Here is a 72,089-nt window from a genome sequence, read left to right as displayed (position 1 = left end):
ATCTCCATGGCATCACAAAATATTCATTAAGGCTCTGACCAGGTAAAAGTAGAAACAAACCCCGTCACTGTAGTAGACAAATTTAATATATATTCAGAATTCTGGTTTAGCTCTGAGGTTTTAGGTCTTCAGTAGGCTAATATGCTCAAAGGGTGAGGGTCAGCAGAACATCTGTTAGAGCAGGTTTGATTTTGAATAAGATTGCTTCCAAACTGTTTGTCTAGGGAGGTATTTCTCACACTTTCACTCAACACTCTTGGGGGAAGGGGGGATTGTGAAAGGTGGCCGGTCTGCAAGAGTCATGGAGAGAATTCCAGAAAAAAGGCGGTCCTTCGTTAAAGGTTGCGTTAAAAGGAGAAAACGATTTAACTTGTTTTTGATTTTGTTTTCCCCCAAAACAAAGCCAGTTGATGATTAGTGTTTCAGGCCAAAACACATAAATGGGGCACATGTGTGTGTGTGGTAGTATATGTATACTTGACTTTGTGAGGCTGAACCACACATATATTCAACTCAGTGTTGTTTCATTTGTATCATTTCCAAGATCAAACCACACTATTTGGGAAATGTGTGTATAGCTCTTGCTATTAACTGGAATATTAACTGTTATAAATATTGTATTAACCTGTTCCAGAAAAACTGAGATTCCCAAGTCCTGGGTTATTTGCAGTAAATTCAGATGTTCTCTAGAACAGCATTTAAAGAAAAAAAATGTTAATACCTAAGTTGCCAACACTTAATTTTTGAAGTAACTCCACAAAATTTTTAAGGGCTTTCCTGTGACAACATGCCTGAGAGCTCTTAACTTCATTAAAAATTGACCTGTTAAATGAAATTAAGTCAGAATTTTTCCCATATTATACCCACATTCCACAAGCGTTTAATGAGCACCTACTGTGTGTCCAGCAGGCACTGGTATAAATCAGTAAACAAAACAGACTGAAGCAAAAGCAAAGCAAAAACCCTGTCCTTCATGAACATTCATCCTGTGAAGACATGAGGTGTGAATGCATGGGAAGAGAAAGGGGATCATAATGGAAACAATTCAAGAGAACTGCTTACCTTGTATTTCAGACCTCCTTTGAAGTAGCCAACAAAGTCCGTAGATTCATGGCCTTGAAGTTCTCTACTCTGTACCGGCTTGCCACCCAAATAGTCATCCATCTGAACAGTGAAGATGGCAGCAGCTGTGCCTTCATCCTGAGTACACTCCTTTCCTGAAATTGCACAGGACAGCACGTCACTACTCAAGCAAGGAAAAGGACTAAGGCAGAACTTCTGAGAAGAAAGAGCTCAGATATTTTCTTTGAGTTACACAGCAATATAATAAATGGTCTTAGGCGGAACAGTCTTTTAGCAGAAATGGTGTAATATAAAAATACTATTTTGTTAATATCTAAAAGAATTGTTTTGCTCTTGCTTTCCAATTCTCTTTAAACATTTTTCTAAAAGAAATACTGATGTCTGTATACGCTTAAGAAGATATAACACTATATTCTAGTAGGATTCAGATTCATTTGGTAACCAGATCAGACTATGAGAATGTTTTCCAATTGTTTCAGCCTTTATTACCGTCGATCTTCAGGCTTCCAATAAGTCACTATGTTAATATTTGTAAGGAATATGAACATCATAGGCCATAGATAAATAGCTTTAAAAAAGCAAGTGGTTTATAGAATGGGAAAATGAGTATAACTTGACCTTACCCCTCTTTTCAAGTACCGCAGCCCGCACTTCATTATCTTATTGGTGTAAGATCCTATTCTCTGAGGGGAAAGGGAGAGTAAAGGAAATAGACGCTAATATCTGTTGAATGCGAATGTATGTACTATTATCCCAGGAATTTAACACACAACACACACTTAGTTTCCACAATTCTAGTACAGATCCCATCTAGCCAACCTCACTGAGGTCAAAACACTAATTCACATCCTTCAGTGTGCACAAGGACCAGAGCTGGGACAGTCCTGAGAGGAACTCAAATTTTATAAAAGACATTCCAAAACCCTTGCTATATTGGAGCTGTGTGCAAGTCATAAATGATTTTAGAAATAACAATAGCTAACATGTATACATTTATAGTATCCTTGCACTGGGCCAGATACTGTGCTAGTGCTTTACATGGATGATCTCATTTAATCTTCAAGCAACTGCATGCAGCAGAAATATTTCCCACCATGTCACAACAAAAGAAATGGAGGCTTAGAAAGGCCAAGTAACTTCCCTGAGGTCATAAAGTTGACCTTTGGTAGAACACAACCCAGAAGCGGGTTTCCGTGATTCTGAAGCACAGGATTTTAGAAACCACAACACCAATAGAGAGTTTTTATACTCAGATTCTCACAGCAGAAACATTCTGTGATATCTGGGGTAGTTATTTTCCTCCAGGTGTAACTGATGTAGAAAAGTGTAGAAGTTATAACAATACTACAGTTCACCTGAAACCCCCATATTGTGAGTATTCACTAAAATTGAAGAAAGGAAAACAGTCAGCTATATTAATTTAAGAAGTGTATTTATTTACATTCCTCCCTTACTCTCAAAGGGGACCTGTATAGCTAGTTATCTTCTCAGGAAAAAAAAAATCCACTAGCTAGAAGGATATTTGCCATGGTATCAATTTTGTGAACTTCTTGTGGTGAAAGGAAAAAAACACATGAAATTTTACAGTCCAAAAGAATGCTAGTATCATTCTTCTGCCCACTTTCCCATCCATAAATGAGAATACTAATAAAGGCAAAGATGTAGATTTGCACTGAGATGTTTTAAGAGGGAAGCTTAAATCAAGGTTAATATCAGAAGTGCTAAGGATAATGTGTTTGACATAAAACATTCTTAATGAGTACAAGTTGAAACACAAATTTCTTTAGACAGATGTAAATAGACAGGCATGCAATTAATGAATGAACTGGAAGTAAGTTAATTAAATTATGCTATCATTTGTCGATGCTTGTGTACTGTGCTAGGTCAAGGGATATCAGTATTAATAAACTAGAGGGTTTGCTATAAAGAAGTTGAAAGGTCCTAAAGAAACCAATACCAGCCTTTGAATGTGAAAACTAGAATCCAATTCAATGATACCATGATGTAATTCTAGCAAGTGTTCAGAAACGTATGTACTTGCTCTATGAATTTTGCTTATAACTTCATTTATTTTCCCTTTTCTGATTTAACCAGTGTCTTTCAAGTTATGTTATAGTCTTTTGTGTTATGTCCTTTTATATTATGTTACATTGTACTTGTACATAGGCTGCAAACTTGCTAAAACTCTTTTGGGGTTGTGATGATTTTATATATAAAACAGACTAAAAGGGAGGTTTAATAACTAGGTTAATCAAATAGCCATTCGTGATAAAAACTCTTGCAAAGTTAGGAATACAAGGGAATATCCACAACTTAATAAACAGAATCTACAAAAAACACACAGCTAATACAATTCTTAATAGTGAAAGACTGAATGTTTTCTCCCTAAGTTGGAACATGGGAGGTCCACTCTTACTACTCTTACTTAACATAACATGGGAAGTTCTAACCACTGCAATCAGGTAAGAAAGGGAAATAAAAACATACATTGGAAAAGAGGAAATAAAATGTCCCTATTTAGAGATGACAGGATTGTCCATATAGAAAATATGAAGGAATCCACAAAAACAACCCCAAAAACTCCCAGAATAAATGCATTCAGCAAGATAGGAGGATAAAGATTAATCAATAACAAAAACCAGTCACATTTTTTTTTGTATAGAAACAATGAACATGCAGAAATTGAAATTAAAAACACTACCATTTACAATCACTCCAAAGAAACAGGTATATATTTAATAAAACAGGTACATGATCTATATGCTAAAAATGATAAAATGTTGATAAAAATATCAAAGACTGGGGTGCCTGGGTGGCTCAGTTGGTTAAGCGTCTGACTTTGGGTCAGGCCGTGATCTCAAAGCTCATGAGTTCGAGCCCCTCACTGGGCTCTGTGCTCACAGCTCAGAGCCTGGAGCCTGCTTCAGATCCTGTATTTCCCTCTCTCTCTGCCCCTCCCGTGCTCACTCTCTGTCTCTCAAAAGTGAATAAACATTAAATTTAAAAAAAAAAATCAAAGACCTTAACAAATATAGAGACATAGTTAAGATTATATGACCCAATATAATTAAGATTTTAATTTTCCCCAAGTTGATCTACAAGCTTAACGCTATTCCTATCAAAATTACAGAAAGGTTTATCATAGATTACACAATTTTATTGTGAAATTTATATGAAAAGGCCCAGGCCGTAGAAGAGCTAAAACACTTTTGACAACGAAAAAGAAGATTGGAAGAATAACTCCATCTGATATTGGGATTTACTATACAGCTACAGTAATTAAGACAGTGTGGTACTGGTGGAAGGAGAGACCCATAGATCAACAGACGAAATTTGCCCCAGTGGTAACATTTTTCAAACTATAGTACAGGTTGGTATAGTACAGTATATTAAAGCACAAATACAGGGGCGCCTGGGAGGCTCCGCTGGTTAAGCGTCCAACTTCGGCTCAGGTCATGATCTCACGGCCTGTGAGTTCGAGCCCCGCGTCAGGCTCTGTGCTGGCAGCTCAGAGCCTGGAGCCTGCTTCGGATTCTGTGTGTGTGTCTCTCTCTCTGCCCCTCCCCCACTCATGCTGGCTCTCTCTTTCAATAATAAATGTTAAAAAATTTAAAAAAAAAAAAAGCACAAATACATAAGTACAGCACAGCACAGAATGCAGACACCAGGATACAGACATTGATACAACCCACTTATCTTTGTCATATTTCCCCAATTTCACTTGTGCTGCTCTGTGTGTTTGTACATTTAGTTCTCTAAAATTTGATCACATGTGCAAATTCATGTATTGGTCATCCCAGTAAAAAAAAAAACTGTGCGGTCAGATCACCAAAAAATCCCTTAAATGTTGCCCTTTCATAACTACCACCACCTCCCACCTGCACCACCCCCTTCCCACCCCATCCCTACCCCCTGATAACAACGAATGTAAAATTCTATAATTTCAAGAATGTTTTATGTACACGGAATCATACACCAGGGAACCTTTTGTCATTGTTTTTCTTTCACTCAGCAAAATTTCCCAAGGATTCATCTGAGTTGTTGTGCGTATTGATAGTTTTGTTCCTTTTTATTGCTCCGTAGTGTTCTCTGGTATAGATATACCAGTTTGTTTAACCAGTCACCTGTGGAAGGATATCTGGGCTAATTCAAGTTTTTGTCTATCCAAATAAAGCTGCTATGGACATCTGTGTGTAAGTTTTACATGAATCTAAATTTTCATTCCTCTGGAAGAAATACCCATGAATGCAATTGCTGGGTCATATGGCAGCTCCAAGTTTAGTTTCATAAGAAAGTGTCAAACTCTTCTTCATAATGGTTGTACCATTTTATACTCCCCCCTAAGCAATGTATAAAAATCCAGTTTCTCAGAATCCTCACCAGCCCTTGTATAGTCTAAGTTCCTTGTATTGTACACTGCATACTGCAATCCAATTCTTTGGATTTTCTTTGCCTCACAGACAGCCAAGCACAGACTAGATATACCATAAATGTTTGCTACTCTCAAATACATTTACGTAAAGTTTAAAACTGGAAAGAGAAAGGATCGGGGTGAGTGGATGTTTGTAGTGTAGGCCCAGGATGTGACAGAGTAGCTTTATTACCCAGTCATGCCCATAGTCATGATGCTCTAAGGAACTAGAAGCAGAAGGTGGATGCATTTAAACTGCTAGGTGCAAAGCTAAAAATATTTTTTAGGAAGGACCAATGCAACAACTTTTAAGTTATAGGCAACAAATTATTACTTTGTAAAGTAAATAAAGAAACAATAATAAAAGGGAATAATCTAAGATACGCAAGGGCATCGCAGAAAGCCAATGAGGGAGAGAGCAGGGAAGAGGGCTCTTCCTCTATTCTTCCATTCTGGGTCCTGCTTCTCCTTGTTTCCCCTTTCCTCCTCTCACTTGGCCTGTTTCTTCTTTTCTCTCCAATGCACCTTTTCCATCCCAACCTGGTTCTAATTTCAGTGTCTTTCATCCTCCTTCCAAATGATTTATAGTCAAACCTCCTGCCCCCCCCCCCCCCCCGAACTTTCAGCTCTCCCTCTTGGAACTTTTTCTCAATCTGTCTCTCTGATTAACCCTCATGAACTCATACAAATTCAGGTCCTGGGTAGAATATTTTGGATGAAATACAGCTAGCTTCAGGGAACTAAAGTAGGAAGAACTGCTAAACAATTCCATCTAAAGGCCCTGGTTACTATTTTACTCTAAACTTTTCCATGCTCCTCATGATTTTCTCTTGGAGTCGATCCCTCCCAATTATCCTCATTTTCCTTTTTTCCGTCAAAGCTTCTCTACTTCCCTGTGTCCCAGAAATACAGACACTCTCTTTTTCATGGTGTTTAGCACATTTTATCTGTGTTGTATCACTGTTCATCTTATTGTATCTTTGAGATTATAAACTTTAAGGGAAGGCTCATAAATTATTCACATGCAAAAATGCCTTACACAATGTTGGGCATACTAAGTAATTACTGAATTCACTTATTACTTAACATACTATTAACTTCAGCTTTAGCAAGTCTTTAAAATCATGAAGTGTTTCTGCCCAAGGCATTTTCTATTACAATTTTTGAAATTGGTAACACCTAAATGAATAATGTGAATAATGAGTTAATGTGAATCTGTAAACCCTAAAAAACAATTTGCTTAATGAGCTTCTTTGGATAAGAAAGAATCTATAAAACAAGAAAAACAAAAACCAAAAAAAAATTAAAAAAAAAAAAAAAAACACCTGTATTCACAGCCCTCTTATAGTCTCCCAACAACGTCAAATTTAACTGTTGTCTACAGCAGGATACAAAGTCTTTTCACACCTTAATTGACCAAAATTTCAAATGTGGCATTTCAGACACTCTTATTCATTCCAGATCCAAGTTATGAATACATAAACCAAGATGAGAACATTACTATTCTCTCTGGCATCATTCATTCGTGAACATGGTTTTATATTAAGGTTTCAGTGACTTCTGGTGTAAAATTTAAATCAATCAATGTCTAATATGATAGGAATAGTGACACTACACTAGGAAATCACAATGTGCTTGGAACTCAGCTTGCACTCCACCAAGTAAGCACAAAATTGTAATATCGAATGCTATAATAAAAACAGCCCTTTTCCCTCATTATAAGTCTCATTTGGAGCGTCTGCTGAGGTGTTCACTACCACTGAGAGCATCCTTTCTCAATGTTTTCTGCCATTCTATTTCTTAAAAGCTTCAAACGTTAGAAATAAAAATGATGGTTTTTCAGGGACTTCAAAGTGTGTGTGTGGTTTCGTGTTCTCCCACAGGCTCAGGAATAAAGCTAAAAATATAGAAACAGAAGTCTAGGAGAGGCAATCTAGTCAAAAAAGAAGGCAGTAAGTCTCAGATAATCGACATGTTGTTAGAAGGGGTGTGCCCACTGGCACAGGATCTTACGGGGAGAGGTTGGACATTCAGGATGTTTACGAGTAAAAGTAGAAGGTGGAGAAAGTAGAACACACAAGGCCCAGTATTCTGACATCCTGGCACGAATGCAGCCCAAAATAATTACTACTGCTGAAGGAGCTGTTTTGTTTCACACGGTGCCCTTGTTCAAGTAGATAAATAATATTTTTAAAAATAATTATCATAATGGAGCAACTCATCTATATGCCGTATAAAGCAATTTATTTATATTGACGATATCTCTATTTTTTTTTCCTCTCTTCCATCCAGGGTCGCCAACACCTGATCAACAAGAATTTCTGTTAGCAGAACGCGTGAGCAAGTTGGTCTTGATTTAAAGCCACCCAGAGCATTAACCGCCGAAATTTGTGGACAAAAAGAAGCTGGGGCCTAAAGGCAAAAACTAAAAATAAATTAGAGAAAAGGGAGGGGGGGGCGGTTAGTTCTCCCCAGCTGCGGCGGATGCCTGCAAACTTGTTTGACTGCATCTCCTCCCGGACAGGGAAACCAGGACTGAACTTGTCGCAAGGAGAGCGGGACTTGGCCAGAGCCGCGGTGCGCTAAGCAGCGGCCCTGGGCGGGCGCGGGTTTGCAGAATGGAAGGTCAAAGGGGGAGAATCTGGGGGAACCTGTCTCCAAGCCCGGGTGATGCGCCTGACAAAGGTCAAAGTCCATGGGATAAGATTGCTCCCGACCTCGCCGCGCCCCGCGTTTCCTGCCGCGTTCGCACTAGCGGGCTCTGGCGGGGAGAAGGCTGCCAGTCCAAAGGGGGCGGTCGGGAGGGGGCGCGACAGGCGCGACGGGTCTCCGGGCCCGCCCGGTTTGCGGCTCCCCTCTCCCCCAACTTCACCTGCACCTCACCCGCCCCCCACCCCAACCTCCAGCCTGCAAATCTCAGCTTAGCCGCCTCGCCCCATCCCGACCTGGGCGCGTCGTGGTCTCGCAGCCTGCACCCCCTTACCTAGCCAGAAGTGCAGGCGGTAGGAGAAGCCCCGGCTCGCCCTGGCCGTGTGCAGCACCAGGTACGCATCCCCGACGTAGAAGTCGCCGTAAGCGCTCTCGGGCACCGGCACGAGCTCCAGCTTCTCGACCCTCCAGACCTGCAGCCCCGCCTGCTGGCCCGCTCGGGCGAACTCCTCGTGGTACAGCCCGTGGGCCATTGCTCCTGCAGGCAGCGCTCTGGGCAAGGGGCGGGCACCTCGTGGGTCTTGGAGTCGGACTAATCCGAGATGGGCAGAAGAGACTGTGCTCCGCGACTTTATAGGGCTCGCCTTGCGGGGAGGCGGGGCTCGGAAGCGGGAGGGGCTAAATACCCTAGGCGGGGTTGCTCGGGTAGCAGGGGATCCCGTCTCAATCTGAGCGATGCACCTAGCACCCACCGCCTCCGCCCTACTCTGAGTTAGAAGCAGATTCACAATCTCAGAAATCGTGAGATCCGAAAGGAATTTACAGACACTCCTGGAAATGCCTCCTAGTCTAAGGAAGGACATTTTTTTCGATATCAGATGGAGGAGATTAACAACTGAAACTCGGACGGGCGCAACGTTCTTTTAAAAAGAAAAATGACTATCCAGGTAACAATCATAATCACCAACTCCATCATTTCACTTGCCAGTCGCTCCATCTCTGGTAGCCGAAATTTCCGTCTTGATCTTTCCGGTTCGAAAGTGCCGTGAAAAACAAAAATGTCAGGTTTCTTTGGAAAGGACGAAAACCTAGTAGGCTGGTGGTCCTACGCAGAAGACAGAGCTCTCTAAATCCCCCGGGGTTCAGAAGCAGTGGTTAAGCTCTTTGCTTTTTTTGTCCAGGAAAGTTGTTGAAAAGAGAGCAGCCCTCCTCCTGGGGTGTTCTCAAGACTGGGTTGTCTGTGGTGGTATGCGCAGCTTGCCTTGTGAGTTACCTGTTACCTGGCTTCAAGGGATTGATTTCTCATTGTTTACCCTATAGTTTTTGCTTTTGCAGCACTGTAACACGAGTGTGTGGAAGTTTACGTTTTATTGTGCATTCTTTTAACAGAAGCGGGTATGGCAAAGGCTTTTGTTCTGAAAAAGCCAGTCACTAGGGATCTAAAGATTTAGAAAACTGATGTTTATGCAGGTGTATTTTCTTTCACCGTTTCCCAAATTACAAGAGTCCCCAGACGATCACTAATAATATGCAATTCGATTTTTCCTTAATTAATTTATGTTTTTAAACAGGTATTACATGACTATGGGAAAAATTCAAAAGTACAAATGAGATGACACAAGTAAATCATTTGTGTCTGTTACATAGAAAATGTTCACTAATGAGCTATTATTTTGTGACAGACTTGATTTTGCTCCTCTAATTACCTTCTCCATCCTTCTGCATCCTGTGGTCTTCCCTTAGGGCTGACTTGCATGGACTAAAGCAACTGGTCTTCGATGACCTCTAGCTTAGGGTTGGTTGGAAATCAGAGAGAGGAGAGTGAGGTCAGAATATTTATATACTTGGTCCCTTCTACCAAAAGTCACTGTACCTTTAAAGACAACAAATAACTCTATGTTGCTTTTTCTGTTTTGGGGGGGGGGGGTGCGTATGTGTGTGTTTGTTTTTTCTTTTTTCTTTTTTCAGTTTCTAGCAACTACCCCCTTGGATGCATTTTCCTTCTTGGCTTTTCTGTCTTTCAACTTCTGTATATAGCCTATTAAAAAAAAAACTCTTGAGATTTTCCTATTTTGTGAATGTCATGTATTTATAGTTTGAGATACTGATTGATAAATATTATTATCTATATTCTCTTTCTTTCTTCCTCCTAACCAAAACAATAAAAAGTGGATATAATGAGGCTCATTTTACAGATGAGAAAACTGAGACTTTGCAAGTGTGCATGGCCAAGGGGAAATTCAAGCCCACTGAGTCTCATTCAGAAACACATGATGTTTACCAAAACTCGTTCTTTCAGTCCAATTATTTGGCTAAGATTTGCTCACATAAATATACTTTGTATTTTTATTTCTTCTAACTTATCCCCAGAGAAGCTTCCACTCTAGCATGTCCCATGCAACACCAGGAAGTTTAGTTTTAACATTGTCACCGAGGCATTATATGTCTTAGTTTCCTTAATCTGTAAAGTAGAAGTCATTTGTTCTCTTCCATCTTCTAGTGAAAAATTATAACAACCAGTGATCTGGACACAAGATAACTTAAAAATCAGAGTGATCACTTAAGCTTAGTTTCAGTTTTAGCAATAATTTCTTTCCTGTTAGTGAAGAAATATTAGTGAAGAAATAAAAATAAAAGGAAATAATTTCCTTCTAGTTGAAGAAGTAAGAAAGAACTTTGATATGGACAAGTGGAATTTCCTCTTGCTTAGGCCAGGACATTTATCTGCTTTCTTTTGTCTGTAATAACGAAATAATGCATTTAAAAATACATTTGTTTAGGGGCACTGGAGTGGTTTAGTCGGTTGAACATCCGACTTCAGCTCAGGTCATGATCTCAGGGTTCGTGGGTTTGAGCCCTACATTGATTGGGCTCTGTGCTGACAGCTCGGAGCCTAAAGCCTGCTTCAGATTCTGTGTCTCCCTCTCTCTCTGCCCTTCCTCTGTTCACACTCTGACTCTCTCTCTCAAAAATAAATAAACATTAAAAACAATTTTTTAAATACATTTGTTTTACTGGTAGTCCTGCTAAATAGTAATAACTCTTGTTTGATTTCCCCAATGATTTGAGGGTGTACACATGGAGCCTGGATTCAGGAGACCTGAGTGTCATGAGGATCAAAAGAGATAATTGTTCCAGAGCTGTGAGAACCAATCAATAAACACAGTTAATAATTAGCAAGGGCCCTTAGCCCTAGTACCTATCAAAGCTGTGTGATTAGTGAAAGTGAAAATGCACTTTCTAGGGAAGTGTATTTAAATTCTTCTTGACCATACTAGACAAACTAGAACTTAAAAAAAAAAATAATAATTCACCCTTTTTTTTTTTTTAATTTCAGTCAGGATCTATGACTTTCCCTTTCATTAATTTAAAATTACACATAATACTATAAAGACATGGTCATGGCCCAATACTATGGTGAAGGTTTTATTGGTCTTGAATGTGTGCTATTTTGATAAATAATTCATTTCTTGTAAACCTACTTGACATAGTGGGTTGATTCAGCAACTTTCTTCGTAATATTTTAATTATATATAAAACTCATTTATTATTTTTATTACATAGTAAATAGTAAACCCCTGCAAGATTATTGAGAGAAAACACCATCATTATTTTAGGTCTTTACATATTAAAGAATGCTTATGACAGAAGGAAAGGTTAAGGATCCAAAGTCTCATGGAGATTTATGATTTGAAATGATAAATTTTGCTTGTGCTGATGCAAATAGAGATCTGAAGATAATTCTGGTTTTAAAATATGATAAAATTGAGGCTAAAGCCCTGAGACTGTAGCAACTTTTTCTCTTTGCCTGGTTCTTCTAAATGTATCTATTTACTAATTATCCCAGTTAACATTCCATTCAGTTTTGTGTGTTTGTAGCCCTGACTTTACCAGCCTGTGAGAAATAACTTCAGATTTTTCAAGGACTATGTCAACAACTACTTACAATATTTGAATGTCAGAACTGTATGACCATAGAGAATGATGGAAATCAGACATGATCAGATCCTCATTTTGTGTGCAGGTACTTAACAAAAATAAGGTTAATTAATTCACCTAAACCCAATGGCAACTTGTTTAAAACAGCCTAAGGACTTGAAGATACGCTTCTCACTGATCAAAAATCACTTCCTTTAGCAAATTCTCTTCTTGACTCAACATCTTTTTTTATGAGTCTAAATTAAGCAATTTGGTATTCCTTTTACTCTTAGCTTCCTCTTGTCTTGATATTTTGAGGTTTCCCTAAAATCACAGGCTTCCATAGACTATTTAAATTGACTGGAAGGATTTTTGAAATTTTTTTTTTTTAAACGTGTTTCAGGGGACACTGTTCTGAATCTGGCATGATCACTCCCATGTCTACTCAGTCCCTCTCCTGAAATGACAAAGATTAAAAATAAGCTGTTCAATGACTATCGTCTGGACACTTGGTATTCATGCTTCCAGCTGAGGCCCACTGAAGAAAAATGGAAGGCAGTTTATTTCACCAAAGAAAGTGTGGAGCCCTGGCGTGCTTGGGAGACTTTTCAAAAGCAAGAACGCTTTTGACTTTTTCCCATGATTTTTTATGTTAATATTTATCACGAATATTTCTGATTACAATAGTTACACTGACTAAAGACAATTTTGGAAGTCTTTATGAATAAGACTATGAATAAGATTCAACTTATGACACAACCTATAGATAAGTTCTGATAACATTTTAAAAAAATTAAGATCATGATATGAAACTCTATCTTCTGATTTGTAATTTGTTTTGTCACCTATAGTACACAGGTCTTTTCACTGAGTAGGTAGGGCTGTAAACAATGTAGAATTTACAAAAGTTCCACCCTCCCCACCAAGAAATCCTGACTTGCTGGGCGTGAACAAATCCCAAGTCCCATACTTTGAAAGTATGTCATAATTTTAACTTTTATTTTTATTTGAAAAATTATAAAGGAATCATACACATAATCACATCTTTCTTGCTCTCCATTTTGACAAAAATGTTATTATTCAAGAAGTGAATACCTGTCTTTGGTCCATTGAAGTCTATCTTTTAGAGGGTGCAACATTTTACCAAAGGTGCATATCCTCTCCAAATGTTTGAGTTGATACAGACATATTCATGCATCTTCTTTCTGTCTTTCCCTCTGTCTATCTCTGTGTATCCATCCATCCACCTCTATCCACAGTGGATAATGTTTGGAAGTTACTAAACGTTATATTTTAGAAAAATATGGAGTTACTGGAAAATTTTTCATAATAACATTGAATGAAAGAAAAAATGGAAGATAGAAACTGGTATATTCATGTTTGGTTAAATTATAAATAAACATAGATTACTTTTGAATATCTTGTGTGTGCTATATACTGTGTTTTCATACGTATTACCAGTTTAATCACACAAAAATCATACGGTGTGGACAGTGCTATTATCACCTCCATTTTCAAGAAAGGAAAACTGAAGCACAGATCAGATAAGAAACTTCACAAAGTTATGTTTGTACTCAGTGCTGAGCTGGTATCTGAATCCAGGTAATCTGAGTCATGAGCTCACCATCTAAACCATAGGGAACATCCAAACATCTACATGCCTCAGTAGGAATGTAGCTAGGCCCTAAGCAGGTGAGGTAGCCTAATTTATGAGGAATAGTGAATTGATTTGACATGAATTTAGATTTATCTCAGCGAGACTGTTGTTCTTTAAATTTGAAATCAAAGACAGAAGTTGAGAGATAATGGGACCCTAGGGAATATATAGTTCTTGATTCCAGCAATTACATAAATATTTTAAAAATCAAAAATAATATTCTAAATAAATAAATGCCAGTAAATTTGATATTGAAAGCAAAATGGATATATTTCTGGAAAATGCAAAATGCCAAAATTAACACAAGAAGAAATAGAAAATATTAATTGAACAATGTATTTTAAATAACAATGCTCTAAAACATTTTCCTTCTAGAAGTTTTACATGTGAGTTTTGCCATGTATGTTTCTTATTTTATAGTAGTTTGTCTAGACAACAGAAAAAACAGCTGCTAAAATTATTTTAATGATGTTATGATAGCATTCTAATTCCAATATAGGTAGTTCAAGAAAATACAAATATGGTTCAGTTTCATTTATGAACATCAATACTAATATTATAAATAAAATTTTATCCAACCAAAAACTGTTTTGTTTAAAATAATAATAATAATAACCTCAATAGATTAGTAAGAAATAAAATCTCCTCATGTTTACCATTCTTAGAAAACTAGGCAAAAGGGGACTTCCTTACTTTAATGACAAAATAATAAACTATAGCAATAACATATCAAATGAAAAAATTTTGGAAGGATTTCATTTAACATTGGAAAAAAATAGAAAACCAGCTATTTCACTACTATTCAACAGGACACGGAGTCTTAGACAATACAAGAAGACTGGGAAAGGAAATAAAATGTATTAGGAGCTGCTAGGAAGAATCAAAACTAATTACTTGCAGTTAATAATACGAAAATCCCTAAAAATCTAAAAGAATCTACTGGGGCACCTGGGTGGCTCAGTTGGTTGAGCATCCGACTCTTGATTTCGGCTCAGGTCATGATCGTAGGGTCGAGGGATTGAGCCCCCGGTCAGTCTCCATGCTGGAGCCTGGTATCCAGCATGAAGCCTGCTTGGAATTCTCTCTCTCTGCCCCCACCCCAGTTCGTGTGCACAGGCAGGTACATTCTATCTCTCTCTCAAAATAAATAAATATTTTTTTATAAAAAGAATCTAATGACAGACTAGAAGTAGTAAGAAAATTCAACAAGATTATAAAATGATTAGAAGAATGTGAATGATATAAATGATATAAAATGACATAATGACATAAAACTAAATACAAATTCAAAAGAATTAAAATAATATAATTATTATAAATAATTTTAATAAATATTTCTATAAATTTTATAAGTGTAAAATTGGATGTGTCTATGATTTCAGAATAGAAAGAGACTTTTTAAACAATACTAAAAATAACATGAAATATAAAGGGAAAAATTGATAGCTTTACTACATTGAACTAAAGATGTGCCCTCAAAATAGGACAGCAAATAGAAGATTAAATCATCAACAGTAGATTGTGTGAAAATCCTTTCAATTTCTATAAAAAATTAAAGATGTTGAGAGTATATGCAAAGAAAAGGGACACAGAAAGAATAATGTCAAACAACCTTATAGAAAAGTAATATAAAGCTGTGGAGTAATTTGAATGGCTACTAAATATATGAAGAACGCTCATTGACTTGAGCCTTATGTTCATTGGAGGAACCACATAAACTGACAATATTTGAGTGCTTACTATGGTCAGGCACTATTCTAAGGGCTTTTAAAATATAAGTGTCCTGATTCACACACCTAATCTCTACAACCACTATGATTCTACTACTGCGGTCATACAATGTTAGAGTCATCAGGTTGCTAAAAATTTGAGAGAGAATGGCAAAGTCTGGTGAAGATGTGGGGAAATGTGAAATCTCACATAATAGTGAGAGACACAGCTCTAACACAATGTAGCCATTTAGAAAACACTCTGGCAATATTTAGTGAAAATTGTAGTCGCATACTTTGTGCCCCCAAATCTCACTCTTGGTCCTACACTCCGGAGATGCTCTTCTCAGATGCACCAGAAGACACGTACAATGATGTACCCTTTAGCATATGGTGGTAGAAAGCAGTTGAAGGCAACCTAGGAATTCAAAAATAGGCATCTGCAGACACACATAAAATGTGGCATATGGATAAGCATGTGAGGAATACTGTACAGTGTCAGAGGCAATGAGTCACATGGAAAAAACAGCTGTGTGACTACATTGTAAAACTAAACAACTGAATAAAACAGTAAGAAATAGGATGTGACACCTTTTATGCCATGAAAGGCATACCTATGTTAGAAATAAATTTCATGGACGTGCGTATTTGCAAATGACCATGAACTATGAGGAATGTCGATTGAAAGAGTGCAAGCCTGTGAGTGGGTGCTAGGTGGGTGTGGGAAGGGGCTAGATGATGGCAGAATGAATGGGAAGGATCATGAAATAAAACACTAGTTGGCAATAAAAATTTGCCATGACCCAAGGAGCACAATCAATTCAATTCTGAAATCCCAACGCAAATAAAATAAATAGATAAATTGAAACACCAACAAAAATTAAGAAATCTATCTGATTTATATATTTTTAATGTTGGCATGTCAATATATAAAAGTTATATAGAACTTAGGCCTATTATAATAAAAATTATGCAGTGATCTAAAGAAATTAGGGGGAACTGTAGAATTATTGGAGATGAATATTGTGGTTCTAATTCTCATTTTCCCTATATATTCTTTTAACTGTGTGACAAAAAGAAAAACCTTTAAGTCAGGAAGTGTTTCACATGAATTGTAAAACCTGGGTTACTAATTTACTATTTTATTACCGTCTGGCTTAACAGTGTGCAGAAAAATACTTGTTTCTATGACCTGAAATCTTGCAGCCTTATGAACTATCACTACAAAAACATTCAATGATTGTTAAGGAAAATATGCTTTATGTTGCATATATTAGCTTTTGTTTTGGTCTAGTTTCAAAACTTATAATGACCCCCAAAATGTATCTACTTATTGAATCCAGAGAACAGCAAAGAGGAAAAAGCTCAGGGAGTACTTAAGGTAAGAGAAGGCAAAAAAAAAAGAGGAAAGTATTTCTTCCCTTTCAGCTATATTCTCATGGTCCTAATTACTATCCTCTTGCATAAATAGCCTTTATTATGTGACTGCAGTATTTAATTATTTAGGCAAAGGCGAAAATGCAATATATACATTATATATTTTACATATAATATTATATATACCTTATATATTATATATAATGAATAATATAAATACTCATATACTCATATATACTCATATACTCTCGTATACTCATATAATAAATAATATAAATACTTTACATATGTAAATATATATAATAAATAATAATAACATAATATAATATAATAATATATTACACATATTATAATATATTATATAATAATATAATAAATAAGTAATAATAATAAATAATAAATAATAAAATATAATGTATAAAAATATAATATAATATATATTAATATATGTTATAATAATATATTATTATTTTATATGGTAAATATAATGTATGATTACAATTATATAGGAATATATATTATATATTATATATTCCTTATATATTATATATTATATATCATGTATATTATACTATATATATATATTCCTTAAAGATAAAGGTATAAACATCTTATTTTCCTTTGGATATATAGTAAAATATTTATGAATAAAATGACACAATGTCTGGAATTTACTTTGAAATACTCCAGGAAGGAAGCTGGGGAGTGAGAGATAAAATGAAATTGGTAAAGTGATACTAGTTGTTGATGTCGAGTCATTGCATATAGGGGTTCACTATTAGGTGAACTTTTGTGTAAGATTACAATTCTCCATTTTAAAATGTTTTTCTTAAAAAATAATAATCTTGGGCTTTGTGTGGTTTTAGAAATGATTTTGCTATAAATGCCTTCTGAAATACTTATGAGATGAATGAAGCTCCTAGAGCTGTGTGGCTGGATGCATTTGGAAGAGTTTATGATGCCATCCAAAAGGCCAGCCACATTCAGGAAGAGGTATGGCCTGACACTTGTCTCTCATTTCCAAAACAACTGGCAAGTGTGGGCTGCTTTTCCTTATGTGTGGTAATAACCATTGGCGAGTTTTCTTCCTCTCTGAGTTTGTGTCTACAGATCTTGCTTTCTATCTCACTGAGCAATTCCCAAATTAAACTGGGAAGTAATGAATATTTATTATAATCAAGTAACCTTGTAAAGTGAGAGAAAAGTTTCTTGGGCTTGGTTTGGATTTTTTTTTTTTTTTTTTTGCAGTTTCCAAACACACTACAGAAAACAATTACCCAAAAGGAGATTAGTGAATGAAATTGTTAATGTTAATCACACAGTTTAAACCAAATCATTGTATTTATTTATTTTTTAAGTTTTTTTTTTTTTTTTTTTTTTTTTTTGAGAGAGAGACAGAAAGAGCGAGTGGGGAAGGGGCAGGGAGAGAGGGAGACACTGATACTGTCAGTGCAGAGCCTGGTGCAGGGCTCAAACCCACGAACCATAGATCATGACCTGAGCCGAAACCAAGAATCAGACACCTGACTGAGCCGCCCAGGGCCCCCCCCCCCCCCCACGTCATTTGCTTTAAGGAGAATTTTCTATATTAAAATACAAGTTGAAAATCAGTAACACGTATTTTGAAGTTTATGACAATTCAAACGTTTTAAATTATGAGTACTAAAATCTGAAGGAAAATGTCGAAAGGCTGACAACAGCTCTGGAGGTCTGTGCCACACAGGCTTCCCAATATGACCAGGTACCTAGCTGGCTTCTTCCACTTGTCATATCAGGTAAACCAAGATCATTCTTTAGAAAAGGATCACATCTTTCAGTAGGTCATCAGGAAGTTAAGTTTTTTGTGTCATTTGGATGACCAAGTTGCATAGCCTTCACTTTTCCCTCTTGGGATTATGAGACTATAAAAGTGAATGTTTTCTGCAGAAAGTGCTCTGTCCATCTGTTAAGAAAAATTTTAAAGTTTTTTGATGAAATGGTAATTTTAAAGTTTAAAGTTCTAGCTCCATAAAAGGAAACTACTCTGACATTTGAGTATTTTTACTTTGTATTGCAACCAGTGAAAAGATTGAATGCTCCTCTACAGTCATTAAAAAAATGACAGCTATCTTTGCTTTAAGTTTTATGTCCTATCCTAGAAAACACAGAAAAGAGATTCTTCAACTTAAAGAGAAGAATAAAAAGCCATTTTTGTGCATGTGTGTCAAATTTTATAGACAAGCAAATATGTCAAATACTTTATAGTAGTTTAGGAGGTAGTTTAGTAAAGTTGATATTCCAGATAAAATTAGAGATGAAAAGACACTTGAAGGCCATTTCCTGCCCTGGTTATAACTCTTAGAGGCACTGAGTATAGTGGTTTGGAATATGGACTTTGCATTAAAAAAGAAAAAAAAACACTTGGGTTTGATTTCCAGAGGCTCCATTTACAAACAGCGTGGCCAAACTCAGTGACCTCCTCAACATCTCCATCTGTAAAATGGTGATAATGAATATATGCTGAACACATGTGTATGAAGTCCATATGCACACTGTTGTAAAGGTTAAATGAGATTGTGCTTGCAAGATACGTGACAAGTAACTAGAACATATATAGAATGTGCCTGGTAAACATTAATTCTTATTGGCTCTGGGATAGCATTTACATTTAATGTAAAATACACAGCAATGGATATGTACGACTGGCAAAATAATTGCTTTGAAAAGAAGTTTAAAAAAACACATTTATTGTACAGAAATGAGGCAAAACTGCAGCATATATCTGCACAGTTGAATGATTCTGCATTGCCCTGAAATTCCCTGAAAGAGTCCGTTTGCTCAATGGAAAATACTTAGACTTTCAAATTGCATCTGGTTTGAATTAGCCTTGGAAATCACTGCTCCTTTTTTCTAAAATAAGTGCTTGATAATCTCCACATAACCCTGACAATGACATCATTTAATGCTTTGTTTTGTTTGGATAGTCACTCGATTGCTCAAAACCTTCACAAAGAGAAATATAAGCAGCAGGTTATACTTGAGCCTTTATCGATTGTTAATGCAATTGTCTGACTTTAAGAATGTGAACAGGCTCATCCCTTGCTCACCACTGTCGTGCAAATGTACTCAAATATAGAACATTTTTCCTCAGTGCTTTCAATTCTTAATTATTAATATTCCCACCTACCTCAGAATTAAATCAATATTATTGTGTCTCCAATAAAATGCTTCTCATCAGACAAGTGCCAGTATTTTCCCCCAAAGCTATTCTTTATCTAATAGGAACTTAATGTATTATACTCATTGACTTTCCATTTTATTCCCTAAAAGTATAAATTGAGACTTCCAAGGTAGAACCCAACTACCTATTGTTGGAGAAGAAAAGGAGCCCAGGTCTTTACAAAAATCACAAGAGTTCTCCACATGCTCCTGGATGGCTCACAGGAAAATCTAGGATCCCTGGAATTCTGAGAGCTTGACAACACTAACCAGGCTGGGTGGTTTGCTGTCCTTTTTCAGTCTGGACCTGTTTAGAGAATTTCAATGAAAAGTTTGAGAGATGCAGATTCTGGAGACAAACTGTTGAAATCACTTTTAGTTCTGTCACCTACTATGTGTCTTAGGTAAGTTGTTTGTGGTTTTTCAAAATGGAGAGATACTAATCCCTAGCTGGTAGGGTAGTTCTGAGGATTAGTTGAGTCAATCCATGTAACGTGTTTAGGATAGGACTTAGTACAAAGTAAGTGCCTAGTACATGTTAGCTATATCATCATCAATATCATCATCATCATTGTTATAAACATACAGATATATACATATATACACACATGTACACACATACATATAAATATGCATATGTGAACCAAAACGCCTTTTGGTTTTACCCTGCAATTTTTGCTTAACATGCACTAAATTTTTTAAGGAAGTAAAAAAGGTTTATCTCATTTAAAAATTGCTGTCTTGGGGCGCCTGGGTGGCTCAGTCCGTAGGCATCCAACTTCGGTTCAGGTCATGATCTCACGGTTCATGGGTTCGAGCCCCACTCCAGGCTCTGCACTCTCTCTGCCTCTCTCTCCCTCTCTCTTTGCTCCTGAAGGGATTGTCTCTCCCTCTCTTTGCCCCTTGCTCACTCACATGCTCTCTCTCTCTCTCTCTCTCTCAAAAATACTTAATTAATTAGTTAAATTAAAAAATAAAAATTGCTGTCTTATAGCACATTATATTGATGTACTAAACTTACATTGGTGTACCTTTAGTTTTTCTTTCTAGGCTTTTTGCTTTACAAATAATACTTAAAGCTACAGGTTTTTATATGCAACTTCACATATGAATACCACTATTTCTGAAGAATACATTCATAGAAGTGACATTGATGGATCAAATTATATTTCTATTTTAAAAATTTGATAGATACTTTACAGTATTCTCCAAGTATATCATGCCCATTTTATTTTTCTAAAAGCCATTCATGAAAATTCATGAAAATGAAAATTCATGAAAATGAAAGACTATTCATTTTCACAGGCCCTACTCAGCACTTAATGCTATTAATTTAAGTATTGCAAATCCAATGGGTATGAAATTGTATTGCATTTGGTTTTAACTTGCATTTCCTGGTTAGCAGTGAAGTTGAGCACATTTTTAAAAATAATTTTTGACTGCCTATAGGTATTCTATAACTTTTATTTTTATCTTATTTATATATCTTATTTTGTGTGGGTTCTTTTTCTCAACTTTCTTTAATCATTGTGTATGTTCATAGTATTAACTCATTTTCTCATGTAGGTGTTACAAATATTTTATCCCAGCATGTTGGTGGTTGTGTCTAGATTTTTTTTTAAGTGGGCCTTTCCAAATTGACAATATTCTCTCATATTGTCTTCTATCCAATTTATAGCTTCATTTTTGCTCTTTAGGTATTTAGTCTGCATATAAAATATTTTGATATAGGGTGGTGTGAGTATAGAGCTTTATATATATTGGAAGCCAATTTCCTCATAGTGAAATACATGTGAAATCCAAGCTAGAAATTGAGAGATGGATAAAACTTTAAATATTACTCCATCCATAGTCTCATCTTGCCATTCAGTTGACTAAGTCCCCCAAAAAGAAAACCAAAAAGCTTGCCTCAGCCTACAGTAATTTGATGTGAATGTTAGACTTGATGGTTGGTCTGTCTGATATTGCTTTAGTTGGCCAGACTGCCTCTTGCCATGACATTTCCTGCCACATGGGTCTGTCTTAAGCAATTTGGCTGGTACTATTTTCATGTTTATCTTCCTCTTCTAGATATTTTTTCCCTTCCCTGAAATCACAGGGTTTACAGAATTATTTCAGATAGATAGGAATGATTTTTGCACCCTTTTTAACAAATATATATTTTCAAAGCGCTGAGAGAGTTTCTTCAACTTTTGGTCTGGCTCCACCCTTCTTCTGAAAATAAAAAGTTTAATATTCCGTGTGTAATTATCTACCAGACACAAAGATGCTCAGTTTTGCAGGCCAGGCTCAAGCAAGAAAATATGCAATTTGATTCCTAAAATATACATATATTGGCACACTTGACAATAATCTCAAAAGGATAATCTGTGGTACAAGTTTGTTTTCAGAGGAAAGATTTTATCATGGTTTTAATTAGCATTTAATTACTTTATTAGCATTTATTGTTTCTTTTCTACTTGCTAAAGTAACACATAAAAATTGAAGGAAACTTAGATAATACATAAAAATATAAAGAAAAGTTCCATTCTGATATAATCACTTTATTTATATATATTTTTTAAATTTTTTTAAACGTTTATTTATTTTTGAGACAGAGAGAGACAGAGCATGAACGGGGGAGGGTCAGAGAGAGGGAGACACAGAATCGGAAGCAGACTCCAGACTCTGAGCTGTCAGCACAGAGCCCGACGCGGGGCTCGAACTCACGGACCGTGAGATCATGACCTAAGTGGAAGTCAGCCGCTTAACCAACTGACCCACCCAGGCACCCCTTTATTTTTAATCTTTATATGTACACATAAGTGATTTTTAAACAGAATTAGTATATTGAACATGATTTTTCATTTTAAAATTCCCTTTTATTATTTAAAATAGTAGTTGAAAATTATGAGATTGAACATTAAATCTGGGAAGACTAGTGGTAGTTCAATCTATAATCTGCATGGCCCTTAGAAAGAATGTATCCCTTTCATGTGATTTTAATTTTTAAAATTTTTTCTCAATTTTAAACCTTTATATTTTGTTCCTCACTCTTTGAGAAAGCTAAGTAATGTAACAGCCAAATTACCAAGGAAAGTCACAACTCTAGAAAAGAAGCATAGTATTTTGCCTCTGTAGGAATCTTGAATGAAATGAATAACTATATATCAAATTTAAGTTATTGAGCAAATTTTCTCTGTGAAGAGACAAGTATTTGGAAAAAAAAAAAAAAAAAAAACAGACCAATACAGCAAATGGATCTAAGAAAACATAAGGAACTGTTACAGAATGTGTACCTCTCATCCTAGGAGATAATTCAGAGCTAACACAGCAATGAACAAAGGTAAATGTATGGTTTTGAAAACACTATTTAGAAAATAAAAAAAAAAATTAAAACTTCAAAGAGTGTACATATATGATATAAGCCTTCAAATAAAGAAGATAGAAAAAGATTAACAGAATAAACAAACACCAACAAAATATGAAACAAGAAGATCATGAAGATAATAAAGATAATGTCATTAAATGACATGGGAGACAAAGATATGATTTGCAAAACTGAAAGCTGTTTTTGTCCCCCCTAAATACCAGTAAGCTAGACATACATTTTAAAAAGTGATTTGGGGGGCACCTGGGTGGCGCAGTCGGTTAAGCGTCCGACTTCAGCCAGGTCACGATCTCGCGGTCCGTGAGTTCGAGCCCCGCGTCAGGCTCTGGGCTGATGGCTCAGAGCCTGGAGCCTGTTTCCGATTCTGTGTCTCCGTCTCTCTCTGCCCCTCCCCAGTTCATGCTCTGTCTCTCTCTGTCCCAAAAATAAAATAAAAAAAAAAAAAATAAAATAAAATAAAATAAAATAAAAAGTGATTTGGGAAATGGAAGCAAACAAAACACAGAATGAAGTAAGTGAAATATCTAAAGGTATAAAAAAAAAAATGTTGAAACTTATCAAATTGTGCTGTAAGTAACGATTTAACAGCCCATTAGAAAAACCAAGTTAAATGGACAAACAACATAAAAATGTAATGTGACAAAATTAGTAAAAGATGGAAAAGCAACTTGAATACATTAATAGCCACTAAATATATTGTATTAATAGTTGGGAGCTTTCTGTCTAAGAAAGCACCAGACAAGTAGAAATTTATAGGTAATTCCTACCACATATTCAAGGAACAGTACTAATTTCTAGTTTATACAAGTTGAACCAAAAAATAGAAAAAGAAAAAAATGCCAAACTCTTGTCACGAGGCCACATTTTATTTCTGTTGGCCACATTTTCTCAAGAACTTTGCCTTTAAAAATCATTAAGCAAGGCCCTTTTTCCCTAGTTCCAGTTCTATCTCAATTTTCTATTTCCATTTCAATTTAAAAGGTCTTCCAAATTGTATTCTGTGATAATGAGAACAGAATCCCCCCGTTATGCTTTCTTCCTATGAAATAAGAGCAATTTACAAACCAAACCTATAAAGTAGGAATGAGAGAGAACAAAGGCATTGGATTTTATTCCACTACAGAAAATTTAATATGAACAACTTCTTTCCCTTATTAATTTTTAATTTATTTTTATTGACATAGAGTTAATGCAGTGTTACATTAATTTCAGGTAAACAACATAATTGATTTTTTAAAGAGTAAAGAAATAGTATGTTCCTATAATTGCAGAAACTTTGTGTGTTTTTTTGTATAGGTTCTTCCTACTCATTTTGGAAAACCAGGAAAAAACTTTTTGCTTGTGTAAAGAAAAAATGACGTATCCTTAATTTTAATTTGCTTAGCAAGTGTTTAGTATCTAATTAATATGGGTTGAAATAATTAATTTTGAAGTCATCCCTGTGTATAGCATAGTGGTTAATAGTTCAGGCTTTGCAGTTAGGAAGACTGGGTTTTATTTCCAGTTCCTCCTTTAAAAACTGCGTGGCCTTTAACAGGTTACATAAACTCTCTTCTAGCTTCCACATCTCTAAAATGATAATAATAGGTTAAAGAATTTTTGTGAAACTTACATTAGGTAACTAATATAAGATATTTAAAGTAGTTGGCTCAGAGTAATCCTCTATGCAGCTTAATTTTCTGTGCTGTGATAGATTTTGTTAGAATAGGTCAATTAAAACTTAAAGACTCATTAGCTAAAAGCTTAAGCAATGTGATATATATCATAAACAAAAATGCCTTTAAAATAACTTTTAAAGACACATTTAGTATACTAAATAAGGTCGTGCTATAGAAAAATTCTGTTTGCTCTCATTCAATGTCCTGGGAGCCAGTGAAAAAGACTAGAATTCCTGGTTGGAAACGTTAAGTAAAACTTGGAAATAAAGCTAAAGAAGTATAGCACAACCTTTCAACATGATCTTAGGGCACTGTTTAACAAGTCTGTCCAATGATTATTTAAATAATCTAAAACTACACTGTCTAATAGGGTAACCACCTGCCATGTGTGGTTACTGAACGCTCACAATATGGCTAGTCAGAGGTGATGTGCTCTAAGTATAAAATGAACACCAAATTTTGAAGACTTAGTGAGAAAAAAAGAATGTAATATATCTCATTAATAATTTGTTATTTATGTGTTAAATTGATAAATAGTTTTTTTCATTTATTAGGTTACCTAAAGTTTATTAGTAAAAATATTTTTGGGGTGCCTGGGTGGCTCAGTCAATTAAGCATCTGACTTTGGTTCAGGACATGATATCACGGCTCCCGAGTTCAAGCCCCTCGTCGGGCTCTGTGCTGAGAGCTCAGAGCCTGGATCTTGCTTCCAATTCTGTGCCTCCCTCTCTCTCTGCCCCTCCCATGCTCTCTCTCTCTTCCTCTCTCTCAAAAATAAATAAACGCTAAAAGTAATTTTTTAGTATTTTTCACTTTTCTTTTTTTTCAATGTGCCTACCGGAAATTTTTAAATTACTTATGTGGCTGGTATTTTATCTGTAGTGGATTGTGCTGATCTACAGAATAGAGCTTTGTGTGAGTCACTCTTTACTATTAACTAAGTCCTGGCCTCTGTGAAGATACACGTTAACTGGTAGATTTAGTTCCACTAAGAGTGCAAATGATTTCTCTGGTAGAAAACATAACCCCACACATTATGAATTTATTGCCCTGAAGGATGCAGTTTTGTAAATTACTTAGGAATCTTATTACAACATTTTTAAAACATGTGTGTAAGTACCCAGAATCTTATAATGATCTTTTAACCAGCTTTGTCATCTTCTTTACACCTTCATTAGTGAATTAGTAAACCTCTAATGATTTAATAGATATGGTTCAGAAGAGATTGAAAGTCATTTTTAACTTTCTGAAAATTATACTTTGATAGAAAAAAGTTCTTATTATGCTTAAAATCTTTGAATTAGTTTGGCTTTTACAATCTTTCTCTTGTGAATTAATTGCATAATGTTTTTCTTAGAATTCAGCTATGACACAATTTAACATCGTTTTGAAAGTCACTTTACAACTCAGAATTCACAAACAACTCGCAAAGAGAAATGTAACTAGGAATTTATGGTGTGACCTTTACCCATTGCCTGCAAGGATGTAAACCCAGTATCATAGAGATTTATGTTAATTAGACCACTTCTTTCATGCATCTTTGAGCATTTAATCATTAACGTGCTCAGCAAGACTTAACGCTGAGCCTATGTTCGTCTGGCTATGATGAAAAGACTTCGCAATCATTTATGTGCATGCATTTTCCCTAAAAGCTTCATTTCTTACCTCAAGGGATGGTATTTCCATTTCAAGTACAATGAACAAGAATCTTACAATTTCAACATTCTTGACAGATAACAAAGCAATGTAAGCACATACTACTCCACAAAGATGTTAATTTAGAAATCAAAGTTATTTTTCACTTACTGTAAGCTAGAAGAGAAGAGGTAAATAGAATGTATACAGACTTCAGCACTCTTCAGCTCCTGGTGAATACCTTTAGCTTCATTGGCTTCTAGGAGTAGGAATCAACAACTAGGTCATCCATGCCTTATTCAGCTCTCAGATTATTCCAGTGAAGTCATTCATTCAACACAGTTTTAATAGGCATCTGCTATACAACAGCTACTATACTTGGCACAGGGCCACAGCAGTGATCACTGACAAAATCCTCACCTTTCCTGTTAGTAGGGAGACCCTAATGGCTGGAGAAGGGTAAATGAAAACGGTAGTGGATGAGCTCAGTCAAGCAACCAGGATGAGATAGCAAAAGACCATGTAGGATATTGAAGGAACTTTGGTTTAAGATGTAAAAGACACTGGAGGGTTTTAAGCAGAAAAAAGACATATCAGGAATTGCATTTTATAAGAGTCATATACAACTCCACTATTCTGTTGAGAATATACTAAGGTAAGGGTGGGCCTCCAGGATACTCTCAGACAGGAGAATATTACAATAATTTAGACAAAGGATAATGGGGATCTTGACCATGTATTTGCTAGAGATGGCGCAGAAGAGTTGAGGTCATAGTATAATGGGAAGTATAAAGGATGGGATTTGTTGATACATGGTGTGAAATACAGGCTAGAGACAGGGGGAGAGAGACTGTTTTATTTTTATTTTTATTTTTATTTTTTCCCTTGCAAGTGGGAGAATGGAGTTGCTCTTTAATGAGTTAGGCAAGACTGTAAGGGAATTGAGCAAGAAAAGCAGGGCTCAGTTTTAAAAATGGTAAGATTGGGAGGACTATTAGATATCTTGGGGAGATGTCGAGTAGTCTGTCTGGAGTTGAGGAGAAAGATGCCAGGGCTAGGGATATACATTAAGAAGTATTAGGCATGTGGGTGACATTTAAAGTCACAAGCATGGATGGGATCACCAAGGGTGCATATAAATAAGAAAGAGATTGGGGCCAAGAAATGAATCCAAGAGCATTTTCACCTTTCTACTCACATGTCCTGAGTAAATTCACCTGCTCGATGTATTTAATCCAGTATCTGCTACATCTATTTTTCTAAAGAATACATTTTCTTTTCATAGATTACCTACTACAATTCCAGGGAACTTAAATTATTCAGAACATCCTTGGGGAAATGATGTAACTCATTGCCTCATCTTTCCACTTAATGTTGCTTATGTAAACAGAGCTATTAAATCCATATTTGACTTCATTCCAATCAGTTTCCACAGTGAAATTGGAAAGGAGACAGGGTAATTCATTTGATAAAAATGTGAGTGGCATGAGGTTCTACCCTTTTCATTTTTTATTTAAAATGAAAATTATCAAATCTTGAACAGAAACAAAGAAATTTCAGATTATTTTTTTCTTTCCCACAGAACTTTTAAACAAAATTTTAGAAAATGATTTTAATATGTTAAAAGAAAGTCTCCCCCGCCTCCCAGAACTATAAATTCCCCAAGCCTGATGATCTTCAAGAAGGACATGTTTTTTTCTCATTTGGAAATAAACTTCAAATATATATTCAAAAAACTGAAAAATAAAGATTCAGATTGTCATTCAATATGCCATAAATATGCAAAGTAAATTTTTATTGTGTTAGCCCATGCTACTTTGTAAAAACGAACACAAAGTTTCTACGTATAATTCTTGAGTTTTTGTGTTTTTTTTTAAGAAATAATTGCCATTACAGGCCATCTAGCATCTCAAAATTTCTGAAAATAAAATGTACTTCTGGAAACAATTTAAACTTTAGAAAAAAAATACCATAGCACAAATTTATCTTCAATTTTTTTCTTTGGGTAATATCCCACTAGAAAAGTACCCAATTTATGTGAACTATTTCAATTCTTGTTGCTACATTTTCCCTATTTTTTTAGGTTAAAAATTTTTACCTTTAACCAACTGTATCCCCCCCAAAAGATATAATATTCATCTTTTAAGAAAATATATGCTATGTATAGGGAATTCTTATTACTGTGAAGGATGCAAATAAAATTTACAATGTCTGCCTTAGAGAAGCTTGGTGGTCAAATTTAGTAGAGATTATTCTTTTTTACCTGTCTCTTCTTAGCTTAACCCAAGACTAGAGCATCTCATTAACTCTGGGCATTAACAGAAGATCTAAGTTTTATCAACCTTTCACTCATAGGTGCAAGATCTTACCTTCACAAATCACAAGTCTGATAACAGTATTCTTATCTATGTTGCAACAAAGCAATTTCGAGTTAAGCAACGTCAGTTTGAAAAACTTGTAGATTTAGAACTTTCTTATGACTTTGGGAGAGTGCCTATTTCTGTAGAATCCAGCATGATATCAAAATCTGATGGTCTCAAAAGGAAATGCACAGAAGGCGAATCACCCTCATTCAGGAGAGATTTCAGGAAGCTCTAATGTGAGACCAGAATTTCCTGAATCAGCTTCTATAAATGGGTGAAGTTTACCAGGTGTGACACTCCCAGGACCAGAAACTTGACCGCAAATGCCGTGCATGGTGTGTTCAGTCCTCTTGTCTTATTATAAAGCCATTCATCTGAAACCAAGCTCGGAACAGCATGATAACAATAGGAATCTTTGAGCATGATCACAGCTCTGATCAGGAATGAGAACTACACCACGTTGGTCATATAAGTTTATTTTTGGTTATTTATCAGAAAGTATGCATATGCCACTGTGATCTGGAACTCATTGTGTTTTAGAGCATCATGGTGAATAAGTGCTGCGAATATTCCATTCCTAATGAGGACTTTGGTTTCCTAGTTCACAAAATTAGAATGATAATGAGGACGATAAAGATACCTAAGTAATCACCATGTGCTCTGGAGGGAACTGAGTGCTGTGCCTATGAAAGTGATTGCACATTGCTGAGTTTGATTTGTAAAAGACGACTAAACAATGCAAAAGTCAGGGACTCCTAAATACACCATGTATCACAGTTAAATATCTCCCTTCCATCAGCAGCTTTAGGGTGAAACTGAGGGGCGTTAGAATGAACAATTTTATCTCCAATTTCCGGTAATCTGTATCAATGCTTCACAATGAACCTCAACCACTGTCTTCTATTCTCTCATTAAGCAAAGCTTTTTAAGTACCACACTCCAGGTACTCACCTACAAAATAAAATCAGGCAAAAGCATGGCTCTGAAGTTGTTTATTACCTCGTTGGGGAAAAGAGCACTACATCACCCACAAGCATGTAATAAAAGCTATGCTAGATATATGCTCTGGGTGGTGTTTGCCTCTGAATGGATGGGGGTATTGAAATAAAACAGATGGGAAGGAAGGACTAGAGGAAAAATATTGACAGGAAGATTCCTAGAAAATGGCCGAAGCCATGTGAGGAGTTTGAGAAGAGTGTGCCCAAGGCTTCTCACTTAGACAAGAAGGGTAGGAGCTCAGTGAGGCAAGGAACACAAATGTTAATCAGGTAGAAATGGTATCTTTCCTGTTGTCTTGAAATGAGACAAAATCCCCAAAGCTGAAAACACAAGGAAACAAGCCGCTAGAAGACATATTCCCACAGGACTTTTTAAAAGGTATATTTTCCTTGTCTCATACTGTCACTTTCTACTTCATCCTCATTAAGTAAATAAATGATTAAAACTCTAAATGTATGGTTTTTTTTTTCTTTAAGTAGGCATCATTATCCTTGGGGGGAAGCATTGTAGAGTACACATTCTTATTCCTGTGAGAAAGGAAAGATGGTGAACCCTGCAAGGCCAATTCAGAAATTCTCAACATTACCATTTATGGAGAATAGAGATGGTGGTTGCCTATAAGAGGAGGAAACCTGCAGGTATGTACGGGTGGCTTCTTGCTGAGCTTCAGAAAATGCAGACACCACTGCGGTGTCCTTCAGCGCAAAGCAGTATGGGAGTTCCTGGAGGAGGGGTAGTTTCATCTATATCCCCAGGAGGTTTCAGAAGGTATGCATTTGATCATAGAGAAGGGTGCCTACTTCTTACCTAGAGATTAAAAGAAGGGCGGCTCACAGTGTCAGGGAAAGGAGAAAGGAAAATATGGGGCCATCCACATGCTCCCATTTGGTGGGCTGTATGGAGTGTTCCCTGAACACACAAGACTCATGAGAAAGCTAGGCTCCAGCCATCTTGTGGGTAGCCCTACCAAGAAGGCTGTCTGGACAGGACTTGGGTCTACCTGTAAGAAGTAGTGGGGTGGACTGCTGATAGTGAGATGCTGAAGTTTAGTCCCTATCAAAGGACTGTACAGAATGAGGTCCCTGTGTAGGACAAAGACGCATGCCCAAAATGGGCTCCACAAGCAAGTAACTGTGTGGACATCTGCCATACAGGCAATGTCACTGTCTGCTTACAACTGTCTCTCCTACCTGAGGTTTTTGTCCCTGTTGCTACCTTTGCCCTTCCCATTTCTCCTTTGGGCACCAACACCTTGCAGATAAAAGGCAGACCAAGAGGAAATGGTGTGTGATGGGAGAAGTGTAGAAAGAGAAAAAGGAGATGATGTTCCTTTCATCACTGTAAAGCCCTGAGCCACAGGGTAGGCTTTGGTTGAGGTGAGGAGAACAAACTAGTTGTGAGATTAAAGTTTTAATCTAGAACAGATGAGGCCTTATTATTTATTTATTTGTGAAATTGAAGGCAATTAGAAGAAAACTTCCCCTTGTTAACTTTTTATTAAAGTTTTACATTATGCAGCACAGTGTATGCATATTAAATGTGTATTTCTGTGAAATATCACAAATGGAATACGTCTACATTACCACCACCTGGGTCAGGAATTGTTACATTTCCAGGGCCCAGAAACTCCTCATTGCACTCCGTCCCTTTGAGTCAAAGGAAATCAACTTCTTGATTTCTTACACATAGGCAAGTGTTTTTTTTTTTCTATAAAATGGAATAACTATATAAGGTATATAATGCGTCTATCTTTTTTTTTTTTTACTCATCAGTATGTTTGTGAAACTCATCCATGTAGATGCAAATAGTAACACTTTGTTCATTTTCTTTGCTGTTTGGTAATCCTTTGTGTAAATATACCACACTTCATCCATTCTACTATTTATTGGCATTAGGTTTGTTTCTAGTTTGAAGATTATACCAAATAATTTTGCTATGAATATTCCTGTACATATCTAAAAGTACACGCATATATACTGTGTATATGTCTTAGATAAATACACTAAGAATGAAATGTCATGTCATATGTTATACACACATTCAACTTTAGAATATATTATCAAATAGTTTTCCAAAGTACCAGTCCCAATTTACACTCCCTCAAGCACTATAGAGGAATTTTAGTCGCTTCATACCTTTACCAATGCTTCATCTTCTCTCTCTTTTTCATTTTAGTTATTCTGGCAGGTGTACAATAGTATTCCATTGTGTTTCCTGACTGCATTTCCCTGAGACTTATGAAGATGAGCACATCTTCATAAGTCTAGTCATTTAGATATCCTCTTCTGTGAAACACCTACTATTTTCTCCTGAACTGCTTGTCTATTTCATATTTATTTGCATGAGTTCTATAGCTGCCTTTCATTCCTATTCGTGTCATTTGATGAATGAAAGTTTAGAGTTTTAATGCTTATGTTGAGCATTTTCATAAGTTTTTTCTTTATGGATAACTCCCCACCCCCTTTTTTTTGGTCCTGTTTAAGATATCACTTATTTTCCCAAAATTTATTTTAGAAGCATTATTTTTTTCCTTTCACATTTGGATCTATAATCCATATGAATTGATTTCTTTATGCATGGTATGAGGTAAGAAATCATATATACCTTTTTTTAATGTTTATTTATTTATTTTGGGAGAGAGAGAGAGCAGGGAAGGGGCAAAGAGTGAGAATCCCAAGCAGACTCTGTGCTATCAGCACAGAGCCTGATGTGGGGCTCAGTTACACAAACTGTGAATTCGTGACCTGAGCTGAAATCAAGAGCCAGACACTTAACCAACGGGGCCACCCAGGTACTGCAGGAATCGCATATACCTTTTATTATAGCCTGAGCTTTTTCATGGCTTAATGTGAGCTGGAATTACAGAAAACACATTCCTGGTACAAATAAAATGATTGAAAATCTATAGGATCTGCCAAAGATGTACTCAAGCTGAAGAGATAAAGACCCAACACAGCACATTTGAAAGTCATGTTTGAGAAAAATAGTCATTTGTTTGAACCCTCACAGGGTTCAATATGCTAAGTATATCAAGAAAAAAAAAATAAGAGGGGACTATAATTTCAGATTATTATTTTCTTTAATTTTGAGAAACCTGTGGGATAACGAGGTAGATTTGCTCTTCAAGTTAAGAGAAGATGCTTCCCAGTGGCAGCTAGGAAGGGTGAAATTCTTGTGAAGAATGAAGCCACTTAGTTTATAATGATCCAGTTAGCAGGAGTCTATGATTTTCTGAAACTGATTTAAGTAACTTGGTGATGGACTGCCCTGTCATTTCCTTTGTAAGTGGAGCCTGTATTTGACTAAGACAGCAGTTAGCATGGGGCCCCTAATTACTAAGCTCAAGTAAAAAATCATCTATAGAGGAGAAGACCCTGCTATTGCTATGGTGGTCTACACTCATGCACAGCAGGATCTTTGCAATTTGAAACAACCACTTTGTAAACTTTGTAAGAATAAGTCCACATCCTACGTCATTCGTGGAGTGATCTCATATCTACCACGTGCAAACGTAAAATAAAGTCTTGTCCATTTGAACACACTTTTCTGGACACTGATCTCTTTATATATTCATCTGTAATCTGTTCCTCTTAGAGATAGCTGTCTGCTGACTGTTCATTCTCTGGGTTCCTTGCGTATACATAAGACCATAGGTTTATCTTACTAAAGAGCCTTTCTCTCTCTCTCTCTCTCCTTCCCACCCACAACTCTCTTTTCCTCTCTTAATTTTCAGTCAACTCTTGACTAGTTCCTGGAAACTTGTTTTACACAGGCAAGATGCATAGTTTTTTTAATTTTTATTAATCAAATGCTTAACATAGTAATCACTCAGTGTCATTGCCATGTTCCATGTGTTTTACAAAGTTTTGACTTTTCAACAACTTTATGAAATTTGTGCTTTTAGTATTTTCATTTTACAGATGAGAAAACTGAGACATAGACAATTAAGTAATTTTTCTATGGTTGTGCAAAGCCCTATCTCTATATTATCATTAACAATAATAATCAATAATAAGTGAATCCAAAAGATATGAGGGTCTTTACCAGTAGTTTATATATACTATTTCACTTAATTCTCCTAAAACCTAAGAAAGATTGATTCAGAAAACTTAAGCAAATCATCCAAGATTATATTTATAGGTGATTTGGTTAGAATTTGAGTCCATTTTTTACTAAATCTCAAACCCAAACTCTATTCAGTCTATTAATCTGCCCTCCCACCTCTTTCCCATAGATGATATTTACAAGCTAATAAAGAGAGGTAAGGGAAGCTATAATGAGTCAGCTATAAGGTGACCACCCCCTTGTCTGCATCTGGGACAGCATATATTATTCAAATTTTACAGGTGAAGAACTGAGGTTGAGTGTGGTTGCATAATCGGTCCAAGATCATGTAGCCAGGCTGGGATTCAAAGCCAGGCTTTCTGCCTTCTAAGATCATTACACTACTGCCTTAGGGTGTCATGATTTAGGTGCCCCCAGAAGCAGACGCTTAGCCAAAACTCTGGTTCTACCAGAGGTGGTCTCCAGATGAAGGTAAAATGGTGGCAAGGTAAGCACGTGGGTCAGTGAGATAGGAAGGAAACCAACAGAGTGAAGTAGCTACAGAACAACTGGAGGTTAGCCCCCTGGAGGACGCTGGGGAGCAGCATAAAACAATCACCTCCATTATTACCTGAGGGCTGCAGCTGGGAGATATTAACCCCCAGCACTTCTGACGGCAGCCAGGGAGAGCCTTGGGCAAGGAGGTGCAGATACTAACTATTGGCATGTTGGCAGAAATGATCTAGAATAAGAAAGCCTGAAGGGATATGGACAGACACAGTCACTGACAGTTTTCCAGGATTTCACTGAACCTAGGAGAAATAATAATTCATCTTGGATCAAGGAATTGGATTCTTTCAGACTCCACTTAAAATGGTTTAAACATCATGCAAATATTTCATTTATAGTTCTTGTGATAGAGCTTCTATGGGATAAAGAACGTATTATTGAAAGGATCATTTGAGCAGCAACTCTAACAAGTTAATGTAAGTGTTCAACAACAAAGCTTGAAGTGTTTGCCCACCTGTTCTTGCATGTTTGGGTAAACTTCTCTTCCACACGATCCATAAATGCACTGTACACATCTCGTTGCCTTCTATGTCTCTTAAGGAAGATTACACAAAGGAAGTTAGTGAAAACAAACATTTATTGACTTTAATTGTTTATCTTTTTAAAATTGCTATGTAATGATCTTTGCTTTAAAAGCTTGCTCTGTGTGCCACATGCACATCTTGCTATTCTTGGTTGTACAGGGATACAAAGCAGCCTTACTTGTCCAGGGTGGAATTTGAGTCCCGGTAAATGTTTGTTTTCTCAACATCTTGCAATGAGTGTATGACAAAGTCTTCTTGTCAGGCCTTCTTACTTGAGTGCAATTCACTCAATGGGTTGCTCCAAATGAGGTGGGAGTAAACTTGGGGAAAATTCTTCACAATGTGCAGGCCTCAATCCACCCTACCAACTATCTTTGTACTAAGAAAAGAAATCCAAAATTCTAGATATTTCCCTGTTTGCTTTTTAAGAAAAAGCAGAGATAGTTCTGCTTTACTTTACAAAACAAGAATATCTTTCACTATATACGCTAACAATAAATTAAAAATTCCTACATCAAGGTAATCATTAATAACAGTGTTGGAGACATTTCCCAACAGCTGTAGAGAAAGAGTCATGCTCATGGGGCGCCTGGGTGGCTCAGTCGGTTGAGTGTCTGACTTTGGCTCACGTCATGATCTCATGGCTCCTGAGTTCAAGCCCCACGTCGGGCTCTGTGCTGACAGCTCAGAGCCTGGAGCCTGCTTCGGATTCTGTGTCTCCCTCTCTCTCTGACCCTCCCCCATTCATGCTCTGCCTCTCTCTGTCTCAAAAATAAATAAACATTAAAAAAAAAAAAAAGAGTCGTGCTCACCGTGTATGAAGCTGATTGAATGGGCCATGGGGCTTTTGGTAAAATTAGCTGTGGGTCCCAGGTGCATTCATGAGGCTTGTAAGTGATAAATCTTTCTATATTGTTCTTCTGTTTATCATCTTTCAGCGACTGACACCCATGTACTAGAGATATGGAGACAAATGAGAAACATAACAATTACATCGGTCTTTGTTCATATCTCTCAGAATATAGTAGGAAATCAGGGCCTAGGAGCGACAAATTGATGGACAATTTATAATGCAGATCTAAATAAAATGTTGCTTATCTTGCCCACCATTTCTACAGGAATTAATGTTCTTCAAACTCTAATTCTAATCCCACCTTTTATTTCCCTGGAAATCTCTTTTTAAACTTCTCAGTAGTGCTTTGTGATTTGAATGGCATATTTTGCATTCTACCTTAAATTTTACTTACAAATTTCTTGATATCAGAGTCTGGGTCTTATAAAGTTTCCTTGGCATTTTTTTCCATAGTGACTTATATATATAGTAAGAAAAGTTGACGTGTCCCATTTTAATTACACACACAGACAAGACTTTTATCAATATAATTTATGCTAAAACATGTACGTCATTTAGAAATAAATTATCTTAACTTCATAATTGTAAAACTACTTGATTCTAGGGGTGCCTGGGTGGCTCAGTCATTAAGCGTCTGACTTTGGCTCAGGTCATGATCTCACCCTTCATGAGTTCTAGCCCCATGTCGGGTTCTGTGCTGACAGCTTGGAGCCTGGAGCCTGCTTCAGATTATGTCTCTCTCTCTCTCTCTCTCTCTGTTCCTCCCCTGCTCATGCTCTGTCTCTCTCTCTCAAAAATAAATAAATATTAAACATTTTTTTTAAATACTTGATTCCAATTTTTAAAAGAAGAAGATAAAATTCAACCATTTTCCCATTACTCACAACCACCATTAAGATCATATTGTTTTTTTTAACTGATATATAACTACAGTATGTAAATATAGCATGCATGTATTATCACTCTTGTCCAAATAAGTAACACTGTATAATACAAGTTAACTCTAGACAAGCACTATTCACATGGCACCACAGTAATAAAGTGTGTGTTTGTATGTATTTACCATGTACACGACAACATGTGCTATGTAAACATTATATATGATCGAAATATGTATGATAGATTTATTGCTCACAATAATTCCATGATAGAGATTCAGTTATTGCCATTCCCATTTATAGATGGGTAAACCAATAAATAGACAGTTTAGGTAACTTGGGGATAGTGAAGACAAGATTCAAAGCTATGCAGCTTGCTTCTTGGTCTATACTCCGAAGCACTTACTCTATTGGTTCTCTATACAAAACACTTTGACTTAAAAACTCAATCTTCAACAGCATATTAAAAGTTGTAGATAACAAAGTAAGTGCATTGTTTCCATTAATTAAGTGGGCATTTAAAAAATTGCCGTATTATTAAAGGTGATAGGTTAAAAACACCATTTTAGTGATATGTTTTTACAAGATTTAGTATTAAGATATAACGCAGAAAGTTTGTTTTTTGCTGTGTTCATAACTTCATGATAATGACTTACCTGTACTTAAGTGTCTGGACTTAAATTTTAATCCAAAAGGGTCCCTTTCAAAAGTTGTCACAAAGTTTGGTAAATTATGTTGATACTAGATATGTAAAGAGAAGATTAAACATAAATACTGTTTATTACTAGCATTACATTTGGAATGTGATTTTTACAAGTATTAATTATTTCACTGGTAAAATGCAATTTTGATGATTTTGTTATAGCATTTAAAACTTGTGTATGAACATCTGAAAGAATAATCCCATTCAAGATACTGTATAACCAATTCATTTTATAGTAGAACAGAGTGCTTCAAATATCCTCATGTGAATAAATCAGAAATAACATTTTAAACAGCATGAAATTAAAGGAATCGAATCGAAATTTGCACTTAATCTTAAATGCCAATAAGGTTACATGTTTTATTTCTGGAGCTAAGTTTATTTCAAGGACGTAATATTTAGCAAAGCTAAAAGAATTTGCTGAGACTGGAATAGAGTAATTACTGGTTGTTTTCAGCAAACTATACCACAAAGTACTTTTTAAAGACGATTTAAATGAACTAATATGACCTGAAATAGCATCTGTATACTTCCAGAAGCTAAAATTAAATAAAATACCACAAACGTCTCTGTTTGAAAGCTGAATCATTGTGGCATGAAAAGATGAGATCAAGCAGAAGTTAGAGTCATCCTAGTGAGTGACTCTAGGTTCTGCCCCGGGCAAATAGGAAAATATTCAAAGTCTCAGCAGAAATCCTGATACAAGATTTTCACTCTTTAGTCAAATACAATTGAAGCACTGTTAGTTTAAAAAACATTACACTGACATCTGGTGGTTGCACAGTTTATATTGCACTGTCTCCAATTCACTTTTTCATAAAAACAAATTAATTCAGCGAAAATTAGAATGTCTCCCATTCCTTGAACTTTACTTATTCATGTCTTATAATTGCAACCGTAACTAGTAAAATTTTTGAATAAAGCAATGACATTTGCGATTTAACTGACTTCCTCTCATTTCCAAAAGTAATATACTCCATTTACTGCAAATAGAAAGATTTACATGCTTTAAATGAGTAAAGAATGTTATAGATCAAGGCTTCTTGAATCTTCTAGCTTTTATCCTAAGAGCTCCTAACAGTTAACATTCATTGAATGCCTCAACAGACCTCAAAGACCCTGTTGTAAGCACTTTATGTATAATTGTCTCCTTCATTACTTAAAAGAGCCATATAATATGAAGTATTGTTATCCCATGTTATAAATAAGAGGCTTAATAACTTGTCCAAAATTATTAGAAAGTTAGAGAGCAAGGATAGATAAACTGATCCCAGAGGGCAAGTTATATTTTCTCATATTTTCCACTGGAATAAATTTATTCTTTTTTGTAGCTATTTTTCTTGTTTGTTTTATCAGTCCTATTGCTTCTCTCATTACTAGGCAAGAGTCATATTTATGTGTTAAATTATAGACCTAAGGATAAAATATATTCATATTCTAGAGGAACAACATTTTGAATCATTTGAATCTCCTTAAATATATGTTCCCCGCCATCATTTTAATTATGAATCTAATTCTTGCCCACATATTATTTAGATTATTAACCACTGGAAAGATTAATGAAAGTAATATAATACCGCCTTTGTCAATTTTTATTTGTTCATCCATTCATTCCATGAATTGATTCTATTACTTCTAGATTGTAAACTGGCAATTGAGATCTGTTCTCCAATCACATCTAAGCCCGAACTATTCTCAAAACTAAGAAAGGCCATCTACATGATAGATAAAACCACAACAGAAACATTAACCAGGGTCCTACCTCTCTCTTCTGTCACTTATTGCTGAATTTGAACTGTATTGTTTCTTGGGAAATCAAGATGCAGACTTACACATATTATATGTACATACCTTTTTGCTCATGTAATACTAGTCATAATTAAGAAATGAGTAAAAAATAATATGTATTTCTCCTTATCTGTTTTGTTTTCTTGATTCAAATGCTTTTTGTACCTGTCGAAAGTCGTGTGGTTTTGGATTGAAGTATACACCAATTGGATACTTTCCACTCTTCACAAACATTAACTTCACTTCATTTGAATCCATATGTGGGAATGTAGTTATAAACTCTGGAGATATGGGCTTCTTGGGATGATTCCTTATGCTGGGCAGGTGAAGCATTGTTTCTGGGAAATTAACTTTTTTTTCCTTCCCTTGTTTTTCCTTAATAATCCTTGATGGTTTTTCTGGAAATCTCAAAGATGTATACAGTTTGTAACTGAAATCAGGAGGCTTTATTTCCCATATGTTGACTTTCACTTCAGATTGTGGTGGTTGCAGGACTTTTTTTTCCATTTGGAGTTGAGGTCTTGGGTGCGATACTCCAAACTCTTTGTGTGTGACATCTCTGCTTCTGTTGCCTTTCTGGGAGTCAAGGTACATTAGGTGAAGAGTGTTTTCACATGTAGGAATCTGCAACAGACATACTAATGCTGAGGTTCACCACTATAACAATGGGATATTGAATATATTTTCTCCAGGCCAGTGTAATTTCTGAAAGATTTATGAAACAAGAAACAAGCTCAGTAATGACGGGTGCATCAAAAAACAAATAATCTAGTGAAGAAATGGGTAAAAGACATGAATAGACACATCTCCAAAGAAGACATCCAGATGGCTAACAGACACATGAAAACATGCTCAATATCACTCATCATCAGGGAAATACAAATCAAAACTACAATGAGATACCACCTCACACCTGTCAGAATGGCTAACATGAACAACTCAGGCAACAACAGATGTTGGCGAGAATGCGGAGAAAGAGGATCTCTTTTGCACTGCTGGTGGGAATGCAAACTGGTGCAACCACTCTGGAAAACAGTATGCAGGTTCCTCAAAAAATTAAAAATAGAACTATGTTACAACCCAGCAATTGAACTACTAGGTATTTATCCAAAGGATACAAGTGTGCTGTTTCAAATGGGCACATGTACCCCAATGTTTATAGCAGTACTATTGAGAATAGCCAAAGTATGGAAAGAGCCCAAATGTCGCCCATCGATGGATGAATGGATAAAGAAGATGTGGTATACATATACAATGGAGTATTACTCGGCAATCACAAAGAATGAAATCTTGCCATTTGCAACTACATGGATGGAACTGGAGAGTATTACGCTAAACGAAATTAGTCAGAGAAAGACAAATATCTTATGACTTCACTCATCTGAGGAATTTAAGATATAAAACACATGAACATAAGGGAAGGGAAGAAAAAATAATATAAAAACAGGGAGGAGGACAAAACATAAGAAACTCTTAAATACAGAAAACAAACAGAGTGTTGCTTGAGGGGTTGTAGGAGGGGGAATGGGCTAAATGGGTAAGGGGCATTAAGGAATTTATTCCTCCAATCATTGTTACACTATATGCTAACTAACTTGGATGTAAATTTAAAAATTAATTACTTAATTAATAAAAAATAAATAAATGATGCGTGCATGTGTTAGAGAGGGGAGGGAAGCATCATGGCTACTGCAAACATCTATTCAGCACCCTAGTCCCAGCACTCACTGGGCTAGGGCTAGGAAACCAAAGATAATTAACTTAAAATCAATGTCCTTAAATAAATGAGAGGCTATTTGGAAGAAAGACATGAAAACAAAAAAATAAAACCTATTCATGTGATAGATATTGGAATAGTGCTGTGAGAAGCAAGGAGAATGAAGGGCTAACTCTATCAGGAAAACAGAAGTGACCTCACAGGAAGTCATTTGGACTAATCTTGAAGAATAAGTAAAAATATTCCAGGTTGTGAAGGAAGTAAACAATATTTCATCAAGGCACAGAAGGTAAAATTTGTTGTAAGCTATTTCTGGGATACCTATGACCACCTAAACCTCCGCAAGTGCATTGTAGCTATTGTTACTAGACTCTGGATGGGAATGGTGGATTTGCTTTTGGCTGACCAGGGCAGGGAAAGTATTGGCACATTTCTAGGATTTAATGTGTTTGTCAATATGTTACTGGAAAATGCCAATGAATTTGAAATCTCCTTGGAAACAGGAATACATACCAATTAAATTATATTTGGTTAGGTGGAAATGATATAACAACACTGGTTCTTGGGAATGAGAAAATGAGGTGGTATGAATTTCCTTCTCTTGTGCTACAGTTTATATTGTTTGACAATAACATTAAATAGAGGATCTTTAGAATTCTAAATGCTAATGTGCGGTAAGATAAAGTTGTAAATGAAGAGAAATTAACTTTGAAGATACATTGAACATGTCAACTTTTACAAATTAATAATAAATATTCTGTAAAATAAAATGATGAATTGCTTTTCAAATTCTAACATAAATATTTTTATTTTTTAAAATGACTGGCACATTGAGAGAAAAGCAAGAAGCACAATGTGGCAGGAATTTAGCCTACGTATGTGAGGAGACAGTGGAAAATAGTATGATATAGAAAGCTGGAAAAATCATGTGGGGGGTACCTGGGTGGCTCAGATGGCTAAGCTTTCAACTTTTTTTTTTTTTTAAGTTTATTTATTGTTGAGACAGAGAGAGAGCATGAACGGGGGAGGGGCAGAGAGAGAGGGAGACACAGAATCAGAAGCAGGCTCCAGGCTCTGAGCCATCAGCCCAGAGCCCGACGCGGGGCTCGAACTCACGGACCACGAGATCGTGACCTGAGCTGAAGTCGGAGGCTTAACCGACTGAGCCACCCAGGCGCCCCTAAGCTTTCAACTTTTGGTTTCAGCTCAAGTGATGATCTCATAGTTCATGGGTTCCAGCCCCACTTCAGGCTCTGCACTGGCAGCACGGGGTCTGCTTGGGATTCTTTCTCTCCCTCTCTCTGTCTTTTCCCTGCTCTCTCTCTTTCCCTCTCTCTCCTTCAAAATAAATACATAAAAACATGAAAAAGTTTTAAAAAGAAAAATCATTTGGGGTTATTTTAGCAAAGGTCTCTCATGTCACAGTAAGAAATTTGAACATATCAACGATAATGGAAAATTACTTAATCAGGGTGAGAAATGTAAAAGGAGGAACAGTACATAGAAAAAGATCATCATAATAAATAGATTTAAATAAAATATACATGCATTATATAACAGTAATTATAGGCCTGTGGCTAAGTCAACTTATCTGCAATATTGCTATGTAACAAACTATCACAAACTCAGGGACTTAAAGTAAAAAAATCTTTTATTTTTTGCCAGAGGATATGGGAAGAGAGAATTGAGATTGACTTCCAACAGGTACAAGATTTTTTGTGGGGGGAGACGGACATGTTCTGGAATTAGAGAGTAATGATGGTTTCACAAGGTTGTGAATATACTAAAAACCACTAAATTGTACACTTCAGATTAGTAAGTAGTGAATTTTATCTCAATTAGAAAAAGACAAATTTACTATTAAACCAGGTTGAATAAATTTTAATATACACAAAAGAAACTTTTACCAAAAAAAAAAAAAAGACCACAGGTGTTACCTAAGTGAGTCTAGTTAAATTTTGAAAGCAAACCATTTATCTGATAAGGGATTAAAATCCAAAATATGTAAGGAACTCCTACACTTCAATACCAATAAAAACAAATAATCTGATTAAAAATTGAGCTAAATACTTGAAGAGACATTTCTCCAAAGAAGTTATACAAATGGCAAACAGGCACAGAAAAAGATTCTCAATATCATTAATCATTAGGGAAATGCAAGTCAAACCACAGGATAACATCTCACACATGTTAGTATGTCTATAATAACAATTATAAAAAGGCATTAAGTGTGTTGATATGGAGACATTGGAACACGTTTACACTATTGGTGACAATGCAAAATGGTGTGGCCACTATGGAGAACAGTGTGAAGGCTCCTCAAAAAATTCAAAACAGAAATGCCAATGATCCAGTAATGACACTTCTGGGTGTCTACCCAAAAGAATTAAAATCAAGATCTCAAAGAGATATCTGCACTCTCATGTTTATTGCGGTATTATTCACAATAGTTAAGGTATGGAAGCAATCCAGAAGTCCACTGATGGATGAATGAATATCTCTATCCATGTGGTTCACACACAAAATGGAATATTATGCAGCTTTAAAAAGATGGCAATACTGCCATACGCAACAACCTGGGTGAACTTGGAGGACGTTATGCTATGTGACATATGCCAGTCACAGAAGGACAAATATCAGATGATTCCATTTGCATGAGAAATCTAAAAAAGTCAAACCAGAAACAGAAAGTAGAGTGGTGATTGCCAGGATCTGGGCGGGTTGGGGGGGGGGGGGGGTAGGGAGGTGAAATGGAGAAATGCTGTTCAACAGGTATAAAGTTTCAGTTATGCAAGATGAGTAAATTCTGGAGATATAGTGCACAGCATTTTGCCTAGAGTAACAACGCTGTATTATGCACTTAAAAAATTGTTGGGGCACCTGGGTGGCTCAGTCAGTTAAAGCATCAGGCTCTTGATTTCGGCTCAGGTCTTAATCTCATAGTTCATGAGTTCGAGCCCTGCGTTGGGCTCTGTGCTGACAGTGCAAAGCCTGCTTGGGATTTTCTCTCTCCCTCTCTCTTCCCCTCTCCTATCACTCTCATTCTTCTTCTCTCTCAAAATAACTAAATACACTTAAAGAAATAAAAAATAAAAAATTGTTAAGATGGTATATCTCATTTTAATTGTTCTTACTACAATCAAAAAATAACTGAACAGAAACAAACAAAAAAAAAAAAAAAAGAGGGAGAGAGAATAATGTTCATTACCTGAGTAAGAAAGTTACAAGTTCCCCAAATACTCAAAACATGTTTTGTTCTGTTGGTAAATAATACAGTGAAAATAAAGCAAATTTTATAAATAGGGAGCCTCTTAACATTCTCTATAAAATTATTGTAAAATAAATTAAACTTAAATTATCAAAATACCACATTAATTAACCAAGTATGTGGAAATAAGGATGTAGGAATATTATTCTCTGAGCAATGCCTAAAATATAAAGGGTAGTAAAATTTAAAAAAAAACTGTAATATCATGCTTTTGTGTTATACTGTAAACAATAGGAATGTCTGCATAGAATTTTAAAAGATTTGTAAATAAAATACATTTAAAAAGAGGTGGAGGTGAGTTTGAAGGTTGACTGTCCCCGTTCAAGAATCTTTTGGAGAGGAGAGTACTCTGGCCCACACTTGAAATTTTTATTTCTGTTATCACAGCTTTCTATACTTAAGATATTGATATGCATGATTTCTCATAAGCTGGGCTCTTTAACATAAAAACCACTTAATTAATTCTCCTTATTCAGATTTTATTTTCACCAAATCACCGTTAGATTGTGGTTTGACTTCACATGTACAGTAATCTACTGGAAGATAATGAGCTACAAAGAAAATATGAGTTATTTGGTTTATTTTTCAGGGAGTTTAATCAGCTTACATGTTTGGTGTTTATGTTGGACTCTTCTGAAGTCACTAAAGTTGATGAAAATCAAGTCCTTACCAGTCAAATGGTTGATTTGTTCCAGGTATATGGCTTTTTTTTTCTTTTAATTACACTCTTGCCTCACTCATGACCCTACAAATTTCTGTAAAAATATATATTTGAACTTCTAAGGAGCACTGAAGCCTATTCTTGGAGAAAATGGTGCATGTAGCTATCTCTTACAGGGCTCGGAATTCTGGCTGCACAAGGGAACTGATTCATAATCAGGGTTTTGTAACCTGTTGGAATGAAAAGACATTGAGGTTGAGGATGTCAATGAGTGAGATAGGGAATTTATCTCACCAGGACACACAGTTGGAAAGAAATGATGCCAGGACAATCATAAACTGGAAGAATAAAAATAGGTCAAGACCCTGGAAGTCTAATTGATTAAAAAAAAAAAAGTATCTTGGCAGTAAGAAAGCTCGACAGCCATCAAAATAAGAGGCTGTGGTTGGGGAATGTAGTGCTGATCTAGATCTCTTTTTGACTAGGTAGCTGGGAGTAGACACGCTCATCAGTCACCTTGCTGCCGCTGATAATGTGCCTCTGTCTCTATATGTCTCCGGGCTTCCTGACTACCAGAAAATTGTTATTCATCATATTTTAAATGGTAATAAATTCTGTCCAGTTTTTACCGTACTTCATTTTGTCTTGTATTTATTTATTTAGTATTAAATACTATTCATTTGAATAATATGTGTACAACATTAGGCTTTTATAGTACACAATTCATGTATTAGCATGTATCGTTTTAGACCCTAGGTATGCCAGAAGAAGGAAATCATCTGGAGATCTAGTCAAATGATTGAAGCCTGAGATGGTGATATCACATCATCACACTTACTTTAAGTGGAAAAAAAAAACAACAACTATAACTTAGAGAAATATAAAGTTATGAGATGTGTGGTTGAGGAATTCTGAAAAAATAAACTAGCAATATTCTTATTCAGTCAAATGTTTGATGGTAAATGTTGATATTACAGAATCTATATTTTGGACAAGATGTCTCACTGAAAATAAACGAATAGCTTAATTGAATTTAGTAAGCACAGTTACTGTTCATCTATAAATTATTCTTATCTATGAAGGATCAGTTTAAATGCCATTTCCAATAAAAGCATTCCCAGATCCCCCTATAGGATTCATCTCTCCTTCTGAAGAGCAATGGAGCTTGAAACTGCATTTTTCCTTGTATCTTGATTTAAAATTAATTACTTACAATATCTGCCTCCAGAGGCACCTGGATGGCTCAGTCAATTAAGTGTCTGATTCTTAATCTCAGCTCAGGTCATGATCTGACTGTTCTGTTAATGGGGTCGAGTCCTGCTGTCAGTACAGAGCCTGCTTGGGATTCTCTCACTTCCTCTTTCTCTGTCCCTCTCCCATTCATGCTCGCTCTTGCTCTCTCTTGGTCTCTCTCAAAATAAATAAATAAATGAATAAATAAATAAACCTAAAAAAAGACCCAAAAAACAAAATCTGCCTCAAAATTAGATTATAAAAGTGTTGAGACAAGAATTTCTAGGTTCACAAATCCTACATAGGGTTCAGCACATGTTGAGTTGAGCCATGTGAAATTGCTGTTATTCAACAATTTTTCAATCTTACAAAAATGCAAATTTTATGTGGTCCAATGATAAGAAGAATAATAGGTACTCTGTGTTAGCCAAAATCTGAAAATTGTGGATTCTGTTTTGAAAACTGTATCTAAAACCCCGAATATCTAATCATAACTTTTTCCTAATAATGGAAAACTTGTTAATAGTAATGGCAATATAAAATATAAACTTTCATTTAAATTTATCCCTCAAATATTTTCAACTGGAGAGTCACAAAATATTTTTATCTGTTTTTAATGAGCTGCTAATTAAAAAGAAATACATTTCTTTGGTTAGCCAATGTATGGAAATGCAATCTTCTTTTGCTTACATATCTGAATTTAATTTTGTAATATTAAGTATTTGAGGTAATAGATAAATAAATAGATTGATCTAGATATATATCTGACACATAAATGCTGCCAACATACAAAAAAGCATTGTAAAATAGTGTGCTATTAAGAGCACAGGGAACCACAAATTTGTGCATATTTATAAATTCATTAAAAAAATTCAGCACTTTCTTCCTGCTTGGCTTTCTCCTTCTTACTGTATTTTTCATAATTTCTCTTCTACAATGTTATATATAAAGAAATTGTTTCTTTCATAAATAAATTCATCTATCTCATATAAAATACATATATTTCAAAGAGCTAGTCAAATTGACAAACTAGAGTAAAAATAAATACAAAGCAGGAGCATTCATTAGAAAATCAACAACTTCACTCACCATTTGAAACTGAGAGTTTTTTGTAAAAATTTCTAGGGCAGTATGTCTCACAAATCTTTTCTGCAAAGCCAAGCAAGACTAAACAAACACATAGTTTATAAGGGAAACTAGCCCTTGCTTTACAAAAGAACCCGAAGTGTGTTTAAGTTTTAACCATCTGGGTTGCTAAGAAACTGAATTAATTTCCTAAAGGACTCAAGTCAGAGTAGGAAAAAAAAGTGAAAGTGGGACCTCTAATTGTTGTCTAAAACCTAGCAACAAGGCAACAACTCCCTTGCTCTTTTTTGAAAGGCTGGAAAATCAGCATATTTGGAAGCCCAATACTTAGTAAATATTGAGAGAAGAGAGAGACAAATTAATTGCACTCCAGTGCAGTTTACTAAATAATAAGTCTTTACAATTCACCTTTTGTTATTTGTTTAGTAATCTGTTTTATAAGTCAACGTGAGTTTGACACTTGATACAAACATGATTTGAGCAGTTGTTTCAATTCTCTTATTAGCTTGGGCTTAAGAAGGTTCCAGTTAATCTCCTCAATGTTCATTTATAAGGCAAAGATTAGAAGTTCTTCCTAACTCATGACCTAACCTACTGATTTCTGTGAAACAATTTATGGAGAAAGCTGTTTTTATTAATCAAATCCTATACTTAATGGTAATAAGTGTCCAGGGAAATTTGAAAAAAAAAAATGTTATAGAAAAATTTCAAACATGTACAGAAGTAGACAATTGTGTAATGAATCACCATGGAACCATGAGTCAGCTTTAAAAAGTTTCAATTTATAACCCAAACTGATTCACATATAGCTCCAATATATCTCCTTCCATTCTGCATATTAATTTGATGTATTGCATCATTTTATCAGTGATTACATTGGAATGTTCACTCTAAAAGATAAAAAATGATTTTATTTTTAAAGCGTAAGCCCAGCACCACTACAATATCCAAAAATATGAATAGCAATTCACTGATATTGAGTATCTAGGCAAAATTCAAGTTTCCAATTAGCTTATAATTTTATTTTTACTTTTTTTTAAATTTGTTTGCTTGATTTGGACTAGATATATACTCTCATTTAGTTTGAAATTCCCTATGATCTGAGTGTTAACTTCTCTTTCCTTCATATTTTTCTAATAGGATGTTAAATTTCCTGACCAATCACTCCTAATGGCTGGAGTCTTTTGACTATATAAACCATTATTTCATTTATAGTGAAAGTTTGCCACTGAGTGGCAGTGTGTTACTTACAATTTTATCTCCATTTATAACCTAAGCCACAAAGATCGATTTGCCTGTATTGTTTTTCCCAGTGTTCAATTTTACTGTTTTTTTTTTAATTTTTATGAAAATGACAGTAGAATTGAACGTACTAAATTTTCTACAATTTTGGAAATAAAATTAACCTATCTTTATGCTACCTAATTTTCTTTCTCTTTCTTGCATAGAGATGCATGATTCTTTCTCAAAAATATATGTTCAGTTGTGTCTATTTGTGTTTAGTTTACTAATATTAGTTGCCAAAATACATACAGTGTGTCCCCAGGTTTCAAGAAAATAATAATCGGCTAGAAAACATACAACCTATGAGAATACATCACAAAACAAAGTACTAAATGTCAAGAGATCAGTCCTGACAGGTAATCTCATGAAAAACTAATAAGGATAGATCGTGGAAGTTTGAGAACATCTCCAAAGATTTCTTAGAGCAACTAAGATCAATTCTGATCCTTGTTAATAAAAAGGGGAGAAAAGGAAGGTGGTTTGGATGGGCAAACAGCATACAAACTACTAGAATTCTATTTAATGCTTTCATGAGCACCTTTCCAGAATATTCTGAGAGGGAAATATTATCTCATAGTTAAGTGTCTTGAGTTATGTATGGGACTGTCCAAAAATCTATTCTTTGGTAGATAATTTTGAGTTTATAATAAAATTTTACTGCACATGAGTATCTGTGGGCTGTCCAAGAATCTGTTGCTGGGCCTCCATAAATTTAGGGAGGTAACATGTTATGGCAAAGTAAAACCTCCACACTCTCACTTTCATGTTTCCAGGTACCAAGGAATATGCACACTTGTAAAGAAGTTACCAGAATAACATATGTTTATACAAATGAATAAAATTAAAATCCACTGGAATAATAATCTTGTCATATAACTAGTAACTGCAGTTCAAAATACACTATAAATTAAGAAGGAAGTAAAATAGGTTTTAAATTATGCTCAGAATAAGAAAATAAGAATGAGGGAATTTCTTTACTTGGGCAGGAAAAAAATTATCTTAACCGATACCATAAGGGAGCTAAACAGATTAGCTTTTATTTCATCTCCTTTCTTTATCAAAGGGAATAATTTCCACACTGAAAATAACAAACATGAATAGGAGAGAATTACAGCTTGACAGAGATGAAGAGATAATAAAATAACATAGTTATTTACATGAATTCAGGTCCATAAGACTTAAATGCATTACATTTAAGAACAATGGGAGAACTGGCAGTAGGAAATGAGGTGGCATCTTTTGAAACCTTAAGTGACAAGGTTGTATAAGAGTAGAAACTGGAAGGGTGGTGCCTGGGTGGCTCAGTTGGTTGACGACCAGCTTTGGCCCAGGTCCTGATCTCATGGTATGTGAGTTTGAGCTCCCCTCTGGGCTTTGTACAGACAGCTCAGAGCCTGGAGTCTTCTTCCGATTATGTGTCTCCCTCTCTCTCTGCCCCTCCCCCCTCCCCCGCTCTCTCTCTCAAAAATAAACATTTAAAAAATTAAAAAAAAAAAAGAGTAGATCCTGGAGATGAGACATGCCTGAGTTTACCCCCATCTCAGTAGTGCAAGGCAGGCTTCTGTGTGTTCGCCACCTGACATGTCACACGGTGTGGATTGGGGAATGGATTTTATTAGGGTAAAAACTAGACAAGCAAAGATCGGAGGAAAAGAGGACTTGAGTTTTCTGATCCCCTACTATCCTCTAGAGAGATGATGAGGGCCAGGGCCTGATCTTGGACACTCTGCGAGTGAACATTCTGGGTGATAGGAGTTCCTCCTACTGCTCTTATCTTTTGCAGAGCAAGTCTGAGAGCAACTTCGTCAAAGGGGGTGGGGCCAGAGAAAACTGACTAACAAATTATCTGGGCACCAGCCTTACTGAATTTGGATGCCAGCTGTTCACAGGATTGTCCAGGAAAGACAGATGTTCAGCATCTGATGACTCTGGAGGTGTGTGCAAAATTGCATTCCTATTTTTTGAGAAAAATACTAAGGATCTAGTGGGAAGCTGAGATTGGAAGCAACCCCTCCTGTTAGGAGGAGGGAAGAGCCTCCCTATGCTAATTGTCTCATTTTCCAGGTAGATCAAGGTGAGCTCTCAAGGGCATTTTAAGACAGCCATGCTTGTTGTACCACAGAACCTCAGTAAATTTTAGAATAGATTTTCTAACATGATTAGTTATTGCTGTAGGGAAGTGGTGCTTTCTGATCACTACCAGAAATGAAGATACATCCATGGTAAGTTTATTTCCAACACAGGGCCATGTATGAATAAAGTAACTCTAACTATATGGGAGGCCTTCACACTGTGCTTACATTGACTGTACTACCCTAAGCCCGAGAATGCCTGGGTTGGTATTATTTATGTTCAAAGCTTGTCTGTTGATTTGTGTTTTGGTTTGTTTGTTTTCCTTTCTTCTAAAGGGCCTCTCAAATTTACTATAGTTAAAGACTTTCTCCATCAGTCATCTATGTTCAAATCACACCAATAGAAACATGATCCCTTGATGAAGTGGGAGTGATGTTTCAAAGAAGGACTTACCTGATTCCATATTTAATTACCAGGTCAAATATCTACAATACACAACAGTACCCCACAGCTGAAACGAGAACCCAGCAAGATGGCGAACACTGCCTTCCCATCCCCCTTTCTGTCATACCCCTCAGCCTCTTGATATCTTCCTTCACTCCCATCTTCAGGAGCTATTGACTTTTGTGGTTCCTCCCTCTGGTGGTTACTACTTCTTCTTTTACCACATCAGTCAGCCTATTGCTTTTTATAGAGGCCAAAATTACTTTCCTACCTTTATACCAAATCAAAATACTAACCTTGTTTGTCACTCTAAACTAAAGCATACTTTACCTCTTTTCTCAAAGAATCATTATAGAATTTTAGTTCTATTTGTCCAATTTCAAAACAATAGAAAATTCTATTTAAGAAATAATCTTCATGCCTTCCACATAGTGGAAATTAAATTATTTTCTTGACTTATTAAATATCTGGACATACAAGGTCTTTGCTGTTATGCTAGACACTGTCCTCGGTGTTCTACACTTGTTAACACACTCAATCTCACAGAAAGCTTTAGAAATAGGTACTTGTATTAGCTCATTTGACAGATGAGGACACACTGAAGGAACGGGTCTAATGACTTGCTCAAGATTACACAACTAATAATCAGATGGCTCACGATGAAAACCCATCCAATTTGGCTTCAGAGGCCAGGTTCATAACCTTTACAATATACTGACTCTCAATCCGTAGTTCCCAAAGTGTGGTCCCCAACCACCAGCATGAGTACCTTTTGGAAACTTGTTAGAAATGCTGATTCTTGGGGCACCCGGGTGGCTCAGTCGGTTAAGCGTCTGATTCTTGATTTTGGCTCAGGTCATGATCTCACGGCCACAACATGGAGCCCTGCATTGGGTTCTGCGCTGGGCATTGAGCCTGCTTAAGATTCTCTCTCTCTCCCTCTCCCTGTGCCCCTCCCCAGCTTGCACACGTGTGTGCCTGCTCTCTCTCTCTCTCTCTCTCTCTCTCTCAAAAGAAGAAAAAAATGCTAATCCTCAGGCTCTAACTCTAGTAAGTCAGAAACTCTGGAGGTGGGATGCAGCAAACTGTGTTTTAACAAACCCCCCAGGTGATTCAGTTGTCTGTTTAAATTTGAGAGGCTCTGCTTTAGAGAATAGTGAGGGAATTATTGGTGTAGATTCTAAAATTCCTTTCATACGGTAGCAAATCCTTGCTTTTTTAAAACATGTTTCATAACTAAAATTATTATAGAAGCTTTAACACATTATAGCACATGTAGTACAACACTCGAGAATACTGGCAGAGCTACAGAAATTTCTTAGAAAACTTAGTATATATTTGAAAAGCAAAACCAAAACTTATTAATAATTTAAAGATGGTTTAAGGAAAAAGAATTGTCATTTTATTTTACTTCCATGAGGCTAGGTATTGAAAAAAACTCTAGTAGACCATGATGGGGAAGTAAGATTTTTAAAAAGGGACATAAGCACAGACTTTGCAACTTCTTAAACTAATTAGTAAAACAAATCGCAACCACCAGGGTCTCTGAAAATGCAAATAAATTGGAAAGTTCAGAATCATCACATAGAAAACTGGGTCAATAAAACCCCATCCTTTCTAATTCCCATTAATTCCATGGAGTATCATTTCCATTGTCTTTATCACCTCTGTAAAAATATATACCCTTAGGGAAATTAGAGAACAATATTTGGCATACACTGAAAGAGCATTTATTAATGTAACTTATGTATTTTGAGCATAAAATGTTGTGTGCTCAGTGATACTGTAAGGTATCTGTTGTTATAATTTCCCTGCATTAGAAATTAAATATTTTCTTACATTCATCTTTCCCATATAACATGGCCTCATAACACAATGTTATAAGAATTCCATTAATGACTAATTCCCCTTAACTTGAAGCATGAAATTGGCTGTTATTTTCCATGTGTCAGGGAGCCTCTGTACTGAGGAATCTGTGACACACAGCAGAACCCCAGACAAAATCTACAAAGTTAGTATAAGATACTTCTATTTCCCGTTGTCCCTGGACATCATACTGAGATCATCCCATTCAAGTCAAACACATGGAGAAATAATTTGCCAGAGCGCACATCCTTATTGAAATTGATCTACTCTTTTCTCCATGAAACCAGGGGCCAACTAACTGATACAGAGCTAATGCATGCTATTATCAGATTATCTCCTTCTGAAAACAATATATCATATCATATTAGGTGCCATTAGTAGGTGTCAATAGCCTGTTCATAACCCCAGGGAAATTTGTATTATCTCTTTTAATCCTGAAATTACTTATGTGAAAGTTATTGGTAATTTTCCTATTTATCCCTTCAGTAGAATCCAGGAATCTTGTCTTATAAAATGGAAGGAATTCTCATACAAGATTTTGCAATTCTTATTATTTCAAAAGTTTGGGTAAATATGTGTGGGTATATGGAAGGAAGACTTTTTTTTAATGTTTATTTAATTATTTTTGACAGAGAGAGAGAGCACACAAGTGGGAGAGGGGCAGAGAGAGAGAGAGGGAGAAGGAGAGGGAGAGGGAGAGGGAGAGGGAGAGGGAGAGGGAGAGGGAGAGGGAGAGGGAGAAGGAGAGAGATGGAGACACAGAATCCGAAGCAGCCTCTAGGCTCCAAGCTGCCAGTGCTGAGCCCAACATGGAGTTCAAACCCATGAACCGTGAGAACATGACCTGAGCCGAAGTCGGACACTTAACTGACGGAGCTACCCAGGCATCCCTGGGAGGAAGACTTTAATTTTCAAAAATTTTACTATTTAAGTAGTGCCAGAGAATAAGTACAGGATTAGCAGGATTAACTTGGAAAAGCCTTCTTTCTGGTAACGTATTTCCAATGGTTAAAGCTAAAACTTTTATTGATTAATTAAATATACATTGTCTAGTGTTGAGATGAGTAACAAGGACCTGTGTCTATTGAGGAAGAAGCCAGAAGAAATAGAACAAACACAGATGTTCTCAAACTCATTTTCTGATTTGAAACAGCTGTGATGTGCCTAAGAACTATAAACATGCAAACACATGGACCTCTCAGTGTGCCTACATAATTGACTCTTAATATTTACTTATTTACTGAGCAGTGTACATTTAGTCTTGTATTGTAAAAGACCTCATCCACATATATCAAAAGTCTTCTTTGACATAAAATTTCTATGGGAAAGAAAGATCAAATATCTACAGGGAAGATAGATCAAATTCTTATTTGTGGATTTTAAGTTCCCAATGACTTGAAAAGTCTTCATGGGATCTGTGGGTATCCCTTGCCTTATCTGAGTCCTGAAAAATGAGGTATTATGGAAGCATATGGATTCATAATAATCATGGTGCCCGATACACCAAGTTGCTTTCAGAGAAACTTCCCTGCTCACAGCCCAGCTGAAGCTACAGGGAGCCCTAGGTAGACCAGTGGCTTTACCTTCCAGATTGAGTCTGATTGGTTCAGATTTGGACCCCTGACCCAAGTATAGCCAGTACCTAGATATGCCAGGGAACCTAATGATGGCCTGACAACAATGACAGATGTGTAATCAGATACACCCTAGAAAAATTTGAATTGAGGGAAATAAATCAAATCACACACGCCAGTATGTGTTCAAGTATAAAATAGAAAGAAGTCATGAGGTACAGTCAAGGTCCAGAATGGTAGAGTTGTATTTATGATGAAGTAGGAGTTACGTATAAGCAGAAAAAAAGTATTTTTTTTCAACCATATATAGTGAGAGAAGGAAAAGTAGGTGTGCAGGGAGAGGTTGACTCATAATATTGGATGAGCATTAGAAGAGATTCCACAAATTATGGCTGTTGAGCTCTGTCTATAGAGTTTCCTTTTACTCAGCTGGCTTCAGCTTTTATTTTTGGATTTCATGACAGTGTTTCTTCTTTATCATTTCATGTGCATTCCGCAGGTCCCTTCGTACATTAGGTGACTAATATGTGAATCAGTCCCTTTCAACCAAAAAAGTCTAAACGAAAGTTGAGCTATAACTTGAATATTTTGTGAAGGAAAAGAATGTCTTTTAAATGCCTTAAAATTTTTCTCCCAAGAAAGACTTTACATTGACATGAATATATTTTTAAGGCTTCCATTAGTAGCATTAATATTCTATAATGTGGTGGACCACAAACCCTAGTCAGTAAACAAGTTACATCACAATCGCCTACATGGTTACTATATAGATTTTTGGGCTCCATCCCCAGAGACTATAGTCAGCAAGTCTAGGATAAGCCTGGAAATCCACAATTTAAAAATAGTCACTAGGTAACTTTGTTGCACAGTTATGTTTAGAAAAAAATTAGGAATTTAGATTTAGAAGGCCTGATTTGGGTCTAGATAAATAACCTATTCTTTTGTCTTTCCAAGTTTAGATTTCCTCATATTTACTACAGATAATAATACTCTCTACCTGGTTGAGACGATCAGTGAGATAATATACACCAAAAGTAAAGCAATTCTGGAATAAAAGTTTAATTACCTGATTACTGGAATTCCTTATAAATGCATTGGTGCCTTTTCATATAGACTTGATGAAATCCTGAAATGCCTGCCATGCCACAGCCCCAACCCAAGGAATTCCCAGCCCATGGCATCATGACAAGTTTCCCATGCCAATAGGCTCATTCCAAGGGCTCCCATGCCCATAAACCTATGTCAAGGAATTCTCGTGCCAGAATTTTTCAAGGCATTAGTACCAATTAGGTTACTATAAATAGTGATAATAATGATAATAACAAGAGTATAAATAGTAATAATAACAAAACATTCTCCTAGTTCTTTAATTGTAGATTTTTTATTTCACTTTTTGTTTGAGTGCTCTCCTTTTCATTTTCTTCAGTAATATAAACTTTATTTTCAACTCTACTGTTCTCTTTGTTAATGGAAATACAAATTAATGATACATGAATGGTTAAAAACAAAATTACAGGGGCACCTGGGTGTCTCAGTTAGTAAAGCATCCGACTTTGGCTCAGGTTGTGATCTCACGGTTCATGATTGTGAGCCCCGCATCAAGCTCTGTGCTGACAGCTGAGAGCCTGGAGCCTGCTTCAGATCCTGTGTCTCCCTTTCTCTCTGCCCCTCCCCCGTTTGCACTCTGTCTGTCTCTCAAAAATAAGTAAATAAACATTAAAAAAATTAAAAACAAGAAACAAAATTACATCCATAAAATGAAACATTATGAAGTTGTTGCAAATGCAAAATTTCACATATGTAATTTACATCAAAATATAGCATAAAGTATATATACAGCACAATCTCCATAATGTCATAAATTACATCACATACATGTATAGTGGTATTTGCATATGTATGTACATGGATGTCAAATGCTGGAAGAATGTATGTGAAAATTTGACATGGGATTCTATCACGTTCACTTCTTACATTTCTTATTTTTCCAATTTTCTACATTAACTATGTATTATTTTACAAGTTAAAAAACAATTATTAAAATTATTTTTAAATTAAAAAAATAAATGAACATAGGAGAGGATATAAGTGGCCCAATGGTATCAGACCTCAATATGGAAATATCTGTCATGACTACCTATGTAATTCAGGCACTGGCACTAGTGAGACTTTCAGCTTGGCCTTAGAACAAGGGGCCATGGGGCTTCTCCAGGATGATGCACAGGTCGTTGAATAACCTAAGGAGTAGGTTCCAGTTACGCAATTGTCCTGAACTCAGGCTGTAAACATAGTGAATCCAGTTTTTCCCAGGGGAGAGTTTAGTTTTACCTGACTCAACGAGTGAGCCTGGCATGGTAATTTCCTGGAGTCAAGTGATATTAAATTGTAAATTGGGGGACCTATGTTCAGATCACTTCAGACTATTAGCAAACCAAATATGAGATAAATATAAAAAATAAAGGATTTGACCAAATAATAGAATAATTCAGAGATTTTGAAATATTTTTAAGTTGACTGTTTAAGAACATAATACAGAAAGGTCATAGGATATCATTGATTATAGGTTGAACATTGATTGTTTTTTATCATAAATTTCAAGATCTAAAGTTCTATAAATAAGAATGGGAAGAAAACCAAATAAGAGAACACTGGCTTTAGAGACATAAGAGCCACATTTGAGTTCCAATTTCTCCAGTGAGTATAGCTGATGGACTTTAGGTATGTGTAACGACCTCTTCAAACCTTACTTCTGCATGCGGAAACTGACATAATTCCACTGCCTATTTTACACAATGTTCTGAGAATGAAGCAAATGATTGTGTGTAAAAATATTTTATAACGTTAGAAAAAATCCATGTACACACACATCTAGGTTTGTTTTTTTTTGTTTTCATCCTTGCAACTTCTAAGTCACCTAATCACAGTTTATTTACAATTAAAAGTAACTACAATTCTTTTTATTTGTTTGTTTAGGAGTCAGGGTTGCACAAATTCAAAATAGATATCGTGAGATGTAAAATATGACAAAAATTATTTTTCTTTCTTAAAGCAAGACTATTTATTTATAGAGCAGAATCCACTCAACTCTACCAACATGTTTCAAAACTTTTACCTTAGATCTTCAAGTCTTTTGCTGATGCCATACCCTGAGCAATATTTCCAGCTGGAAGAAATTGACGCACTAGTTAAGGGGTTAAGACATCAGCTAAACATTTTCCTACCGAGACTTCAATGTCAACAACCTCACTCCTATTCTCTCTGGGCAGGAGTTTAACACTTCAAGGGACGAGAAAATATTTCCTCATCTTGTAAGAGATGGAGACCATGGATTGTATGTGTATATGCACATAAATGCTAGCTCTATTTGCATCTTCTCATTTACCAACTTGAACTAGTGACTGATATCAAAAGCAAAGTTAGACTTTAATCTGCATATCTGGATTCATTGCCATGACATCCAGAAACTTTCAATATATAATTTGAATTTTAACAATAGTTACACTAATGATGCTCTTTGAAAAATAGTTATGTTTAACCAAATAGACAAATTGGTTATACTGTTACACGTCTTAGCCTAAATCAATGTGATTTTGCTCATCTAAAACAGAAGATTCTCAGTGACCTGTGTAAACAGATAACAGAACTACTTTGGTTAACCAAATGAAGTCTTTTTACTTCTCTGATTTTTTTTTTTATACAACTGCCACTCTACTGCAAATGTTAATTATTTGAATGTATTAGTATCATAACACTTATATATTTTATGTATATATTTATTCATATATGTTTTAAGTATACAGTCCCTGGGGAAAAAATATCCTATCCATCCAACATCAAAATTAGTGCTTCACATGTCCTGGGGGTAGAAGAGGAGAAGGAAATTGCTAGAAAGAGAGCACACAAAATACATAAGTAAACAAAAACAAAATACAAGTCTATCAAATCCACGTCAAAGAAATACACAATATTTAACATTGCTTCTGCTCTTCATTGAACCTTTCTTCTTTTTCAGGATTGTTTGTATTTCATTGATTCTTTTTGAGGCAGAGAAGTCTCCTGAATGGTTGTTGGAATTTAGAATTATTCAATACGATTATAACTGAATGTCCAGAGGGAAATGCTGCCATTATGTCCTTTACCACAAAGAAGCACTGACTTCCGTAAGGAATACTGAATGTCATATTGGCCATGAAGGCAGCAAAATAAGAAATAAAGAAGCAAAAGAATGTTATCACTGTTTTTAATGCATTTATATGGGCTTCTGTGCTGGCATTTCTAACACCATGAGATCTGTTTTGCATCCGATGAGTGTGCCTATAGAGAGAAATGAATAACATAAAAGTACACATCACAAATATGGCTAGTGGAAATAGTAATGCCAAGTTGACAAGAAGCACTCCATTAATTGGTCTTATCTTGAGTTCAGTCTTCTTCAGCGTGGCATTCTTGAGGAAATCATTATTGTTCATGTTTTTAGGGTAACCTACATCCATACACACAGCGGCAATGCTCATGGAGGCCAGCAGGCTTCCCAGAAGCAGCCAAGGCATTAACTTTGAGATCCTGAATTTCAGCCAAAGAAAATAGGATTGAGTGAAGCCTGATATCTTGAGGCAGTAAAACACAGAAAGGCAGGTGGCAAACCAAAGACTGACAGAGCTAAAAAACATCCAAAAGAACAACATTGCTGCACCATAAATTTTTACCCTATAAAAGAGTGGAAAGAACACAGAGAAAAAACTTTGTACCATTAACACCATCAACAAACCAAATCTCGATATCCCTATACATATGCAAAGGAGTTGCATTGGTGTTAGCTTCCTGCTTTTGATCAATTCTTTACCGTTGATGATTACAAGAAATCCATTTACTGTAATCCCTGTGATAAATTCTGCTGACATGATGATAAGGTGAGGAATCGCTGACAAAGAGGAGGCCATGTTCCCTACCATAAATCTTAGCTTTTTCTTGTGGAGGTGTTAAATACCTCCACCGGATGATCTTGCAGATAGGAACATAGAGCACTGAGAAATCTGATCTTCTGCCAATTCCTGGATCATAAGTAGACTCTTGCACTAGATTTTTACCGGAAGGAAGAAAATCAGAGGGACTACTTTTTGAATCTGGTGCTCTTCACAAGAAACTGCGAATGCAAATCCAAAAATTTGAATGAAGGTTGGGTCTTCCAATTACATCCTAGGGAAAAATGCCATATTGGCATTCATCAGTTCTCATTCGTTTTCAATTTTGCTGAAAAATATGATTATAAATATATTTTATTTAGCTTACTATTATTTCCTTTTTGCCTTTTATTTTTTCCTAATGACAAATGATACATCCTCAAGACAGACAACTGTTTTTATTATTGCCACAAGTATCCAATCTCAGACGTGCCTCTCTCCCCAATACACTTTTTTTTTCCTAATAATAATTCTAAGACACTTTAAGAAATGTCCTCCTCCCCACTCCCTACTCCCCCCACCCCACAAAGGCAATTTCTTCTCTAGACTTGAAAATTATTTCCTGAAATGAAGAATCCTTCATTCCCTTAAATGATCTCTCATATTTTTAAAGTTTTATTTGTAGAATTCTGGCCCGAGTTTCAGCAAACTGCAGTCATAAAAGTAGTGCATAACCAGGATAAAATTCTCATGCTGACGTCATCTAATGCTCCTGTTAAAGAGTATCATTTGAAAAGGTTATTGAATCTATTATTACAAAGAGATGTTCACATAATCTTACTGAGTTATAAATACATTACATGTGCTAACCCCCAAAAACCAAAGCAAAAAAAAACCCAATTTGATTAAAAAATGGGCAGAAGGTCTGGATAGATATTTTTCTAAAGAAGACATACAGATGAGCAAATCATTAATTATCAGGGAAATGCAAATAAAAACCACAATGAGATATCTCGTCTGTTAGGATGGCTGCTATCTAAATGACAAGAAATTTCAAGGGCTGGCAAAGATGTGGAACAAAGGGAACACTTATTCACTGATGGTGGAAATTTATATTGGTACAACCACTATGGAAAACAGTGTAGAGATTATTCAAAAAATTAAAAGTAAAACTACCATATGATTCAGCAATTCCACTTTTGGGTATTTATCTGAAGACAACAAAAACACTAACTCAAAAAGACATATGCACCCCCATATTCATTGAAGCATTATTTATAAAAAATATGGCAACAGCCTAAGTGTCCATCAATGGATGAATGGATAAAGAAACTGTGATACATCACACACACACACGCACACACACATATTATTCACCAAGAGAAAATAATGAAATCTTTTCATTTGCAACAGCATGAATGGACATTTAGGGCATTATGCTAAGTGAAATAAGTCAGACAGGAAAAGACAAATACTGTATAATCTCTCTTAAACGTAGAATCTAAAAACAAACAAATAACCCCTCCCAAAACAAACAAACAAAAAAACAAAATCAAGCTCATAGATACAGAGAACAAATTGGTTGTTGCAAAAGGCAAGGAGTAGCAAGGGGGACAAATGGGTGAATTTTTCTTTTTTTTAGTTAAACGAGTTGATTTTTTTTATTTTAGAAAGAGAGAGAGAGCAGGAGTGAGAGAGAGGGGAAGAATGAGAGAGAGAGAGAGAGAGAGAGAGGGAGGGAGAGAGAGAAAGAGAGAGAGAATCGTAAACAGGTTCCATGCTCAACGTGGAGCCCAACACAGGGCTTGATCTCATGACCCTGGGTTTAGGACCTGAACCAAAATCAAGAGTAGGACACTCAGCTGACTGAGCCACCCAGACATCTCTGAACAAAAATTTTTTTTAATGTGTGTGTGTGTGTGTGTATATATATATATATATATATATATATATATATATATATATATATAGTAAGAGTATTAAAAATTCAAAAAGGAAATAACTGGATTTGCCACCCATTGTCCACACCCATTCATGTTTTTTTAAAGCCTCTTAGGGTCAGTGCTAGAATGTACATTCACTAGCCATGAAGGTAAATGTCAGTGCTACCTCTGAAACATTCCCCTGAGGGCTTCATCACCTTCTCCACCTATCTTTTACACATCATAGCTGTTCAAAATGCAGCAAGACTTATCCCATCTCTAACTTTTCTAAAATGTTTGTTTTGTGACCTGTACATCACTTTTGCCTCTGGTCTCTGGACTTGCCATCCTCCTTGTCTACAAACTTTGACTTTGCCCAGTGAATGGTATTAGCCAGCCCCGTGGCCTCCAGGAGTCTATTCCCAGTTCTAGGTACAGGTGAAAAAGTGTCATCTCAAGTCTAAAACTCTAGACTAGTGTCATGATTGACATGAGGAAAAGAAAATGAAATTTGTACAGTTTACAGTTTTGTGTCCTAAGTTACATCTCTGGGACTTGATTGTATGTATTGAATGAAGCATTTAAAAGGATCTGATAACTGAGTTTTCAAGTACTGTTTACTTCTACAGAATCTAGTTCTTAGTTAAACTAGAAATCAAATCAATTATAGTCTTCCATTTCCAGGAATTCTTTAAAAAAATTTTTAATAATTGTGTTTCATTCAGTGAGCTTGTTGAATTAAAGGTGACTGAGAAAATGGTGTAGAACAATTTAGCATATACATAACCAGCCAATTGATATTTACATGACAAATTATTAACTGTGCAATGTTAGACTAAAAATCCTAAGATATACTGACTATTGGGGAATTTTTTTTTATTATCATAAATGTTTATTCCCTTTTGCCTATATTGGTACAAGACGTTACAGAAAAGATATATGAATATACCTGAAATATATCCTATTCTAGCGAAGCAATGGGGATCTTTTTGTATTTAAATATCTTCACCATGATAATCAGCATCTGGGGAGACAGCAATAACATTATTTTCTTCATTTTCAAGTGATAAACTAGGGTAATAAAATATGGAGCAATATATGGAAACTCTTATTAGCCAAAAAAAATAACAAATCAGATTAATTTCTTACAATAAAGATTAATTATAATTGTAACAATACTTTTTAAAAAGCACTTTATTTTTTAAATTTTTATTTATTTATTTTGAGGGAGAGAGAGAGTGTGTGTGTAAACAGGGGAGGGGCAGAGAGAGAGAGGGAGAGAGAGCATCCCAAGCAGGCTCTGTGCTGTCAGCCCAGATCTCATGAACCGTGAGATCATGACCTGAGTTGAAGCCAAGAGTCAGATGCTTAACTGACTGAGACACCCAGGAGCCCCAAAGCATTTCATTTTTAAAACTGCGTTTATAACAGCTACTTCAGAAGACACAAATGCTATAGGTAAGTAAAAACTTAAGAAAATATGAAATCACACAAAACACTTAAAACCATTATTTTGAATCTGTTGTCTTAGACAAATACACAATTCATAAGCTAGAAACTGTTCCTCTTGAGTGTCCAAGTGATTTCACATTTTTTTCTGAGTTAGTTTCAAACAACCTTCCATTTGTCACATTCATACAGGTGCAGCTGGTGGCAGAGGCTGTGCATTATACGATTATGCTGTGTGATTTGAATTTACCCAGAATTTATTGCATTCTGAAATCCTGGAATCTAGCTCTCATTTGCTTCCCTAAATACATTACTTAGTTGAAGAGAAAGCTTGAATTTTTCAAGAACTATTCTAAAGGTATAATTGGCATTCAGCCACAATTTACCTGGTTAGTATTTGCATTTGTGATTTTCCTGTCATATGTGGACTGTTTTGCATTTGCCTTTATTGAATCCATTTTGGAAGAAAATTTTGGTGAAGAGCTCCTCCTCAGATCTCGGAAAAATTAATGGTGAGTGAGACAGTCTTGAAATTAACAATTCATAGGCTTGTTCAGAGGTCTGGGAAAAGCAGTGGCCAAATGGAAAGAGATGATTTTCAAATTGAATAATCTTTGAAAGTTTTACTTAAAAATAAATTTCTTTTCAAAGAGAAATAACACTATCTGCCAAGAGACGTTGAATTTTTGTAATTTATTAAACAAATTTCAGTTTAGACGTCTTTCACTCAATATATATTCTAAAGGCTCACATGAACCTTGAGAATTGGTATACCTCCCATGGAGTTTTTTGTCTCTCTCTTTGCTTTGCTTTGAACAATGTGGTAAGAGTCACTGGATTCTAAGAAGGTGTTCACAAATGGCTTGAAAGATTAGAATGAACTTTAAGTGTTGACACTGTGACTGGGTATTTCCCATGAACAGAGATCAGGTTATTTGGTTCTCCTTGTTTATAACTGTATAAATGTCTGAGTTTTTTCAAGAAGCACATTGAATTGCTAGTACTTTCTAGTGTTTAGGGTAGGTGCTTCACCTAAGAAGATTAAAGTTCTTTTCATTACTTCAGTTGAAAATATTTTTGTTTATAATTTTTCCATTACCCTTGCTTTGATATTGAAATTTTGCAGAGCATTGGCTCTAAATATTGAATCTTTATTGGTCCAAATTCATGCATTGAATTGTCTTATTCCTGTAAAAAAAAAATCAAAATGTTTTTTGGCCTTCTGTAAAGAACTGACACAAAATTTTACTTATCATCTATCTTGTCATGACGCGGTCACAGGAAATGAAAGGAGTCTAGGTATTTAGAACCCATGTTCATGTGTGGACCTTGTTCGTGCATTGGCAGCATTTGGGCCACTGCATCCTTGCTGAGACCAGATTCCAATCACTGGAGAAACAATGGCTTAAAATCCATTCAATATACCTTCACGTATGTTCAATGTAGTTTTTCTTTTATGTTGAGTTGATTTCAGTATTCCCATAGGTTATATGAATTTTGAATTTGGAGACAAATTGATTTATTATTAGACTTATTATTAAGTTTATTCTCTGAATTCCCTCCTCAAGTTTCTAGGATATTAAGTATCAGGAGAGTGAAGGAGGACCCCAGGAGGGTGAGCATCAGACTCATGATCCAAGCTGCCAAAAGTATTTCCTTATGTGTTATACTACACTCACGGGGTAATTCTCTGAAAAAAAAAAAAAATAGACATCAAATTTACACAATGGAAATTGAGTAAATTTTCTAATTGTACTCAGATTTGACAATAATGTATCTGTTGCTTTGCGATATTAGCAAACACTGATTTTATTCTTAAAATGTATTTTAGATGTTCTTCTATAAACTTACTGTCATTTAATTCTTACTGAAAAATTATGGAACTGCCTCATTTGAGGAACACAGTGAAGTTCCAAGACTGAAGCTTCAGGACAGTGTGATAAAGATTTGAATACAGGCGTTCTGTCTCTGGAGAGCATGTGGTCAACCAACACACTACATATATTGCGATTGGAATACTTTGCTTCACCAAAATTATTAAAGAATACATATAGGGGCACCTGGGTGGCCCAGTCGGTTGAGCATCCAACCTCGTGTCAGGTCATGATCTCACACTAGTGCGCTCGAGCCCTACATGGGGCTCTGCGCTGATAGCTCAGAGCCTGGAGCCTGCTTCGGATTGTGTCTCCTTCTCTCTCTGCCCCTCCCCCACATTCTCTCTCTCTCTCTCTCTCTCTCGCCTCAAAATAAATAAACATAATAATAAAAATATTTTAAAAAATAATACATATGAAATTAGCTGGAGAATCACAGTTTAATAGCCACCATTCTTTCTTTACACATATACACTAATGGGAAAAAAATCGAATACAATCCATTTGTTAAAGAGCACATCAGTAAAGTGATGAAGTTATGGAGTTGGAATTATTAGCATATCCCACTGTATACCATAGAACTGAGATGGAAAACAACAAATAGAATCTAATAATAAGTATTCAATAAATAGTTATTGATATTTTTGTGGAAAATGAGACACAGCTCCGTTCATTGGAAAGTTATAGAACTCCCAGGATTCATAAAAACCTTATAGAAGAAAGAAATCAGAGGCACCTGGGTGGCTTAGTTGGTTAAGCATCCGGCTTCGTCTCAGGTCATGATCTCACAGTTTGTGGGTTGGAGCCCCACATCAGGCTCTGTGCTGACAGCTTGGAGCCTGGATCTTGCTTCAGATTCTGTGTCTCTCTTTCTCTCTGTCCTCCCCTTCTCATGTTCTGTTTCTCTGTCTCTCTCCCTCTCTTTCTTTCTCTCTCAAAAACAAATAAGTATTAAAAAAAAAAAAAAAAAAAAGAAATCAGATCCCACCACAACCATGCCCATTTTACAGAGAAAAATATTTTGAAGTCCTCTAGATTAGTAGGCTTATTGCAGGTTTAAATGAGTAAAAATAGGCAGAGCTTATCAGGTCAGTTCAATTTTCTGGGCTTATATTTCCTCTTAGTCAAAACAAGTGTATGGAAAAAAAATGAATGGCCACAAGTTTGATTTTGTCAACATTTTCAGAATCATCTTCTGCCAAAACCTTGAAACAGTGTAATTACCTTTGCATATGTCCCTCTAGGACAGACAAATAATAGGATTTCATGATCCATTGATGAGTATTCAATTAAAGTCCTGCTTGTGAGCCAACTCTTGTCAGCACACTCCACCCCAACTAATATTCTAATGCTTATTGTCATTCTGCTTTGAAGGCCTTCCTGTGTGAAATTATAATTTTTATCTCAGATTATCACTGAATGATGAGGTAGAGAAGAGCTTAGTTTCTCAAAGAGACACTATAATTAAGGAATAATTAAGGACTTCATTATTTTCTTACCATATGACTAAAATTTAACTTTCATTATTCCACTGGACAGTCTAAACCAATAGGAAATTAAGGATGCAATGCTTTTGAAAATTCCAAAAAAACATGAAGTATAAACTAGTTGTTATGAATTGGCTGAATATGACTGATATGTGTCTAAGATAATAGAGCAAAGAGGGGGCGCCCAGGTGGCTCAGTTGGTTAAGCATCTGACTTCAGCTCAGGTCATGATCTCACTGTTTGTGGATTTGAGCCCTGCATCAGGCTCTGTGCTAACAGCTCAGAGTCTGGAGCCAGCTTCGGATTCTGTGTCTCCCTCTCTCTCTCTCTCTTCTCCATTCGTGCTCTCTCTCTCTCTCTCTCACTCTCTCAAAAATAAATATTTAAAATTTTTTAATAAAAAAAGATAATGGAACAATGATAAATCTGGGGGAGGGACATTTTAATTGTTTTCATTGCAATTGAGTAAATGTTAAATAATAACAGAAGTAGACAGAACAAGAAAAGTTGTCTAAGAGTCAGAGAGAAGTATTTACAATGGAGTCCTAGTAACAGTAAAACATGCCTTCTATTATATCTCCATCCTTTCCATCCTGAAATGGACTGTAGCCCACTTTCAGATGCCTAACATTACATAGTGACACGCATGAGGAAAAGTAGCTGACAGCACAAATTATGGCAATAGCATAAGTGTTCTCCCCTGATTGAGACCTTCATAAAATAATTTATGAGAGAATAAGCAAATGGAGGATAATTGAGTGATACATTTTTTAGCCAAATGCTGAGTGCTAAAAGCTCATGTAACTTATTAAAACTGTTCGATATTTGTAGAAGAAAGAAAGAAATATCTCTACTGTAGAGATGGGAAACTGTCATTTTCCAATGTTAGATAACTTACCTAAATTTAATCAGACAATCCATGAAAGAGTAGAAATAAATTGTGATCTCCATAAACACCAACTGATACTTTTTAGGTACACCAAACCACATTTTCTTCACAGTTGAGCCATTTCATAATGTGAACTGTAAAAAGAATGTAACTCCAAATTGTGGCTTAGAACACATAATAACAACCCCCAAATCATGAAAGGCTGCTATTTTTTAGTGCATTTTGAAGACCAAATTGTTTCAATAAATTTGAATAAACAAACAGTGTTTAGATATTTTGGTTGTGGTCTGTCCTTTCTTCGCTGCTCTTAATTTTCAATATCCATTCCATATTCAAAGCGACCATATTCCAACGTAAGACCCTGTTATATCTTTATATTTCCAAAAGCACTCTGGACTCAAACTGAAAAGAGACAGCAATTTGTTGAAGAATGACACATTTGTTATTATTTTCCTGATCTTTTCAAAGATAAATGATTGAAAAGAATGATTTGTAGCAGCTATAAACCAATTAGCAATGAGTTAAAACTCCAACAGCACCATTTATCTCTTTTAGCTTTCTTTTTTTTTTTTTTTTTAGTACTTATTTGTTTTGAGAGAGAGACAGACCATGAGTGGAAGAGGGGCAGAGAAAGAGAGAGAGAGAGAGAGAGAGAGAGAGAGAGAGAATCCCAAGCAGGCTCCGTGCTCTCAGCACAGACAGCAACACAGGGCTTGTTTCCATGAACCATGAGAGCCAGAGTCAGACGCTTAACCAACTGAGCTATCCAGATGCCCCTAGCTTTCATCTGATTGTTTGGGCTGTTCATAATCAAGATCAATTTCTCTCCTTTTTTTTCCATGTCCTTTGTTTTTGACAGATTTTGAAAAGTTAATCAAATGATATTTTTTTCTTGTTGGAGATCTAGCTGATGTTACTCTGAGACAACATTAGTAGAAACTAAAGAGTTTCATGCTCAATTTTACTGACACTGACATTTCAAAAGAACTTCCGATGTAGACAAGTGGCAACATATGGGCCTTTCAGAAGGTCATATGAAGCAATTCATTCACAAATGGAGAAAAACTAGTGCAACACTTCCTTGGTTTACATATGATGTGATCAGGTGGGCCTCAGAGGGGAAAAAATAGATTGTGTTCCCAGCAGTGTGTGCAAATTGAGTTTTTTTTTTCTCAAAAGGTATCCACATGTAAAAATGTCAACACTCCTAAGAGACATATTTCTTCTGAACCTGAAATATCAACCTCTTATGTTTAGGACTGTGACATCTAAAAAACAGTGATGAAAGTAGAAATTTTTTCTTGCTCTAGATTACATGCATTGTACATTTTTGCATGTGTGTGTGCAAAATTACACATTTTGCATTGTGTGTGTGGCGATATGTGTACTTACTTAGTACCATCTTGCTGGTTCTACCCCTTGGAAATATAATACGGCTTCTAGGAAATAGGATAACTCTAGTTGCTTTTAAATTTTGATAACTGGATTTTTGGCATTGAATTTTTTCATTTGGGTTAGAGGTGGGATGCTTCCTTTAAATGTCTGTATTCAGATTCTCTTAACACGCTGCAATCACTGGTAATAAGCAAAGGAAACGGGGAATATTCTTGAGACTTTTATTTATGCATTTGTGGTAAAGCAGTTCTGTCTCCAAGTGAAGGAGAGCACATATCTATTCACTGTAAATCTTGAAAATTAACGTATCCCTGAGGGCTCGATCAAATCACTCAGTAGTTATCAATGATCAATCTAATAAATATGATTCAAATTTTGAAGTGACCCTATTCTTTCTAGGAGGTTTAAGAGTATATGCTAAAAAGGTAACTCAATATAACTATGGATTTTATTACACAGATTCCTGTATGAAAGTGAAAGCCAAGTTTCTTTCTCTATCATTTTTTATTAATAATATGGTTATTAGTTTTTAAAATTTCATTCCTGTGGTCAGAACATAGTTTTGCAAAGGTCTAAATACAATGTAATATTTTAGATTATGGTTGGTACCACCTTAGCTTATGAAATAAGCATCTAAACCTGGTTATGCCCTTTATGTAAGTCAGCAGGTAACTTCATGTGAACTGCTATCAACATGTCTTCCTGCTTTGTAGAGTCTATTTTATTTAAAAAAAAATTTTTTAATGTTTAATTTTGAGAGAGAGATTGACAGAACATAAGTGGGGGAGGTGCAGAGAGCAAGGGAGACACAGAATCCAAATCAGGCTCCAGGCTCTGAGCTGTCAGCACAGAGACTGACACAGGGCTCAAACTCACAAAATGGGAGATCATGACCTGAGCTGAAGTCAGACTCTCAACCAGCTGAGCCACCCAGGCACCCATGTTGAGTTTAAAACAGTTCCCTTCTACTCTGCTCTGTCTCCTGAGTGATCACTGATAGTGACAAATTACTTATGAATGAATCTTCTCTGTATTTTGGCATTGGTTAAAAGAACTTTTTTTTTTTTTTGCTTGGTTGGTTTTGTTTTGTTTTGTTTTGTTTTGTTTTCTAGCTGACAGTATTCTAAATGAAAACCAAGATTTTCAGTCAAGGCTAGTCATAGTTCTAAAAATGTAAGCTCTTTGATAGTGAAACTTTTTTTTTTTTTTTTGGTCAAATATAGATTCTGATTAATCTGAGTCTAGAATCATAATTGCATAAACTTTCAATTATTTAACATTGTTTCTCTTTTGAAAAGAATGACGTTTCTATAATCATTCTATATACACTTAGTATAAAAGGAGTTCCGTGTGGGTGGGAGGTGGGTAGGGGATGGGTAAAATAAGTAAAAGGGATTAAAAGTATAATGGTAATGAGCACTGAGTAATGTATAGAATTGTTGAGTCACTCTATTATACAGTTGTTAATATAACACTGTGTGTTAATTATACTTAACAACTAAAAAATAATAACATAAAATAAAAACAAAAATAATTGATAAATTAACTCACTGATACAGCAGCTTCTGTTCCCATTATATTGTGAGCATTTACCTTTTTGCAGAATAGTTTTTCAAAACATAATCTCCAATAGGTAAATAAAATTTCATAGTACAGTCATACAATAATTAATTATTCTTAATTTATTAGATATTTGTATTATTCCCAATTTTTGGTTATGTAAGTAATATTAAATAGAATATTTTTGCATGCAAGTGTTTGATTTTATTTCTGATTACCTCTTTGGATTGGGATATAGAAGTGTATCAAAGTTTGTGACTATTTCTACGTTCATCATCTACGTTGTTTTCAGAGAAACTGTACCGGTTTATATCCCATCAGGAGGATATGATTGTTTCTGTTTACTGTACATATATCAGCATTTTGTGTTTTTTCTAAAGATGGTTTCTAATTTGATAGTGAAATGACTTTTAATTTTTATTTTCATTTTTAGTGTAAGTGTGGTTGAATTTTCTTAGATATATGTGTTACCCACTTAACTGTTCTCTTCTGTGACTCATTTTATATCCATTGCCTGTTCATATTTTTATTTTAATTGAAGGATACAGGAACTTCCTTTCATCTTTATGCTTTAAACAGTTTCTTAATTAGAAAGGCAAACTTAATTCTATACATGTAGCTATAAGTCATTACATATTTATTTGACAGAAGATGAACGTGTTGCATTATTTGTAAAAGCAGCTCTAACAATAACTCTTTAATTTACCTATTAAGCTTTGCTTTTTAATCTTTTACGATGCCTTTAAAAACACCACTAAAGATAGAGCTCAGAGTACATTGGAAATCTGGTGAGTATGAAAGAGACCCTTGAGACTGATAAGTTTTCTAAAAGCTGCAATTTTTTATCTCAAATTAATTAATTCAGAAAATGAATGACTGATGAATGAAACCATCTAAGGATACTATTACAACACGGAAGAACCTGGTAGACCCAATAGATTATTCTGTTGTTCGTAAACAAAAAGACTGTGTGTACTTTGTTCAAATTCTGGCTGTTCTGATTTAAATTTTTAATGGAAATATGAATAAAATACATATTTTTACTTTCTTCAGAGAAAAACATATATAAAAATTTATTAAAAATATTTATATATATTAATCATATAGAAATAAGTTATATGTATAAATATTTATACTCACGTAAATATATATCACAAATATATAATATATTATACCTATATTACAACTCTCTCATATGCATTATATATATTGTAACTTCTATACAAAGCTGCTTAGAAGGCAAATATGGCCCTAAGGGGAAAAAAGGACAAAGGTGTTTTACACATTTAGGAGTAGCAAATAAAGCAAAACAAACCAAAAAAGCAAAATAATAATGAATGGGAGTACCCTCTTCAATTAGGGAAATTAACATGCAACACAGAAAGTTTTTGTTTCTAAAATAAATTTCTAAAAATAATATCTTAAAATATGAAATCTTGCCTCTATATATCGGTAGGTTTTCAATTGCCCATTTTAACAACTTAAATATAAATGGACACCAGCAATTAATGTGCTTGAAATAGGATAAAAAGCAAATTATAATGGCTTTTTAGTAACTGTGTAACAGAGTGATGGAACATTAAGTTGAAAGAACAAAGGCGGACTATGTATTTATGTAGGCTCTTGATTTTGCTTTATTTTACTTTAATTATTTTATTTTATTTTGTTTTATTTTATTTTATTTTATTTTATTTTATTTTATTTTATTTTATTTATTTTATTCTTTTATTTTTCAAGAGAAAGGGAAAGCTTGCACACACAAGGGGCCCAGGGAGAGGGAGAAAGAGAATCTTAAGCAGGCTCCACACCCAGTGCGGAGCCCAACGTTGAGCGCACTGGTGGGCCCAACACAGGCCTGATCTCTCTCAAGATTATGAGATCATGACCTGAGCCGAAATCAAGAGTCAGAGCTTAACTGAGTGAGTCACCCAGGTGCCCCAGGCTCTTTAGCAAATGACACAAACACAACACAGAAAGAAAAAGTAATGTTTATTTCCCATTTTTTAAGTAGCCTATTAA

At 35.6% G+C, this 72,089-nt stretch overlaps 3 protein-coding genes across 3 annotated transcripts in view; all 3 read right to left on the bottom strand.

The window, feature by feature from the left end:
- SCIN (scinderin) overlaps positions 1-8,729 on the bottom strand; it is an 80,651-nt gene extending 71,922 nt beyond the window's left edge. Inside the window, exons 1-2 of the mRNA XM_042927589.1 lie at positions 8,478-8,729; positions 1,063-1,217 (exon numbers count right to left, since the gene is read on the bottom strand). Of these exons, the coding sequence (XP_042783523.1) occupies positions 1,063-1,217; positions 8,478-8,676 (354 nt within the window). The 5' untranslated portion in view covers positions 8,677-8,729. The remainder of the gene's footprint in view (positions 1-1,062; positions 1,218-8,477) is intronic.
- A 16,108-nt stretch (positions 8,730-24,837) lies between these two features.
- Positions 24,838-47,426, bottom strand: LOC122213184 (uncharacterized LOC102725191 homolog). The gene is given in 10 exon segments (XM_042927344.1): positions 24,838-24,941; positions 30,614-30,749; positions 30,995-31,109; positions 35,096-35,175; positions 35,978-36,120; positions 37,553-37,637; positions 39,553-39,884; positions 39,887-39,938; positions 39,940-40,011; positions 47,356-47,426. Coding segments are annotated over 10 exon segments (1,122 nt in total). The 5' UTR covers positions 47,359-47,426.
- An 11,192-nt stretch (positions 47,427-58,618) lies between these two features.
- Positions 58,619-59,533, bottom strand: LOC122213482 (taste receptor type 2 member 7-like). The gene has a single exon (XM_042927588.1). It carries the CDS (start codon positions 59,531-59,533, stop codon positions 58,619-58,621), a length of 915 nt encoding a protein of 304 aa, XP_042783522.1.
- Positions 59,534-72,089: the final 12,556 nt, after the last annotated feature.

This window comes from Panthera leo, chromosome A2 (genome assembly GCF_018350215.1).
Source record: "Panthera leo isolate Ple1 chromosome A2, P.leo_Ple1_pat1.1, whole genome shotgun sequence".
NCBI lineage: Eukaryota > Metazoa > Chordata > Mammalia > Carnivora > Felidae > Panthera > Panthera leo.
The sequence above is the reverse complement of the archived record's forward strand: the minus strand, read 5'-3'. Positions and strand labels throughout refer to the sequence as shown.

Coding starts and splice junctions, on each gene's coding strand:
- LOC122213482 (XM_042927588.1), bottom strand. CDS start 59,533: ATGGCCTCCTCTTTGTCAGCGATTCCTCACCTTATCATCATGTCAGCA.